Source organism: Centruroides sculpturatus, unplaced genomic scaffold (assembly GCF_000671375.1).
Source record: "Centruroides sculpturatus isolate CEXI.00-Female unplaced genomic scaffold, Cexi_2.0 scaffold1086, whole genome shotgun sequence".
NCBI classification, from domain to species: Eukaryota; Metazoa; Arthropoda; class Arachnida; order Scorpiones; family Buthidae; genus Centruroides; species Centruroides sculpturatus.
In genome coordinates this window covers 208,527-280,615 of record NW_019386177.1, presented here as the reverse complement: position 1 = coordinate 280,615, position 72,089 = coordinate 208,527, and the positions used below count along the sequence as shown (strand labels likewise).

The 72,089-nt window shown below is 28.4% G+C and overlaps 5 protein-coding genes and 1 non-coding gene across 6 annotated transcripts in view; 3 read left to right on the top strand and 3 right to left on the bottom strand.

Annotated features, from left to right (window-relative positions):
- The window catches only part of LOC111613939 (glucose dehydrogenase [FAD, quinone]-like), a 5,195-nt gene extending 3,497 nt beyond the window's left edge, over positions 1–1,698 (bottom strand). The window contains exons 1-3 of the mRNA XM_023355288.1: positions 1,590–1,698; positions 372–376; positions 1–228 (exon numbers count right to left, since the gene is read on the bottom strand). The exon at positions 1–228 is cut by the window's left edge and continues 9 nt beyond it. Coding sequence (XP_023211056.1) covers positions 1–228; positions 372–376; positions 1,590–1,698 — 342 coding nt within the window. The remainder of the gene's footprint in view (positions 229–371; positions 377–1,589) is intronic.
- A 6,112-nt stretch (positions 1,699–7,810) lies between these two features.
- LOC111613938 (putative nuclease HARBI1) lies at positions 7,811–8,958 on the top strand. Its single transcript, XM_023355287.1, has 2 exons — positions 7,811–8,429; positions 8,542–8,958. Exons 1-2 carry the CDS (start codon positions 7,869–7,871, stop codon positions 8,956–8,958), a joined length of 978 nt encoding a protein of 325 aa, XP_023211055.1. The 5' UTR covers positions 7,811–7,868.
- Positions 8,959–9,504: 546 nt separating this feature from the next.
- LOC111613944 (cell cycle checkpoint protein RAD1-like) lies at positions 9,505–24,538 on the top strand. The gene is made up of 8 exons (XM_023355293.1): positions 9,505–9,705; positions 9,934–10,089; positions 10,263–10,357; positions 12,518–12,629; positions 16,596–16,718; positions 20,400–20,464; positions 22,693–22,837; positions 24,401–24,538. Exons 1-8 carry the CDS (start codon positions 9,595–9,597, stop codon positions 24,428–24,430), a joined length of 837 nt encoding a protein of 278 aa, XP_023211061.1. The 5' UTR covers positions 9,505–9,594; the 3' UTR covers positions 24,431–24,538.
- A 443-nt stretch (positions 24,539–24,981) lies between these two features.
- On the top strand, positions 24,982–26,199 carry LOC111613934. Its single transcript, XM_023355282.1, has 2 exons — positions 24,982–25,590; positions 25,997–26,199. Exons 1-2 carry the CDS (start codon positions 25,082–25,084, stop codon positions 26,088–26,090), a joined length of 603 nt encoding a protein of 200 aa, XP_023211050.1. The 5' UTR covers positions 24,982–25,081; the 3' UTR covers positions 26,091–26,199.
- Positions 26,200–28,435: 2,236 nt separating this feature from the next.
- Trnas-aga lies at positions 28,436–28,517 on the bottom strand. The gene has a single exon. It is a non-coding gene; the product is annotated as a tRNA-Ser (tRNA).
- A 4,075-nt stretch (positions 28,518–32,592) lies between these two features.
- Positions 32,593–70,006, bottom strand: LOC111613937. Its single transcript, XM_023355286.1, has 20 exons — positions 69,400–70,006; positions 63,837–63,886; positions 63,454–63,763; positions 63,231–63,359; positions 63,028–63,146; positions 60,992–61,301; positions 60,769–60,897; positions 60,566–60,684; positions 58,525–59,379; positions 56,911–57,008; positions 53,630–54,128; positions 51,880–51,905; positions 48,719–49,190; positions 37,300–38,097; positions 36,426–37,222; positions 35,951–36,355; positions 35,489–35,675; positions 34,025–35,419; positions 32,934–33,951; positions 32,593–32,861 (listed from the first exon to the last, which is right to left on the bottom strand). The coding sequence occupies exons 3-20, from the start codon at positions 63,758–63,760 to the stop codon at positions 32,728–32,730; spliced, it is 7,797 nt and encodes a 2,598-aa protein (XP_023211054.1). The 5' UTR covers positions 63,761–63,763; positions 63,837–63,886; positions 69,400–70,006; the 3' UTR covers positions 32,593–32,727.
- Positions 70,007–72,089: the final 2,083 nt, after the last annotated feature.

The following is a 72,089-nucleotide window of genomic DNA, read 5'->3' as shown; positions in this document are numbered from 1 at the left end:
AAAACCAAAAGAAGCAAAATGCTGAGGTTCTGTTACGTAATTCCAATCCAATTGAGTACTTAGAAAAGATTGACTAAAACCAGGTACTTGAGAAAATATATTTTCATTGCCTCCGGCTTCTAATAACAAAACTTTATGGTGAGGATTTTCTGATAATCTATTGGCAACGACCGATCCTGAAGATCCTCCTCCCACTATAAGTAAACGTCTTATGTTTTTAATCGAAGGCTTAATAAGTGTATTTATTGCATTTTAATAGATTAATTCAGATACCAAGTTTTTAAAGGAACTATTTACTTCATTTGTTTAATCGAGTGGTATTGTTATTATAACTCTTTAACGTGTTTCCTTAAATAATTATTCACACTCACCTTGTCTATTGTGTAACCCGAAAACCTGATATAATTACATTAAATACACTTGAAGAAAAAAGTCAAGAACTTCTTAGATTACATCAATTTTTAAGATTGAGGACACGATTTAAATATTGCATAAAAAAGTTATTAAAATACAACTTTTTACTGTTATTTCTGTAAAAACAAAGATGTAACAAAGATTAAATCAAAATTTATTATTTATTAATAAACTTTTTTAAACGACTTCACCAAGTTTATGATCATTTGAAAGTTTTTTTTCGTTACTGTATTATTAACCTAGATGAGCTGTTATAAGTTTGGTCTTCCTTTTTCGACTCATAAAAATAAAGTTTTTTTTTCATTTATATATAATTTTATATACATTATACTACGAGGTACACTCATCTTGTAATATAACTTACGTTCTTTTGTTATACTTACGTGTATTGAATGGTATTTGAATGGTCTTAAAATTAGTTTGAAAACCAATAAATTTCTAAAGAAACTAAAGCAAATTTACTTTAAAATATTGATATTTTCATAAAATAATATTTTGTTTTTCTTATCTAAATTTTCTGATATTGTTTGAATGGTTCTATACTCATTATTCAAGCAATAAGCATTATAAGCCCTATAAAATACACATAATAAAATAGCCTTCATTGTTATGTTAAATACTCTTATATTCAATTTCGCGGTAGTCATGTGAGAAAATAATAATAATAATAAGCCCAATTTTAATTTTAAAAATGTAAAAAAAAAACTGCGATTATACAAAAATTTCGAATAAAAACTTCATTTCGATTATTTCTGGTGGTTTTATCGATATAAAACACTTATCTATTGAGCCTATTATTAATTATTTTATAAATATTTTATGTATGGTAATATAATCCGAAAAGGCAAACAAATAAATATATAAAATTTAAATCTGATTATTCCTCTCAAATTATTCCTAGTCAAGCGTTGTTTATGTATATTTGTAGCCTTAAAGGTTTTATTATAAATTGAAATTAATTGATGTCAAATTATCGAATCCAAAATCACCAGTGGACGTGACTACCCCCTTCTCTCCAAAATGTAAACAAACACCTTCGACTATAATGAGGACAATCGTTGCTTTATAACGTTCTTTCTATTGCTAATAACTGTAAAATCATTTTATATCTTTTTTCTACATATGTTTTCGATTATTTAGGACTTTTTTTAAATAAATTTTTAAATAAAACTTACCAATAATGTAATCATATTCCCATTCCGGTTGTTTCGAAACTTCTATTTTCTCATCTTTCTTCCTATAGAAGGCAACAATTGATAACACAAATGCTCTGACAATGTTCATTGCTGTTACTGACGATCAGAAATCATTCATACTTCATATATTAATGTAAATATCGGGAATAAATTACGTCGTGACCTTGACAGATGTGATTTAGGTTGTGAGATAAGCCATTTACACCTGTAGGCTAATTGTTATTTAATGGTCGTCTTGAATAATAATTAAATATAAACTTATAGAAAACTCTTTGGCAAATTTGTTTGAATTATTTCACAGAAATTACATACAAAAATTGTTATTAACGTGTCAGTATCTTTTTTCGTTGTAATCATATTCTCTTCTGCATTCACAGTTAATATGGCAAGTTATATACTTGAAATTATACAGTTATTTTATATATATATATATATATATATACCGGTATGAGTAACCGTATAATTTCAAGTACAGAACTCAAAAACTGTATATAAATATATACAGTGCTCCATAAAAGTATAGAACCGCTGCAAATTTACTATACAAAGGTTAAGAATAACAAAGCTAATACAAAAAATGTAGTAAATCACCTTTAATAACAATTAAATATAATAATATTTTGAATTTAAAATACAAAGAAAAGAATTCCTAATAAATCATGTTTATGGTCTTGACTATTATGTTATCCATTTTTGACTCTTTCGTTCTTTGGACACCGAGGGAACTTTTTAATAATAATTATCATGGATTAGACCAGACCACAATAGCGCAGACTTGTGATGAGGGACGGGGTTAAGGGAAACTTTTAGAACCAGCAATAACAGGATTAATATTAAATTAAATGATTAGAACTTAAAACAAAGTTAAACCATTCTTTTATTTAGGAAATGAAATAAATATTAATTAAGAAATCTTTCAAAATAGAATTGAAAAGTCAAGATTATTAATGGAATAAGATCAAATTGCTCTTGAAATAAAACTGTAAGGGGAAAAGAAAGTCCATGAAACAGACTCAATGCAGATGGAAGATGAAAGAATACTGTGATGACATTGAAAACGAAGTTATGGAGGGGATAGAAAAGTTGAGGAATTTTATCCCTCCACAACTTTATTTATCCCTAACTCACTCCTTTCATGAAGATAAGGACTGAACATGTAAAATGGGGATAACCAAACTATAGCATACGTATTCATAGTGATACTCCTGAAGAATTTGCTTAAAACTCAACATGCATAGAATTTTTATTTTTATTTTTCCGACTGTATATAAACAAAAGTAGGAGGGAAAGTATGGAAATCAGTAAAAAATGATCTCAGAAGATTTTGACATTTTTGGACTCAGAAGACCTTGAAATATCGAGAAATGTCCTTAGATTCTTAAAGGCGTTCTTTCTTTTCTCTCCTTTCACGTTCTATCTGGCTTACTACACGAAACATAATGTTTTATAAGCTACCTACAGGTATTTCAAACTGTATGAACACAAACTAATATTCAACTATTCAAATACTAAATAGAAATAAATACTAAATAGAAATGAAAAACAAAATTAATAATTCGTACAATTGCCTTGAAAATTTAATAATTGTTTCGATGCTATTAATACAGAAACAATGAAGACAATTATCTCCTTGTAAGACCGTTTATTTCGCAATTTATTGTTTAGAACATCGTAGGGGAGTTAGATTTCGAGTGCCCGGGAGCACTCTTTTGTCTGACTTGAAACTCGAAACTCGAATCCAAGGATTCTTAACATAGTTACGTTATTTATTATTACAGGATACTTAGCGCCAGATATACCACAAATTACACGCCCCATATGACCCAGTTTGGAGTGCAATAGGTTGTCCTTAGTAGATATTATTCCATCGATCGGAACGAATTTTAGACCCGGAAAAAGGTGCATGGACAAGATAGACCTAAGAAAAAGGACCGACGGCGTAACGCTGGTGTTTGCGGAGGAGTGGCGAAAGAATAGAAAGACATCCAAGTCATTTGTTCACGACTCCGTTGTATTAAGGGCGAAGCAGCACAGATTTCGTTATTTGGACGATTTCGTCAGTTTCATAACAACACATCCTTACAAACATCCCTCGCCGTAACATTCACAATTGGACCATTATCTAGTTTGTTCGTCGCATCCAATCATTTGCATATCACGCACCGTTACCGTAAACGACACCGTCACATAACACCAACACTGCTTCCCGAAATCCAACCCCAGGTCCTCGTCCTGGGAAGTGGAAACGTCACTCGATGTTTTCGAGTGGTGGCTAAAGGGGCTCTGGTACACTGGATATATACACACACTATAGTTATCTTAATATTCTGTGTGCAACTTTGTCAACAGAGATGTAAGGGTATTTACAAAATGCTAAAACTTTTTAAAGATATTTTCATTAGAGAGCACGGATGCTGTAATCTACGGGGATAAATGAAGATGTTTGTTTGTACGCTAGACACTCCTAGGTCGTTCTACCAATTGCTATGAAACTCGGGTAGTTCCGCATAAAGACTTCTAACTTACATCATGTCATACATCCCACCTCAAATTATCGATTGCAATTTAATAAATCAATTAACTTTTCTGAATTACTACGACAATGATATAGCGCGAAATAGATGCGCCCTTACTCCATTACTACCACAGGTAGCACATAGCACTTCCCTGCGTGGAATGTAGTAGTGTTTTGCCCCCGTACATCATACTTTTCCCGTTAGCAATAAAGTCGTGTCGGTCATCCATCTAACTCCGTTCGGGAATCAAAGTAACGTTACTTCCGTTCTAAACGTGATATTCGTATAATCTAAGCCTCCTGCCCTAAGCTTTCGACTTTCATTTATATAACTCCTTTCTTGAGATTAAGGAAGGACCGATAGACAGGTGACGATAGTGGGAATTTATAGATGTACAATTTTTTCAAATTGCAGCCCAATAATTCTTCCATAAACGCAATATTTGCGAGAATATACTTCCGCATAGTTTATACAATCTGTTGCCAAAATTTAAAAAATATATATATTATCACATAAAAGCAATTATTCTAGCATTTTTACAAGATTTTTATTTATTTAAACAAGTCGTACGAAGTCTTTCAGACGTTAAGGTTAGCAATTTCTATCACGTGCGGAACCATTACAACCTATTCAACATGGATCACTTTTCAAATACAGTATTAACAGTAAACCAGTATTAATAAGTAGTCGTCGAGCATCCTCTCTCCCGGAAGAGAGGTCAAGGACTAATTTTGATCGAATTAAATAAAAAAGCCAAACTCAAATAGAAGCGACAGCCAGAAAGCATTTACCTGTATTGAATTTGTACAGTAAGGCCTCGTTTAACGCTACCTCGATTAACGCCGATTCGATATAACTCGGTCTGCTCGAAGACTTAAAAAAGCTCAAAATTTACACCGATTCAAATTATCGCGACATTTTATTGATTCGTATATAATACGATTATTTCCTAACACGAACCAACCAGCAAAAGGTGGCAATTCGTCGTAGCGCTGTACTTTTCTTGATCTGTGTTCGATGCAATTTTGGAAAAAATATAACATCGTGGATGCCATAGGTTATATCCAAGGACTGTATACTACAAGGATAGCCAGATCCCTATTCTACAATGTTAGCCAGGAATGGCAAGTTAGTGACGTCAGCACGAGTCCTGACCTCTCTGTTTACATAGAGCAGGGTGTGCACGTGTTTAGTTTTCGCTTTTAATATTCGTCCAATTTTGTGATTAACGAAGTGATTTATTTTAATATTTCTGTAATTGTTTTATTTGACTAAGTTTTTTATAAGGTAAGATGATTTAAATATAAGTCATTAAATATTTAAAGCTATATTTTTATGTTAGGTGAAGAACAAAATGCTGAGTACTAGGTGTGCTGTGTATGGTTGCAATAATAACCTTCTTTTTTCAAATTGGAAGCAACCTGTTTACATCGGGTTTGATCAAAAAATGACAAGAGAAATACTTTTAAAATTAATAGCAGAACTTTATTTACTATCGTATAATGTAGTAGCTTGCGTCAGTGACTGTAGTTGCAGTAACATAAGTTTATGGAAAGAATTGAATGTGAATATCAATGAAACGTTTATTATGAATCAATTATTATTATCAATGAAACGTATATTAGAGATATAAATATGTGGTTCGACATTTTTAATAGCTATGCACCAAAAGGTTCTGTTCCAAGCAAAAATGGATATGGTGTAGACTTGGAATTACAAGAAGAACATTTAAATAAAATGATAAAAATAATCTCAACAATGAGAGCAAGTGGAAAAAATGCCCTCCAAATTTTCCAGAAAGGAATGATAATCTCAATGAAATCGCTAATTGATCTTTTTCAAGATATGAAATCGACTTTTGATATAAAATACATCTGCACTTAAATCAAGATTGTCTGGAAAAATTTTTTTTTTCAAATTAGAAGCCGGGGTCCTAATGAACATCCAAGCCCATTAAATGCTATATATAGGATTAGATTGATTATTTTAGGTAAGAATCCTGGTATTTTAGAGTCAAAAGTAAATACTACAGATCGAAGACAAGAGGAATATATTATACCCAAAGTTTTAGAGAAAGCACATGTAGAAGTATCAAGTGAAAATACAGACCAATATACTGAATGTAAAACTACTTTTTCTTCAAATAAATCTTCAGGAAACTCTACATGCAATCTAGACTTTAACACAATCTCTGAAGAAACTTCCTACGATGCTCTCGAGTATATAGCAGGATATTTTGCCTATAAATATAAAGAAAAATACCCAAACTTAATTAATTCCACTAACAAAATTAAAAATCATTACAACTATAGCATTCCGTCATGGGTGCAACATTTATCTTATGGAGGGCTTATTAAACCTACTGATGAATGGCTAGCAAAAATTATAGAATGGAATAAATATTTCGAAATATATCACGATGAATCGTATAAAAAAGGCCCCGGAGTTGTACAGAATTAGTCAGTGGAAACAGTTTTACCTTTTACTTTAATAAAAGATTTTTGTAAATTAAGAACTATAATAAGAATTAATTATAGAAATCTTAAACAAGAAAACTATAAAATATTGAAAAGAATGCCTTCTGAAAATGGTGATTGTCGAAAAAAAATTAAAAAGTTAAGTAAGATAATCACATAATAAAAAATATAGCTCATTAATTTGTTAAATAAATATTAGACAAAAGACTTGTAAATTTATTGACGTACAGTACACTTATTAAATCCGAAAATTCTACAGTAGTTTACATTTAGTAGTAATTTAATAATTAATTAAGAAATGATTTAATATTTTATCGTATTTTGTTATTTGAAAGATCTGTCATGTTGAAGTAGAGGGCTTGCTGTGACGTCACATAGAGCCAAGGTCACGCTAACGGGATCTGGCTATCCTTATAGTTTAAAGTCCTTGGGTTATATCGACTTCGTTTGGCAAGAATTAATTAATAAATGAACGAACGGAGTGTGGAAGAAGTTATGGCTGGAGGTAGTCAAGAATTCTCAACGAGAAGAGCCAATCGATATAGTAGGATGTAGACGAGCAGGATATCGAGGAGTTACTGCAGGTTTCTAGTGAGAACCTTACCAACGACGACCTTCAAGAACTGGCAAAACAAGAAATCCATGCAGAACTAGAAAATACAGATTCTGAAAACAAAGAATCCAAAGAATTTCTCTACAGACTCCCTTCGTAAGTTTGGTAACGAAAGCCGAAATCCTGGATGAAATTGTAGCGAATGATCGAGATTTTGAAAGGAGTGCAAAAGCGAGACGAGGCGTTTTGAATGCCATCTCTTGCTATCGACATTTGCTTATGGAAAGAAAAAGAAAGCGGCAAATGAACCTACACGACTTTATCGCAAAAAAAAACACAAGAATTTCAGAAGAGCCAGGACCTTCGTCACAAAAATTGAACATTTCTGTGTGCATATGTTTATGTGTTATTTAACATATATTATTATGCAAATTAATATAAAAATAACTTAAAATTATAGTAAATTTTTTTTTATTTTTGATGCGTCTTTCCCTTTTCCTATTTACTCTGTGTTAATTAAAATGACCGCGTTTAACGCTGTTTCATTTACCCCCTATTTCACCAACAGACGATTAGGCAAATCGCAGGATTAACAACTATCACTAATACAGGATTACTGATTTTGCGTTCCACCATTCTAAGATTAGACGTAATCTGGCATTAGTAACTAATCCACCAAATTCGGGCGATTAGTGTACTAATCTCGGCAAACATGGCGGAAGATTTGTCTTACTTTGCAGAGTATGTGTATGAAAACGAAATAATACAAAATTACTTTCGAATTCCACGACGATTAGTTTGTGATCGATCCAATCCTATTGAAAAGCTTGACGATCAACTGTTTATCGAAAGGTATAGGCTTTCTAAAAGAACTGTTATACTTGTATGTGACGAAATCAAGCACCTCTTGCCATCATATAATACAAGAAGAAACCATCCTATATCGCCTCTATTGCAGTTATTGATCACTTTACGTTTTTATGCCACTGGAAACTTTTATCACGAAGTGGGAGATCTGACTTCAACATCGAAATCAAGCGTATGTAGGATAATTAAAACTGTATCTAAAGCTTTGGGGAGCCTTTCAAAAAAGTACATCGCATTTCCATCGACCATGCTGGAATATAGAAAAGTCATTAAAAAATTTTATGATATTGCTAAGTTTCCAGGTGTTATAGGTGCTATAGATTGTACTCATATTCCAATTTCATCTCCTGGAACAAATGCAGAATTATTTAGAAATAGGAAAGGTTATTTTTCAATCAATACCCAGGTATGTTAAATTTTATATTATTCTTTATCAGTGTTTACATGAATAAATTCTGTATGTATTTAAATTTTAATAAATATAAATATTGCATCTTTCATTCAATTAATATTTTTAGGTAGTCAGTGATGCTAATTTACTAATAAGAAACTTAGTAGCAAGATGGGCTGGATCAGTACATGATTCTACAATATTTAATAATTCAGAATTATGTCTGAAATTTGAGAATAGAGTTCCTCCTGTCACATGCTATCTTCTAGGAGATGGTGGCTATCCCTGTAAACCATATTTGATGACACCACTTTTAAACCCAACAACAAATACAGAAGTAAAATATAATGCTGCTCATATTAAAACTAGAAACACAGTAGAGAGACTATTTGGAATATGGAAGAGTAGGTTTCCTTGTGTAAGGTTTGGTCTTCGAACTAAACTAGAAACATCACTTGTTATTATTGTTGCTACTGGTGTTCTCCACAATATACCTGCCGCCCGCATAGCAGGTTTTTTTGTGTTTATGCCCAGTGGGTACTAAGAGAGCCTTTTTTTTTTTTAACAAACCCATTATGGGTCCGACCAAGTACACAACTGAGCGAAGGACGGAGCACGACATATCCGACCTCCCTGGAAAATTCCTGGAGATTTATCGACCCGACCGGATTCGAAGCCCAGAGCGGTAGGCTGCCACCTTGACCGCTCGGCCATCCGGCCGTCAATTTTGGTGGTTAAAGGTCGAGCAGATGGGAAGCTACAAGTGGGTCATATGTCATGTCTCGAGTTGGATCGGACTTAATAAAGATTTTACTCATATTAGCAATGACAGATTGATGGACATTGCCAATGTGATAAGTTCTGAATAGAAATCTGCGATATCAATTGTGAACCGCACAATTTTCATTTCTTTACCCGATAACTTTTTAAAAGTGAAATAAAACAAAAATATATATTTTTAATATAGTTTTGAAGTAATATGAAAACTGATAGCTTCAGACAGCTTCAAACAGAAATTGAATTTTTTTTTTTTTTTTCCAAATCAAAAATATTTGAAATTTTGCCAGATGTCGCTAAAGAAGCGCCATTTTAGACACGTGGTGTTTGTAGTAGTGTATAAAATGTAAACAAATCTTGAAAATTCATTTTTACTTAATTAAGAAGAAAAAAGAAAATTAAAATGTCTCAGACTGATTTCACCTCTCAAGATAATGCGGATTATGCTTTGGTTTGCAGCGTAGATAATGCTCGAAATATTTCTCAATTATTAAAAGCAATTCACTTCGGAGAAGTAAGTCCACTTTCTCATATTTCAGTATAAATATATTGATGTCAAATCAAGAACTAAAGTTCTATGTGTATGAAACCAAAAAATGTTAGGCTATATATTTCTATTAATGTTAAGATGATGTCTAAATATAAAATGAAAACCCTAGAAAATCATTAACAAATGAATGATAGTTAATAGTTTAAATATATACTTTTCAATTATTCATTAATAATAATTTTTTACATTTAGACAGCAACTCTCTGTGCTAGTAAAAATGGCTTAAAAGTTACAGTAGAAGAATCAAAATGTGTTCAGGCTAATGCTTATATACAAGCAGTTCTGTTTCATGAATATAATGTTCGACAAGAAAATGTCACATTTAAAATTAATCTCAACGTCCTGTTGGTAAGTAAAAGCAAGTTATTACATTAAAAAAGTAACAGTAATTATATTTTTATTATATATAAATACCCTATATATGTTACAATTGTATATAAAAATTATAATTAATCAATAAGAATTTTTTATAATTATTTACATAAATCTAAACTAAAATTAACTTTAATTAATTATGATAGGAATGTTTGAATATATTTGGAAATAGTAATACTCCTGGTATCACAACAGCTCTGAAGATGTGTTACGGTGGTTATGGATCTTCGCTCATTCTAGCGTGAGTTATAATTTATTTTGAATCATTTATTCTTAACTATAAAATAAAGTTATTTATTACTCATTAATAATATTATTAAAATTAATTTATATTTTAGTGTTTAATTACAAATTGGCCTAAAGTTATTCCACAGGCAAAAGGCCACTTTATTATTCATTCACTTGTGTGTTCTTCAGTCATAATCTGTTCAGTTAAATGGCAGTCGCATTTAACTGAACAGATGTGATGTTTCAGGTATAAACATCATGAATATGTTCCTTTGTAGTCCACGTATTGTTCAGATAAACTATAGTCTTCAAGTGTCCTTGCAAAAACTTTAAGATTTAGTACCTAATAGTCCACTCACAAACAATCCAGTCCAATAAACACACATTTTTGATGATGAGGGAAAGTGCTTGAAACTGCAATGAGTTATATTTAACAGAAAGATAATTCATCTGTTATTAATATAATCTGTATGAAAAATTGGCATGATTATGCTTTTAAAAAAACATGAAAATTACTGATTTTTTAATTTTACAAAGGGGATATACAAAGAGCACTCACTGATTTTAATGAAAATTTAGTCACAATAAGTACTAACCAAAAGATGATTTTTCAATAAAAAATTAACTGCTAATAATGATTTATTTATGATTTTTATTTGACAAAGTTGTTATAATAGTGATTTTTAATATAAAAGTGACTAAAGCATAAAGGATGTTTGCATTGCAAACAGAATATGAACACACCTTTAGAATATTATCTCCAAAACAGTCTTTGTTCTTCAAAGAAAATAAAAATTTGACAGTTTTGTGGTACTGTGAAGACAACCTATCTTAAGCCACATGCTCTAATCTCTATTCAATTTCATAACAATTGTTATCCATACATGTGTATAATATATCTGAAAGTAAAGGTAAGGCTAAATGTCATTGTCAAAAAGAAATACAGTCGACCATCCTATAACATGGGTTCCTATAGTTCGGGTTACTATATCACGGTGAAAAAATTGCAACAGTATTCATACAAACATGCTAAAAAAAACTCCTATAATTTGGTAAAACGTCATCGCCGACTCGTGTCGCGACAGGATTGACCTACCAAAAACCATTTATTATTTACCGTTCATAAAAATTATATTTATATTAATGATGTCTCTAAAGTTCAGTGAATTTTTCGCAAAAAAAATAATTTATCGGGAAGCATGCGAGCGCCATTCGATGACAATGAGTAGTGAGCTTTTCTATAAATAGTATACAGTAAAAACTGGCCTTTGTGAGACCAGACTCTAGCTGGATAAATAATTATATGCAAAATATTCTTTAAAGTAAAAAATTAAATAAAATATGCATGTATATATTTAATATACATATTAATACATGCATATTTTATTTAATTTTTTACTTTAAAGAATATTTTGCATATAATTATTTATCCAGCCAGAGTCTGGTCTCACAAAGGCCAGTTTTTACTGTATACTATTTATAGAAAAGTTATTTGTATGGAAACAATTTTTCTATTCAGATATTTTCATTTAAAAAATCTTAAACGATGGCCTTTTAAATGTAAAACTGCAGAATGATAAATAAATTCACAATAATTCAAATCATGGAGGATATTTTATCATTTACATATTAAAAATTATAGAAAAAAAATTACAAAATTACAAAATATTCCTAATTAGTATAAACTACTTGTTAGTTTCTGAAAATGGAATTGTATATTTGAAGACTTCAGATTTTAAAGACATTTTATATATATGTTTTAGATGATTTATATAACTACCTGATGTTTTAATGTGTTTTTACTATTGAGTCTGTAATTGTATGAATGAAAATGTGTTTTTTTACATTCAAAGGATGACTAAGACAAAACCTTTCTCACTTTATTTCTAACCATTTGTACTCAGTGTTTAAATGGCTAGAAACAAAGTGAGAAAGGTTTTGTCTTAGTCATTTGAAATAGTTCTAGCTCCAAATGCATAGAAATTTAAAGGATGATTTGTCTTTTTAGATGAATGTCTATAAATATTTTGTCAAGCCATGTATTACCCTGCAAACTCTCTTCATCTCTAAATATTCTATTATAACAAACTTTGTCTAAACTAGCAGAAGATAATATTTAGATCTGTAGAAAAATAATAAGTAAGCATTAATAATAATATTTTTTTGTAATTAGATTAGAAGAAGAAGGTGTTTTGACAGATTGTCATATTCATACTCAAGAACCAGAAAATTTACTTAATTTTGATTTCTCTACCACAAATATAATAAGTAAAGTTATAATGAAAGTAAGTTTTAATTTTATATTATAAAGAAGATAACATTTATTGTAAACAATGAGAAAATATATAAGTTGGTAAAATGTAGTTTGTTTTGACATTTTAACAGTAAATTTAATATCTGAATATGAGGCTTGGGTATGTATGAATTACAATTTGTTCATAGTTCAACAATACAGTACATTGTAATTAAAAATATAATATTAGGAAGAAGGAGGGACTGTCCAATTTGTAATTTGCCCCACTTAACTAGTAGTGGACAAGATGAATGAAGCAAAGGTGCACATTGGTGTTGAACAGTACTTAATCAAATCTTGACCAAAGAAGGTAGTAAACTGTCAGAAATCTGTTTCAGATTGAAGACAAGGTACAGTTAAAATAAGGGTGCAAACATCAGTGTCACTTCTCCAGGATAACACCCAGGGCTGCGGTGTCAGTAAAAAAACACTTGACTCCGACTCCTGATAATTTTAGTAGGCCTACTCTGACTCCCAACTTTAGCAAAATTAAATACCAAGTCATTTTATGGGGGACAGAGGCACTCATAGGGTGGTGCCCTACTCTGAACTCTGGAGTCTCAGGCATTTACCCAAATACTTTTATAAATAGTAATTTTAATATTTAACTTACATTAATATTTATTTGTATAAAAAAATTAATTTTTAACAAATATTTAATAAGAGGAGAAGGGGGCAATAAAATTCAACATCTACATATCTTTATTCTACAGCTGTAAAGTACTATATATATTTTTATGCCTTTTACAATGATTATCAACATGAACTGTGTGCCAGAAATAGCCGTTACCTAACGGATACTTTACGCTTTAATGTGCCAGCCTGGACTTTAAGCATGCATCAAATTAAATAATTGCAAAATTAGTCAAAAACAATCCAATATTTAATAATTCTAATAATGACTATTTACAAAATTTAGTAACAATCAAACAACAATTTATTCAAAGAAAATCAACAATAAGAATCAACTCGACAAAACTCAAAATCTATTCCCCTTTGGAATTTGACAAAAAATTCAAAGACTTAACTAATGTATAATGATTCTTATGAACTAAGGTCCTAACCCTCACCTCGATATACTAGGAACCTTTTTCCTCAACTCTCAAGACTTTCTAATCTTCGATTCACAAATCGAATAACTTCTAATTGCCTTGGAACACCTTTATTCTATTGGACACCTCTTGTCGTTCACTGCTACGAAGCTCACCTCGGTCATCTTTGCTTGAGATACAGGATTTATACTGTGAGGTGACGTCACAATTCTGACTGAGGCCACTCTCCTCATTTACATAGTTATCTCTAACATTGAACTTTTCCTTTTTGTCTGGCAGTCTATTTTCCGACAATACTCACTAACCTTTTACATTATTCTTTTTGACAATTTTTGGGATCGTTAAGGTTTAGCAAGTTCCTAAGTTATGCTTGTAGGGTCTCTCCCCCTATTCTTGGTGCAGACTTACTTCTTTCTGCTCAGGAGTGCAAGTGTGTGCAAGTTCTTTTTTTTTCTACAGTGCTTTTTCTCGTTGGTGAGTTGGTTTTTCTTTCTTCTGTTTTAAGTTTCTAAGATGAGTGGTGAGGAAACCTTTATCCTGACAAAACATAAGCTTCAAACAAAAATAGAATAAAAAGCAAAATAAAAAATAACACTTGGACTTGGTTCCTTACACAGCATTTGCACTCAATTTCACCCTTTCAGAAATGTTAGTCAAACTAAAAAGTATGCGATTTAACTACTTCAGCCCCTTGTTCAGAAAAGAAAAATATATACTCTGATCAATTAGTCTCTCTCATTCAGAAAAATAGAGTACTCATTTAGAGTGGGGATAATAAAGAATGATTCAAAAATATTCAAATATATTTAAGTCAAAATAATTTAACTACTAAACACAAATACTACAAAGAAAACTACATATTTAATAAATTAAATTGCTGCATTTTTGTACTTAAAATAAATGAATTATAATAAACTACAAAAACATTTTAAAATATTATTAAATATAAAATAAATCTTCTTTCATTTAAATAAAAAATTTAATTTAATTTAAAATGTCGGATTCAGTGTTGACACATTTTTCCCAACTCCGACTCTAACTCCTCTGGACTTTGACTCCATAGCCCTGGTAACACCTGTCTACATGGCTGCTCAAAACTATGCCCACCATCTACTGTAGAAACTGAAATGAAATCTTATTCTATATCTCCATAGAGTATAGACTTTGCATTCTTCAACTGTCATCCTTTTTGGCTTCCTAAAGGAGAAATTGGATGAGAAAAAGTTTAGCAGTAATGAAGATGTGATACAGGCTGTTTAAGTATGATTATGCTGTTTACATCAGATACTTTTATAGTTATTGCCTCATCTGCTGAGGTTAGTAGTATTATTTGTAAGGAGGTTTAAACACATCCTTTGATTCACTTAGGTCACACTTTAGTTCTCTATCAATAGACAGCAGTTGCACAGATAATGAAGTCATGAATAGCTCCTAGTTTGCCTTTCTGAAGTTGTAACCAACACTGTTGTTTGAGGTTGATGTTTCTTTTCAGTTTCTTCAAAGTAAAGGGCATTGTGGAGTGTTGTTTCGAACACATTCCATATCAGTTATATGCCAGTTAGCCTCATGAGTGTTATTATCTAAGGATAAGTCAGATCAAAATTGTATATAAATAAATAAATATATATATATATTATAACACAATATAATTATCTTTTGTCATGCAACTAATGGACTATAGTCTAATTGAGGCAAATTAGCAAAACCTCTTCTACGTGACTTACAGAATGGAGTTTATTCTCAAAATTTGATGGGCAAATTTTGATAAAACTTTGCCATGGAGAGGTGAATCAAGAACAAAGCAATCAATGCCAATCACTTTGTTCTTGGATTGCCTCTCCGTGTTGGCAAATGCAAGGATCTGCTCTCCATGTTAACAATTCAAGGATTGCTTCTTTCTTTCCAGCTTTGCCTCAGTTCTATTGCATGATGTCCTAATAATAATCTACTAATGTTTATACAACTTTTTACAGAGCTTTAAAATTATGTGATAATCTGAGGCCAATACTTTATATTTAAATTGAAAATTTAAAAATTTGACAAACGAAAACCATTTTTTTTATAGTTGTGAGTCATGGAGGGACTTTTTTCGATTTAGAAGGAAGTTCCTGAGGAGAGATGTTGACTTTGATAGCAACTCAACAAGGAAGTTCCTTGTTGCTTCTCTTCTCAGGTGACTTGAATCGTCCCTAATTATTAAACATACAAATTCCTATAAATAGGCCCAAACACAAATGCCCAATGCTGGAACTGGAAACTGAACTCTCAAGAAAATTTGTGTCTAAACTGAAAGAGTTTTCTGCCAAATGCAGGAAATTGCAGCCAGTCCTGCGAACAGTTCAGAAGAAAATAAGGAACCAAAATGAGATATTATATTTAACTCAGATATGTAAATTCTCTTATCAGGATAGACTTAGCAAGATATAATTAGATATCCTTGCATACTTAATTGTTGAACCTAATCATTTTGTTTTGTTATAGTTTATGATACTTCATTCAATGTATATATGATAGATATAGATTTTTGTTTAAATAAATAATTCTAAACTGATTTATCATTTTTGCCTAACTCCATCATTGGCCCACAAATCATGTAGTAATTTTTGTGTTTAACCCAGAATCTCCCACTTTCACATTTATCTTATAAAGCACTGTCTGTAATGATATCAGTTAATTACTTTATACAAAACATCCATCAATTATCAATGGTATGTCCAGTGTAAATTTTTAATTGATTTTGACAGAAAACATAATATTGCATGCAAGAGATAAATAAAAATAATTGCAAATTATTGTTATCATAGATGAATTATTGTATAGAATATTTTTTGTCGTTTTGGCATCAAATAATAAAGTCACAAAAGCAATAAATTGCAAATGTATTTAACAAATATTTATTTTTTCAGTCTGAGGTTCTTAAAGAAGTTTGGAATGATCTGGATCTGAACAGTGAAATATTAGAAATTACAATATCTCCCAATACACCAAATCTTAGGTTTTCTACAGTTAGCAATTTAGGTACTATAAACGTAAGTAAATACAGTACTAAGACAAATTGATATTATTTAATTTGTAATTTAAATGAAAATATTAAACGTTTATTTTCTAGCTCTTTTAATTTAGATAGAAATTTTTGTTTTTTTTTTATACTGTCATTGGTNATTTTTATAACGAAATAATTTATAATTTAATTTGTAATTTAAATGAAAATATTATTTTCTAGCTCTTTTAATTTAGATAGAAATTTTTGTTGTTTTTTTTTTTTTTATACTGTCATTGGTTAATTTTTCTTCCACTTTTTCTATAAAAAGTTTTCTTATTTAAGGACATTTTTCCACAAACACGTTTCATTTAACAAATAAAACTTTTTTTATTTAATGAAATTAATTATCTATAAAATCTCACTATGTCTCATTTACGTTCATTATAAGGTAAGCATTGCTCAATTCATTAATTCAATCAATAACATGTAAGTTTTACTGTTGCAACTATTAAATGCGATAATGTTCAAGCCAAAAATAACTTTACTTTAAAACTGGATCATTATAATCATAAGATTATGACATTTTAACAAGGTGAAATTCATAATTGAAAATAAGTAGTTTCAGGCTAGTAGGAAAACAATGTTTGCTTTTAAATAAATTCTGCTACTTTGGAAATTTATTTATTTTAAATTATTGACATAGCATGAGTTTCATTCAAGTGTATTTTTAGAGTGAATTCATAAGTACAGTACATTCAATTTAAAAATAAAAACCATTTNGGGCGAACTAACTACTTCAGCCCCTTGTTCAGAAAAGAAAAATATATACTCTGATCAATTAGTCTCTCTCATTCAGAAAAATAGAGTACTCATTTAGAGTGGGGATAATAAAGAATGATTCAAAAATATTCAAATATATTTAAGTCAAAATAATTTAACTACTAAACACAAATACTACAAAGAAAACTACATATTTAATAAATTAAATTGCTGCATTTTTGTACTTAAAATAAATGAATTATAATAAACTACAAAAACATTTTAAAATATTATTAAATATAAAATAAATCTTCTTTCATTTAAATAAAAAATTTAATTTAATTTAAAATGTCGGATTCAGTGTTGACACATTTTTCCCAACTCCGACTCTAACTCCTCTGGACTTTGACTCCATAGCCCTGGTAACACCTGTCTACATGGCTGCTCAAAACTATGCCCACCATCTACTGTAGAAACTGAAATGAAATCTTATTCTATATCTCCATAGAGTATAGACTTTGCATTCTTCAACTGTCATCCTTTTTGGCTTCCTAAAGGAGAAATTGGATGAGAAAAAGTTTAGCAGTAATGAAGATGTGATACAGGCTGTTTAAGTATGATTATGCTGTTTACATCAGATACTTTTATAGTTATTGCCTCATCTGCTGAGGTTAGTAGTATTATTTGTAAGGAGGTTTAAACACATCCTTTGATTCACTTAGGTCACACTTTAGTTCTCTATCAATAGACAGCAGTTGCACAGATAATGAAGTCATGAATAGCTCCTAGTTTGCCTTTCTGAAGTTGTAACCAACACTGTTGTTTGAGGTTGATGTTTCTTTTCAGTTTCTTCAAAGTAAAGGGCATTGTGGAGTGTTGTTTCGAACACATTCCATATCAGTTATATGCCAGTTAGCCTCATGAGTGTTATTATCTAAGGATAAGTCAGATCAAAATTGTATATAAATAAATAAATAATTTTTAATGATACAATAGCCACGATTATTATTATAAAAATTTTTGTTAGGCTTAACATCAATGAAAATTTAATGCGAAGCAGCATGCAACAGAGAAAAATTTAAACATAGGATATATAAATATACTATTATTGGGATAAACTAATATACTATATTAATAATGTATTTTTTCATACATAATCGGTTGTCCAAAAAATCTATTTTCCTAACAACTCCAGTCCCCAATTGATTTGGATAATTGACGCTCTACTGTATATTCATAATTGTCTAACTGTAGATATGATACATGTGATTCAAACCATGTGTATTGCTCACAAAAAAGCATGATTTCAGTTAATTTGTTCACCACATTAAAACTAAACTAGCCTGATTATTGCCATGTTATAATGAATATACCTCTATAGATAGAAATTCTAACACAGTAAACAAAACAATTTTGTTTCTAATGAGCTTTGATTGATTAAATGCATTGATACCTGCTAACTTGGAAAACTTGATATCACTTGCATGAATTAATTGTTTTGTATTTGGTATTATGAAAATTATCTCAAATAATTTCTTTTACTCTGAAACCTCCCTTAAATGTATAAATTTTTGTCACAATCTGTCTTAAATGTGAAACAAAAATAGCTTTATTTATGTATAGACAGTTTATGGAGGGCCTAAATGATTGCAGTTTTGTGGTGTAGTCCTCTTTCTGCTCTGAGAGCACTAAGAGGCCTAATGGAATGAAGGCATAATTTTATACTTGGATGATATATTGGCCAGTTTCCTTGTAAGTTTTAATTTATGTTATAAAATCTGTTATGTCAACCCAGATGGAAATATCAAAATAATGTTTTGTGACAATCCACAAAGCACACTCTAGGCTTCTGCACCATTTGACTGAAGGGTCAACATCACTTTGGTGATGACTACGTTAGGTTAAAAGACACTGCACAGCAACTAGTACTGTTTTTGTTTAATCTCAGGGTTATTGTTGTGCAGTCACGCGAGTGGTCATGTGTGCAGTCAATCAGATTCGGGATGGAGGTGATCTGAGAGACAGCAAGTCACATGGAGGAGGTCAGAGAGAAGGCACGCTGGAAGTAAATCACTCGGATGCCAGGTTAACAACTAATAACCATTTAATAACAAAGTAAAAGAGTACATGATACAATTTTTCATTTTAGTAAGACATTGAATTTACGGATCTATTTAACGTATGTGGTCGCAAGAGAGAGAGAGTTCATATGAGATTCATGTGGAGATAAATACCTGTAGTTTGAAGGATCCATTTGTAGATCTGATCCAGGATGAAGATTTGTTCTGATCTTTAGATAGATTGAATAAACAAGGAGGTTGGCATGTTAGAAGAATTCTGGATAATGATTCAGGTCAGAGTTGATAGTGTATTCAAATCGGAAGCACATAATTCATGGTATCAGTTGAAGAATTGGCAACAACGTCCGTTATAGGACTGGGTGATGACTTGTTGCATCAGGGAGGGATGGGCAATGCTACCTTGACTCGGCAACAACTGACTCCTTGGATCGTCAGTTCCAATATTAAAATGGTAGAGAATGGTCAGAGGATCAACAGATCACGGGGAAGCATCGCTTTTGCCTTCGAGAAAATGTAAATTGAGATGTTCTCAGGTAGCAAAGGACAACAGTCATCCAAATAAGTATGACAATATTGTGCAATTTTTTCATCAAATTCCAGGTTCTCACAGTTTTTTGCCCATTTCAAAAAGTCAAAAGAAATTTCTTAAAAATTATAGATTATTTGATTAAAATAAAAGTTAAGATAATTTATGTCTTTCTAATGATTTTACAAATTATGTTTCTGCATTCTCTGATTTTCTTTATAAAGGACTTTATAACAAAAAAAGTAATCTCAAATTTTATTTGTTATAATGCATTAAAAATTTATAGATGTATTTTATATGTGATACAGATTTATTTATTGCTTTGAATTACATAAACAGTAATAAAGATTTTATTTTACAGTTAGATTTTTCCAAAGATTCAGATATGATAGAAACTTTCACTTGTTTAAAAGAACAGACAAATAGGTAAGAAAATATGCATTATTTTATTTTTTTTTATTGATATTCATTATAATAATATATCTTTCAAAATGAAATGTTACATTGTTTTGAGCTTTTAAAAAGAATGATTTAAAAAATCTAGCAGTGAGTTGCATAACTTTCCCGGCTTTTATGACATTTTATTATAAAAACTTTATATATTTTTGATTATAAAATAGCAAAAGACTTAATTTTGAGGGTAGATGTGAGTTTTATAAAACACTATAAATGCTAACAACAAGTAAAATCTTCATTAAGTCTGACCCCCTCATGAGATATATCAAATGACCATTCTCTATCTCCATTCCCTGGACCTTCCACAACCAAAATTTAATAGCATAAATGCCCATTATATACAAGTTACCATGTCAAATTTTGTTTCTTTATCTTTGCCAACCCTGAGCAAAATAAATGCCAACACACATGTCCATGGAATTTTTTGCCTTTTTTTTTTTTTTTTGATTCAGGGGTCTCAAAACGTGGAAATTTGCAAAACACTCAGAGGGTCAAATTTCACACGATTCCATTACTTTCCCTTGTTATGCATACATAACAGCCAGGAAAATAAAAGTCCAAAATTAGATAGAAAATGAATATTTTTAAGATTTCTCTCAACTTTAAAACTTGAAACAACTGAATGATTTAAAGTTCTGTGATTTGTGCAAGTTGAATCTGAAGCCATGAGAATCTTAAAAATATTCATCCATTATCTGATTTATGATTTCCTTAACTAACTTAATATTGATTATTATAGCTTCTGTTCTTTTTATTTATATTTTATTCTTATATAACTATATATTCCTGGCTATTATTTTTGTACTTATCACACAGTATTTTCTTAGGAATCTTGACTTGGCTTTTTCTTCTTTATTTTTTAAAGTTATTAAAAACTAAAGAGTGAAATGACAAGTCAAGATTACCAAGAAAACTTGACTATTAATATTTTATTATATATCATAGAACAGGGTGATCCAAGTGCTATAAAGTGTCTCATCTTACAAGACAAATTGTCCACTGTTGAGAAACTTATACTTTTTCTATCAAGTTCCTTGAGGCTTTCAAAATTGAAACAGAAACCTTGGTGATTGTTATAAAACAATGTTCGGTTTTAGTTCGACAGTTGTGTGAGGATTAGTTTTGATATCCTCTCCTTTAATATATCTCTATAGAAAATATTCTGGTAACATTGAAGATCACAAACCCTTACTTCAGTGATCACTAAAAATTCAGTCAGTTTCATGAGACTTCTGAATTTGACAGGATCGCTCCTGTAGTTCCAGTAATGCCACAAATTTTGTTACCTAATTTCTATATAGAATACCATTCAAAATATTAGTTAAGAAAGGTGTGATTATTTGCTAATCAGATATAGCACACCACACATTGATATTAATAGGGTACAGAGATTTCTCAGACAATGTTAGGAGTTTTAATAGTCCAACTTTAGCTATTTACATAACCATTCTTTGGAAAAACTGTCTAAAATGTTGTTTATGAAGGATTGAAACCAATGCAATAATCCAGATACTTGATTTCACCTGTAGCTCATGGATAACCTGTTTACAATATGGATATAAACCTTTAATTTCTTTACAGCTTGGAATGCTTCCATTTGATAAACCTACTTATGATGAAAGTTTTCATGGACTTTTTGGGGAGAATGGAATAAGCTCTCTCTCACATTATTTGTTATCTGTCAAGACAGATAGGATCATCCACTCCATTTGCTGTCATACATATTACACGTTTCTCAAAAACTGTTCACTAGCCTTGAAATTGCCATCTTCTTTGTGGGATGACATCCAAAAATCATCTCTAAAAAGCTTTTTTATTCTCATGTAAGATTTTTTTGGGAAAAATATTGTTTCAGAAAAAAAAATTGTTGGTCTTGCAAAAAAGGCATTTGGTTGTGCTCTGAAAAGAGAAGAAATATTAATAAATGTACTGTAGCAAATACACAATATGATCATCTTACACATGTTAAGGACATCATATATCACTAACAAGACATATCACAAAAAGGAATAATGTACCGATGTTTTAAAAAGTGGCTTACAGAACTTTTGGATTATCCTAAATTATCTTAGTATTGAATAATGTTGAATTATTTTATTTTATTTTATTTTTAATAAGTTCATTTATTATTGAGTATTATATAGTATTTAAGAAAAAATGAAAAATTAGTTAAAATTATTTTTGATTAATTTAATTAGATATAAAATCTCACTGTTAAAACCATCATTCAAAGCTTTGATACAGTCTGCTAAAATATCCATAAGAAATGATGACCAAGGATTTTTATGTCTGCAGTACATGATAAAGGTTGAAGATGGTCAAACTTGCTTTGTAGAATATTTTGTAAGTTGTTATTATATATTTATAACTTATTTTGTTTGTTTTATACATTTTTTAATATTACAAAACGTCGCCAAAGTGGTTGATATAACATTATCGGGAGTCGATTATCAAGCTTAAGCTAAGGATAAGGGGATCTACGGATCAAGCTTATTTATCTCACTGATTGTCAGTTACAAAAATTATTATTAACAAATATACAATAAATGAAAAAAAAATGCAAAATTAAAAGAAATGTATTAAAATAGTAAGTACTTTGTTTTGCTTGTAACACAAACTTTTTGGTGGGGGTCGATGTGAGGTTTCAAAAACCTGTAGGGGGCGACGATCAAAAAAGCTTAGCGACCCTTGATCTACAATATAGATAGTTCAGACTAAATTAAAATATCAATTAAAGAAGCTACAGTTTACATTTTAAATTATAAGGATAAAGTTTACAGTTTTACACTTTTAGAATAATAAAATCATAGATTAAACAGATAACACAATAAAAATTAATTTTCGCAAATGATTTTGTTGCTACCCGAGGCTGTCAAGAGGGGAAGGAAATAGCGATTTTTCCCCAAACCTTAGTCATTCCAACTCCCTATAAATTTATGTTTTTGTTAGTAAAAAACAGCATTAAATCTTTAAGACTGCTTTTTATTAATAAAAAAATGCTCTACATAATTAATTTGTTCAAAACAAAAATTCAAAAGTGGCCCATACTATTCCAAGACCCATTCAATTGCTGGACAGTTCTGTTGTTACAAAACCAAAATTGACACAAAGAGCCACTTCTCACAATAACTTAAAATTTTTGTCAACTGAACTATACAAAAATTCAAATGTGGCATACAAAAAGTAATTTAAGGATACCAAAGTAAAGTGAGTTGTCCAAAATTCTAAGACTGCCTATATATAGTTAACTTTCAACTGAATTTTTTTCTTAAAATAATCTGAAAAATTGTTATCTTAGTAACTATTTATGCATTCAGAAAATAATCTGTAGATTTTATGAACATTTTTGCAATTTTTATTTATTTGACACTCCAGAAACAAATTTTACATAAACTAAGACTATATGATTATAACACTTACGTATAACACAACACGTAAATGTTATAATCATATAATAAACGTTGGCATGAAGTGACATTGTATTACAACTAAGACTACTCTGTATTTATGAAGATGCCCACCAGTGGCTGATGGATAAAATCACTGAACATTTGTAGGTTTTGTACTTGACTGACAGGTTGGCTTTCTGGGTTTTCCTTGTCTAACCTGTAGAAACTGAGATCCATAGAAAGTCTTCCTAGAAAGTATCCTACTTGGCAGATCAGTGGTGTGTTTTGTTGCTGTATTTGACCATTTCTGAAGAAATTTCAGTCAAGGATAGGCAACATATTGGAATTATTAATCAGTTTTATAAAAGCACTCATATTTTAGCAAAGATAAAGTAATATCAACATTAAGATTAGCCAGAATTTCTAATTTTTTTTTAATTTTTTAAAAAATATTATTACTATTTATATATTAATTAAGTTTATTTTATAATCTCAACTAGTTATTATTTATTTTTAGTGTGCACCAGAAGAAGATACTGCAGATTAATGATGTATAACATCATTTAATTACATTAAAATTTTAAAGTTGTTCTTAAAAGAAATAAAAAATTAAAGTTTTGTAATATGTTTATGATAGAGTTAAAGAATTTTTTGGAAAGAATTGTATTTTAATATTAAAATTTTATTTATAAATTAAAAAATGTATTTGATTGGATCTTTCTTATCCCTCATAGATTTTTGTTATAAAATAATATTAATTATTCCAGTCATATTTTTGCTACCATTGCAAATTTTCATAACTATTTGGGCCACATTAATGCATGGATACGCCCAGTTACATCCAGGGCTGGCTCTAAGATTCAATACCAGGCCCTAAATCCTAGATTTAGCTTAGATGCAAGCCAGTCCCGCTCATGACAGTGGCCTTCTTAGAAGCTTCACCTCATTGCCCATAACTAAAATTTGTTCTGTATCTGTATAATATATATAAAGAATTTGGATCAAAGATATCAAAAGTGCTTAAAATGGCCCTTGAGCAACCAATAGAAATCCAGATATGTATCCATACGTTTTAATAATAGAGCATAGTGAATGTGGGCCGAAGGATTGTTGCTAATTCTTATCGACAATTGCAACAATTACTATTACGAAAGCTTTTAAAATTTGTTTTATATGAGGCCTAAGTGAATAATCTGATATGGACAAAGCAACTCAAACAGAAAAATTCGAGAAATATTCAAGAAAATCACCTGAAAATCAAAACGACCCTGATAGTGAAACTCCAAATAAGGATCGTCGTAAGAAATTTAATGTTCTTAATGCCATTATCTCTAAACCCAAACTGCAACAGGATGATGAGAATTCGAATGATGACCATTCTTCAAAATCGGAAGATGATGCCGGATATTCGTTGATGGAATCTTTCGATCCTTTAAGGACAAAAACTGAAATAGATGACGATCTGTTAGATTCTTTATATTTGCATTCGTTCGAGTTGAAATTGAATCCTAGAAAAACGATTGATTATAAACATTTACGTCCCGAGAAATTCGTTCGGGATCTCCCGAAATATTTAGAAGGAAATTTTTTGGCTCCTAAAAATAACATTTTTGGATGGTTTTGTGGTTGCAAACAGAAAATGGAAGGAGAAATTTGGGAAAATGTTCGTCCTAATATCTTTGTACGTTGTTGGAGAAGAATCTTTGGGTAAGCGCTTTTCTCTTAATTCCATATAATTCGTTAAGACAACCGGATGCACTCATTGTTAACAATCCGAGTGGATAACACCACTGATTATTGGTCGTGGGTTCGCACCTCACCAACGGGTTGGCCACGTGGCATTTTCCAGATTTTTTTTCACGTTTGTAATACTTAAGTAGGGGATAATTTCCCATAACAAAGTCCTCACGGGAGGCATCCCCTTGGCACATCGCCCACGTGTCTTAATCTCGCATACAAATAATTTACTCCATACATGGATGGCATCTAGTTTTGTGGATCTTTTCTCCTCAAAATAATCACAAAATATTTAATTTTTAGAATTTTATATTTATGCAATATATAATTTTTATTTAACAATAGCTACATTTAAATTATTATTATTCATGTGCAGGACTCCTTATCCCACTCCAGACGAATTATTGGATAGCATTTACAAGCATCAGAAGAGATGGGATGTGTTGTTGGAGCTAATTAAATCTGAATAATTAAACCGTGATTTTTAACCCTTTTAAATGAAATTTTATTTTAAAAATTAAAAATCAAACTTATATTTTCTTAGTAAAATTTAAAAAGTAAAAACAACCAATAATCTTCAAAAAAATCAATAATCAGAGAATATATTTTAAATTAAATAAATTAAATAAAATGATTAAAAATTGCAGCCTGGCATTATCACTTCTATTAACAGTCTTTAAATAAATTCAGTTATATTTTTCTCATATTTAGTTAAATATAATTAAATTTAACTTCTTGTTAAATTTTATATTTTTAACTAAATTTAAACCGAGAAATAATTGTTAAAACGGAATAATTTAAGACTAAATTTTAGAATTTTGTTCTCTACGTTGGCGTAATTAACAGGCTTTAAACTAAGATTTTATGACTTTTAAAGCTTTAAAAGTAAGAATTTCGTTAAAAATTTCATGTTTTTTAACGTTCTAATCACGCAGAATCGCAATTTATTTATTTATTTATTTTTCTTAATTAACTCTTCCACACGACATCAATTAATAACATTAGTAGAGGAGCGCCAAGCGCTAATTCCGATGAGATTCGCACGTTTGTTGTCAATCCAGTCGATAAAGAACCCTCAAAGAAGTCACAACCTTAACACCAAGCATCAATTTTTCGATTCGAGTAAGAAAATTCACAATCTCGAGAAGGAAAGGTGAGCAAAATTTTATATAAAATCATTTTTTACGCACATTTTAACGCGTCGACTCGTTTTTTTACTTTAAAGAAGAAAAAATAGATAGGATTTTTAGATAAATTAAACACTAAGAAAATGAAGAAGAGCTTCAAAAACATCATGAGAATTAAAATAAACCCGAAAAGTAGCAGAAAAGGCAAAATTCGATACGAAAATGGACGATCCAGAAGATTATACAGAGCTTTTCTGCCCGTGTTACTCGTATTGAAGATGTACGGAATCTATCTTGAAGATAACTCGAGGTGTTTAAATATCTGGAAGTATATAGTTAGCTTGATAATATTCATTAAATCGTTAGTTACGTTTAGTAACATCGTGTGTTACGCTCTGAGAGAGAAAATCGTTACGGAAGTTCTCAATCTAACAACGGATGCCATGAGCGAAGCCATCATCTTCGTGTCCATAATATATCTGAACAAGAAGAGGAGATCCATCAAGAAATTACTCGTAAATATCGATAGAAAGTATCCAATTTGCAATCAGTTAAAGTTTCTACAAAAGCGTTTCACACTCATTATGGGTTTCTTATGGTTTTTCTGCTTCGTTTTAGCATATTTATGGTTAGAAGCAGCGATTCGTACGTCGTTGGACGTTTATTACAATAGATATTTCTTTGGGATTAGGGTAAATAACGATTCGATTCATAAAAATCTTTTCTACTTGCCAGTTTGCTTAGATTCTCTTTTATACGTTTGGATGGTGGTCTTCCCTCGAGGACTCTTTGTCGTATTTTTCTCGTTCGTATGCACCCTTCTGAGTATCAGCTTCAGGACGATTAACGAAAATCTTCAGAATAAAGTCGAAATTAATAAATATATAAAGAAATATTGCGAATTATGTTGTTTGGTGTCTTCTCTGGAAGACATCTTCTCGCCTTTGGTGTTTTGGTGGTGCACGTCCCTCTTTCTGCACGTCACTTTTAACATGCACAGTACCATTATGTACATTTATAAGTTTCGTGTGGTGGATGTCTTGTCCATGATGTGCATACAAGTGATTTTGGACGTTTGTATTTTTTCTCTTATGTGTTTTGTTGCGGCTCGAGTGACTAAAGAAGCCGAAAATGGCGTTTTTATATTGTCTAACATTACCGTCACTCGTCTGCAATGCGAGCAGAGGGTGCTGGAGTGTTTTTTGATCAACGCTTCTATCAATCCACCTCGATTAACCGGTTGGAAGTGTTTCGCTTTAAATAGAGGTATAGTAATTATTGCCGCTAATGTTATAGCCACTTATTTAGTGATATTGACGCAAATTTAATTGAGAATTTTGCGTTTGTCAATGAAATTCTTCTGTTATTTTCCTATTGGCACGACCTTAACTTTGTTTACTCGATGATGGAGCACTCGATGACGTGTATCGATCCAGCTTTATTAATTGTTTTAATCGATCATTAGTGAAATTTATTTGTTTGCACGTAAAGTTTCTTTTATGGATTTTTGAGTGAACGGTAAATCGAATTTCGTAATTATTTTCTGTACCGATAGATGGCGCTATTATATGAGAGGAATAATAATTTTTATATAGAAAATGGGTTAAAAATAGAAATATCGGTCAAAGGAATTAACGATAGGGTTAATTAAAATTTTAAAAAATAAATTACAATTAGAAAAATAAATTCGCAGTCGACAGGATTCGAACCTGTGCGGGAAGATCCCAACGGATTTCTAGTCCGTCGCCTTAACCACTCGGCCACGACTGCAGCTGGGAGGAGGATTCTAACTCGCTTACTTATAAGATGTCTAGATATGTTTTCTAATATAGGCATACCTCGACTTACGTCGTTTCGAGTTACGTCGTTCCCGATTATACGTCGCTTGTTAAAAAAGTATATGGAAAAATAAAAATCAAGTTTAAGTCATTTTATTCGACTTTACGTCTGTCCGCCACAAATATTGAAGTCGTAATATCACTAGATAAACGTTTAAAGCACATAAAATCATATTAAAATATATACAAGTATGTACTGTATTTACAGTACACGCATTCGTAAATTTAGATTATTTTTTTGTACTATATTAAAAACTAAAATTTATTTGTTTGTAAGCTTAAAATAGATTTTTATTAACCATATATTATTTAAAATGCTTTCCTAGTGATAAGTAGATTCGGAGACAGGTAAATTCGACTTACGTCGTTTTCCTGGAACCAATTACCGACGTAAGGCGAGGTATACCTGTACTGTATAAATTTTAAAATCTGTAGCATCTTTTGATCCTCATTAAATAACATCTACCTGTCTAATTTGACCATTTTCTAATAATTTAATCACGTTGACCTCTTCGTTTATCTCTACACTTGGACTATCTGCCGAGGTAAGATGCGTTCTGGGAGGACTTTCTATGGAAAACCCCTATTTAGGAGTTATAAACGTGAAGAAAAGCCGGAAAACTGCACAGGACCAGTTCGTTGGCCAGGCGTTAACCCACGACCAACAATGGTTCGGTGATTTTATTCATTCGACCAACTGTTGATGCGGCATTAAGTTCGAACGTCCCATTAATAAAAGATAAATAATGGAGTAACAGGAATTAAATTTGTGGGAATAACGTAATACTATTTTTAATAAAAAAAAAGAAGTATAAGAGCATTGCACAATAGGCATGATCTCATATAATGCTCATATACAATGGATTCTCAAAGAACAGAGCAAGGTCTCACCTTCAAAAGTTCATTACATATAGAAAATGTCAACAAACGTCAAAACAACAAAATATTTATACAGTCGACCCCCCTATAATTACGGTCCCTATAATTACGATTCCTATAAAACTACGAAAAAATATACGTATTTTGGAAATGTTGAGTCGGATTAGTGTAGAATCGATTAATTTTATGGAAGAAAACCTTTCAATCAGCCGTAGTCCGTAAACTTGACACGTGTCGGGCTGTGATTGGAACGACTTGTAAGAAATCGGATTCCTAATAAATTGGAACGTATCTATATCTTATAGGGGGTCGACTGTATTGTATTTAAAAAAGGAAATTTAATTTTAAATTTTTTTGGCACTCATTAGTCTGTTATCCCCACGCGACACGGATGCGATCGTCGCGCGCTACTCGCGCCTGGCATTTCACTTCAACGGTTGAAAATAATATTTGGATGAAAATTGGTTAGGTTTTTTGGAAGACATTTAAAAGAAAAAAATAGGCACGGTCTTTACGATGGTGGTATTTACTAAACACAATATGAGACGGGAAAAAAATAAAACACACAAAACATTTTAAAATATACTACTCTTTACACTGTAATCCTACATCCGCTACATTGAACTACGCGCTGATATATAAGGATAACCCGTGTTATTCAGGTTTATCCTTGCTTGATTTACGGCGTTCTCAGAAAATTTTCCAGGAAGAGAAAAGAAAGCTTGGAGACAAATAATTAAATTAATAAACTTTTGATTTTTGGGAGTTTTTTTCACAAATGGATTATAAAATACAGTATTGCATCAAAGCATCACATTGTCGAGATTGTAAGGTTGCATGTGTAATGTTTCAAACGTAAATATCCTTACAAAGTTCTTATATTTTGTATTTTATTTATTAGAAACTATTATTAATCATGAAATATTAAAAAAATAACTTATTTAACTTACTACAACGACTACGGTCTATAAATAACGTCTCTTACGACGATCGCTTCGCAACACTACATCGGTATCGTCGCGGGCTATTCGCGACGATATCGCGTGACGGTCGCATCCCCATCGTGTCACGTGGAGCACAACAACAACTAAATAAGTGACAAAGTTTGTTTAGAGAAATGTGGACAATCTGAACAATATATAATTTTTACATATCTATTTATTATTGTTGTTGTTATATAAAAAAAATATCTGATTGGGAAAAATTTTTAAATCGAAAAGTCACATTAAAAATGCTATTTATTTTAACGTTAAAACATATATTGTTCTTTCAAAAATATATATAAAACTGAATTTTTAGAATTAAATTTGATTTTAATATATTTAGTGAAAGATTTGATATCTCAGTTTACAAGTATCACGTGTTACAAACAGGCATTTTATTTGCGTGCAGCTGTGAGATGTACAAGTGAAAGGAAACAGGAAAAGGAATAAATTACCTATGATTAATTATTATAATTATAAGTATATCGATATTAAAGATAATATTTTAAATGATAAAAAGTAGAATATATTATTGAAATATTTTAAATTTTATTGTTTTTTTTAATTAAATAAACCCACTAAAATTTGTAGTATTTATTAGAATTAAGCTTATAATTTAATATAAAAAAAAAAACAAAGTATTTTCTTGTTTCGGTTGAATAATTTCTTTACAAAATGGGCAAAAAAAAACCGTTGAAGGGAAAGTTATCGTTATGGACGAATTTATCTAGTGAAATTTCAACGGAAATTTTTTTACAAGTGACCTTGTTACGTGCAGGTGATCATAGCGAATCTGATTAGGTGATTTTTTTTTGAAACACGCGTCAAAAAAAATGGAACACTGTTCAAAGAATGGGACAGATGTTCGGTTAACTTTAACGTTAATATTATTAAGCTTTAAAAAAAAAAAATGGCGTATAATATATATTTGACAAAGATTTGCCAAATAAAATACTATTGTTAAATGATATAAAATAAGTTATACCATTTTTTAAAATTTTAAAGGAATTCTGCTTAACTGGAGACGATATTTAAACTTAGTTTTTATTTTAAAATTAATGAATAAATAAATATATATATCTTGTTTTTACATGTAAAGCTCATAATTATATGACAAGCTTGACAATAAATGAATAGAAAATTATGTTTAACGTGTTATTTATAATAGACTGGTTTCGAATCAAACACGTGGGGACTACTGGCATATTTAATTAATTTAAAACCAGATAAACTACGTTGGCAAGGATAAAACATCGACCTTAAATGTTTAAGAAATGCTTTAGAACGTAACTACTACTTCCGTTAAACAATATATTGTGTAGCCCACATTATAAACAAGCTTATGAAATGTGATTCCTAAATAATACCTTGGAGAATGAACCCACAACAAAAATTCTAAATTAAAATTTTAATATAAAGTTAAATGAGGTTAAATCTTTATAAATTCATCGAACCGGATTGAAGTTTTTTGACATTTATATTTAAAAAATAATAATCCGGTTCGATGAATTAATAAAAGAATTTTCAAATAAAGAGAACTTGTTTCTAAACGTGTTTTCTCTGTCAATATTCTCATTATGTTTATGTGTATCCTTTCAAAGTATAGGATAGGCAGAATATACTAATTCTTAGAAAGTAGATTAGTTTCGAATAAAAGAAAATATTACAATGACTTGCACTAACTTAATAAATGTTCTTCAAAAGGAGCAATTTTATATATTTAGAATACAATCCAAATGTAATATTATTCTTCGGTAAAAGAATAGAATTTAAACAAAAATAACTACATTTTGCATTCATCCATTCATAGTTATAACAATAAATAAATGTAGAATTGTAATGTATAAATAGAATGTAGAGACAAAATACAGTATTTCCATTTAACTGGTATTTGTAAAATATCGAAGCAGGTATTAAGCCGTTTATCTTTTGTAAAACGTTGAATACCAAGAAAATTCTGTATATCTATATTTTAAAAATACTTTTATTTTGATTTTAAGAACATGAATAACATAGAATACTTTTAAAATAGAATATTTATTTAAAAATACTTTTATTTTGATTTTAAGAACATGAATAACATAGAATACTTTTAAAATAGAATATTTATTTTGATTTAAAGTAGAATATTTTGTACAACGTTAATATAGTTAAGAATATGTACATTGAAGCGTGTCTAAACAAAATATTCACGCGAATAAATCTATTAAATTTGCTGTAAGGGCAATAAATACAGCCTGAGTATTATGATGACTATTTTTTGGATGATATAAGAGAAATTTAACGTCTCCGTTGTATCGATCTCCTTCCCAAAAAGTGACAACTTCCGTCATACATGTCAAGAGGATACAGATCAGCGGCTTGTACTTGTACTATTCCATCTTCACCCGAATCCATCCTCCTTACTTGTATGCCTGAAGTGTCGAAATATAAACATAAAAACGTATAAATTATTAATTAATATATTAATCACATTATACACTAACCTCTCGTTACTGTTTCTCTTTGGCTAAGTGACGTACCATACGTGGGTTTCATCTGTTCATTGGGATGTAATCTTGCTTTGATCTCTTGATCACGCGCTTGACGACTCAATTTTCCGTAAATATAAACTTTCCTCAGATATAAACATATCATGATAAGACTAGCAGATAAAAGATTGGCACTAACCACTATGTGATCCCTATATTTTATAGGAAAATATAGAGTGGTTATAGGCCAAGCTATCCAAATGACACCAGAAACGAGACAAGCGCTTAAGATCCAACGTGCTTCACCGAGGTTATCAGTACTCCTCCACGTAACAAAACCAAAAACAATGGTAACGAATAATAATAGAAAAACATATGTATGTGATACGAGCAATTCGTACTCAAATGTCATTACCGGTTCACATTTCCATTTTCCATCAAACACGGTAATTTTAGGAGGCATCAATACTAACCATGATGCCATAAGAATTACTTGAATCGTAACAAGTCCTAAAGCTATTACTAGTAAACCTCCTGATCCAGGTAATCTAGAATTATCTTCCATCATTCCATTACCATGATATCCCATCATTCTCCAAGTATTCATAACTTTTACTAGCATTCCAGCATATATGATCGAATATGAAAAACCCATCACAAATCTTCTTAATCCACAAAGTACTGGTAAGGGTTCAATTATAAATACAAAATTAGAAGCATAAAGTAATAAGAGTCCGACTAAAATTGTATATCCGAGAATAGTAGTGCCAACAGCAACAGGAAAAGCAGCTAAAAAATAGAGAGCACATATTGCGACAAGAACTATACCCAAAGAAGAAAGAGCTATAAATACAATATTGGGAACAGTTTTAATAGATGTCAATAAAGGTTGACGTTCTAAAAATATAATAGAATTTGAAGTAATCGAACTTCCGTTTTTCTTCAAACTGCAACCGGAACAATTACTAATACATCTTCGAAATTGAATTAAGTCTGACAATATGGTAAGATTTCCATTTTTCCAATCACCAACCTATTGAAAAATAACAATAAATTAAGCATTAATTAAATTTTTTTAATTAATTCGTTCAAAAATTCTTTCTTACTTTCTCATAAACGTAATGTCCATTTCCTGCAACTTTCTTCAAAATCATAATGTCATAATTGATGATAGTTTCTAATTCCTTTTGAATATGTCGAGCCAATTTTGAGCGGGCATCAATCACACAGTCGTTTAATTGTTTAATTCCTTGAGATTGGTTACAATTATTTTGAAACAAACGTTTCAAACTACGAGTAATGACGGAAATTGATTGATATATTTGAAAAATATATTTACTTTGTTTAATATTATCACGAATCTTTTCTTTGCCGCTGCATTGTTTTGAATATGTTTTTGATGTTGTACCTGTACTGTTTAAATTGCATTTAAAAATACTTTGCCAGATATCTCGGAACCAATCTTCTGGTATACTTCCTTTTTTAGATGGTGAAAAAGTAGTTAGGAATTTATTAAAGCCAGGTATTTGGGGATTTTCTAGACGAACAGTCATAAAGTTGGCGTTTTTCGGTAAAAGTTCTTCAATCATTTGATTATCTGCCCAACCTTCAGTTTCAATCCAAATCATTTGTCTTAAAATGTTGATTTTTCGAGCTGCCCATATAACATTTCTTGTTAAATAAATATCATCTAGCATTAAGATTACAACTTTAATATTTTGATCACTTAACATCGACTTCATTTGACTAGCAATATCATCACCATTATTTCCTGGATGAAGAATCAGTGAATTTGCAATACACTTCCCTCCAGCTAAATTTTCAAAGTCGGAATAAAGTTTTCGTCCTTTTTGGCTTGCGCTATACATAACATAAATGCCTTCCCATCCGTAATTTAAAATAAGTGATGAAAGTACGGAGGCATGCCCGTGATCATCGGGTAATGTTCTATAAGTCAGATGAGGAGCATCGAAGGATGTAATGAAAGATGTAGGTATGACTATTTGAGGTATTTCCATTGTTTCCAAAACTATAGCTACTTCTTTAGCCAATTCCTCCTCAAAAGTAATAGCTGCAACCACAGATTCAGACATAACACTATTTTCGGATGCATATAAATTGAAAACTTGTTCTTGAGCTCTTTGCTGACGACCACAGGTGTCAAAGACAAGAGATCCAATTCTCTGCCATGATTCCAGATCTTTATTATATTCATTGAGAAAATGTTCCATTCCTATGACTATTTGATAAGACCAATCATTGATATCACCACAACTAAAAAGATTTGGTCCAGGAGAATGAATTGGTAATAGAAATTGTATGATCCAGGAATTTTCAGATGATGTTTCCATAAATTGTTGTCGTTTTGATTTTACGGATATTGTAGAATCTAATTTATTAGCATAAACGGAAGAAACTGCATCAAAGTCTATTGCTCTATCTCCATAATACATTTTTTCTTTGTTCATCATTAATCCACCATTTTCTTTGAATACTCCAACCTAAAATTTAAGTTTATCATAATCAAACACAGCAGTAACTATATAGCATATAAATTATATTTTACTTACATCAACTATACTTAAAGTGCTGCCATTGTATCTTTGAAAATGGACTATCCTGATATTTTGTGTTTTATATACAGAGGTATTTTTCGAAACTGCTTCCAGTTCACAAAAAGTATACAAAATTCCACGAATATTAGCATCAATAGTATTTAAACATGATTTATCAGGTCTTCCGTGACAAATTGTTTTCCTGAAAATAAAGTTGGCAAAAATATAAAAAAACGTATGGTTATTAGAATATATTCAATGTATCAATAATTGATTTATAATATAATTTGTATTTATCAATTATCCATATTATCAGAATGTTTTTAACTGTGTCATATTTCTTGAATGAGATTGATTTTCATATAAACATTAATAGAGATATAATTTTTAAAATGAAACATAAATGCGAAACATTTTCCAAATTCTATAATCCGTTTTATAATGATTATTATTATATAATTAATGATATTAACTTACTTCAGAGCACTCAATCCTCGAGCAAATATAAATACTGATTGAATGATTGCAGGAACTAACGGATCTTGATAAAGTGTATCTTTCACAGATGTTTCTTTTAATCCACTGTAACAAGCGGCTCCTCTACAGTTGTACATTGATGCCCAATATTCTCGAAACCATGGGTTTCTGCTATTGTTAGAAATATCCAGATTTTGAAAATATTTCAAAAATTCTTCTAAAAGCGGTGGTAACCATGTAACGCTCAAAGCCCCATCAGCAGCAGCGTATTTATTTAAAATATCTACATGATTTATTGCTAACCAAATTATATCTCCCTTTTTATAAAATTCTTCTTGAAGCCAATAATCAGCTCGTTTCATCATCAAATCTATATGTTCTTCATTCAATATGAGTATTACAATTCTGGAAATAAATGGTTGTTATAGATTAAAGAATTATTAGATGAAAAATTGCAAATAGAAAAAGTTATTACCTGGAACCATCTCTCGATTTAGCAACTAAACGGTGAATGACATTATCCACATTTGTAGTAGTAGAACTGAGATGAAGTTTATTCTCTGTTGCTATTTTAATATTATTTTTTCCAGCCATTTCTTTAAAATTAATATATAAATCTTCTTCCTTCCACGGATCGTCGCTATACACAATAGAAACGTAATTCCATTCAAAATAATTTAAAATTTCCAGGAGACAACGGGAAAGAATGCTATTTGTTACACCTGTGCGAATAAGATAAGGATAAGTTTCAGGATCTTCATAAGTTGAACTAATTGCATTAGGAGCTACTGTAGGGATAACTAATGACATTGTTACATCAGTAACTGGTTGTATGAGATTAGATGATTGTCCTATCACAAAACCAATCACTTTATTTGATTCAGGAAGGTTGAATCGATCAGGATATTGACTAAATATATTTGCCACATCACGTGATGTCTTTTCACGACTTCCACATGTATCCATAATTATACTGCCAAGTTTGATATCAGATAATAATTCTTTATTATTATTAACTTGATCCAAAGCCCAAAGAAATGCTTCTACTTGTTGCACATTAGTTAACTTTCCGCATTCTAAAGGATTTTTTGAAGATTCGTGGACAGTAAGACTAGCTGCTATGTATACATCAGCATTACTTTCTGTAACAACATAATCGGATCGTTTTCCTGGACATAAAGAACATTGAGAAATACATTCTGAAATCACAGTTTTTTCTTGATCAATTACCATTCCTGCAAGACTCTTCAATCCATTTTGATATACACCTACCTAAACACAAATATATAAAGTTCATCAGTATTTTTTGTTTGAATTTATTAAAATTAAAAAAATAATAATTTACTTACTTTTTGAAAATATGGCCAGTTTGATTTCATTCTTTGTATTTTATATATTTCTATCGGTAGGTCTCCTGATCCATCGCCTTTGAATCCAAAAACGTCATGAGGATCGTCGATTCTAGTAGTTTGCCTCCGAATGTATAAATTTAATAGTTGTCGAAGTTGACGGTGTTGTAAAAGTGTTGGACATAAACCACGTTCAGTTCTACACGCTTCTGATCTTAAAAGTGCTAAGCCTGAAGTTAAAGAAGAAATTGCTCGAATCACATTTACAACAGTATTCTTAGGTTTATTGCAACCAAAGTTTGAACAATTCTTCAAATTCCAATAGTCACGTAGCCATGGATTTTTGCTGTTTTCCGGTGTTAAATGTTCGAAATATGACGAAAACTGTTCAATATTACTTTCCTTAACTCGAAAAATAAAACTTCTATCGGATAGCATTTTCTCGTATTTTACTAACATATTATTTTGTGACTGCTCAGTCCAAGAACCTGCACCAATCCAAACAAATTCTGTCGAATTTTCAGCTAAGTCAAATATAATTTTTGCCGAAGAACTACTCGTCCATAAAATTACGACTTGTGCACCTTGTAGATGAGCTTTTTGCAATTTAATTTGTAAATCAACGTCTCCAACTTTATATTCTAAAGCAAAACAAATTCCATTTCGATTACTCTCATCTTTAAAAGCTATAAAACTTTTCGAATGCTCTTCGTCATAAATAACAATTATGTAATTCCAACCAAGATGATGAAAAACTTCGGCTACAGCTCTTGCCATTGATGTTACATCTAGAGTTATCTAATTAAAATAAAAGTTATAAAGTAATTAATGATAATAAGTTAAGTAAAAATGCATTATATTTTTGAATTCCAAAGAATTTTTACATAGAAACTATTTCATATTTTTATATAATACAGTTAGCCTATTACATTTCGAGTTAATCTAAGTGTGTGTAAACTAAAAATCCGAAATATGAAAATGTATTTATTCTGGAAGTTGGGGATTACAAAATGAGCAATGCATTCAAAATAAATTAAGAGAAAAAACAAACATATTTTAGCAGTCTATCAGTTTAACAAAATCGAATCTAGTCCATGGTTTGCAGCCTCTCGAACTTTTGTTTTCACACGTTTCAAAAGATTCCTGAAGTTTTCAGTGGTAAATTAATGGACCTTGTGCTAAATTCTTTTGAGAAGTTCTACGGTGAAATTAGCCTCTCATGCCACATTGTACGCTTTCTGCTTTAACTAGTACCAGAACTGTTCGATTGGTCTCAGTGGGGGAATATTAGGCACATTGTTTTCTTGAGGAATGTACAGTATCCCATATTGATTAAAGGCGTCAATTGTGTCTTTAGCATAGTTGAACGTTGCAAATCTGGGAAAAAACGTAATTTCTATTCGGATAATTCTTTTTTAAGAATAACATTAGTCTCTCCTTGTCCAATCCGTATTATGAGCTTCCGTGTTAATGAAAAGTTTAGACGGCGAGATAAAGGTTCGAGACTACCTTCTACGGTTTATAGCTACCCACACCAAAACTTTTGTCAGAAACTTTGCGTAATGTTTGAACTTCGATTCTAGAATAACCTCCTTTTTTTAGAGTAAAAACTTTTATTTCTTGCATATTCAGAGCCATCCGGTATAAAATAAGACCGGTTGTCCATAACCACATTCAGGTTGCTTTTGGGCCAAAAATTCCCTTTGTCGTTGAAGTAACCTTATTTGATTTTCAAATTGCTCTACGACGTATTTGAGTGCAAAAATACTTTTCCTAATAAGGATATTCCTTTTCTCTAATATCCCACGCACAAAGATGTGTGGGATATTTTGAACTTTTGACCGAAGTCACCCAATTTACGGAGAGTTTCTCCGTAAATTGGCCCACCTTACCAACAGCGACATTTGTTAGCTGCTTATGCTTCGTTTCAGTCATTTCCACTCCCCTTTATTCAGTTCCTTTAGCTCTAAATAATGTTTTCTTCTCTTCCATTTTCTTAATTATAACACACATCGTATTATTTGGAATGCCCACATATTTAAATATTCTATAGTGAAAAGTTTACCTTTCATCAAATTTCCGGTATAAAAATTTCCAATAATTTTTTCCATCTTCTTTTAGATCTGTTTTTAGAAATTGAAGATCAAACGATTTTTAAAGAATGAATATTAGGAGTCGAATAAGTAACTCATATGCAACAAAAAATTGCACGTTCAATGTGTTTTCGTGAATGCATGCACAGAAAGCAAAAATGAAATAAATTATTCCGAATTTTTAGTTTATACGCTTATACAAAATATATTTATTAACATTAATTAATAAAAAATTAATAGCCAAAAAATAAATTTTCTAATATTAAAATAATTTTGAATTTTTTATTGTTAAATTCATTCATCTTAAAACATGGATATAAATCTGAAAAATAATAACGAAAAATGGGAATAACATTCTTGTTTGTCAGTTTAAAAAAAAAAACTGAATCCTAAATGCAAATACAAGTTTTTCATGTAATAATAAACTTGAATCTTTCAATATCATCATTAATAAAATGCTGAGAATCAAGGTTAATTGCAACCTTCTCTATAATCTTCTTAACGTTGTCTATATACTATTGTATTATTAAACAGTTAACGTTATCTAAAATAAAATTTATTTAATTTTAAAACTTAAAAAAGAAAAAACTAGTCTCGAATTTTATTTATGCTGAATATTATTTACTAACAAATGGACCTTAAATGTTTAAGAAATGCTTTAGAACGTAACTACTACTTCCGTTAAACAATATATTGTGTAGCCCACATTATAAACAAGCTTATGAAATGTGATTCCTAAATAATACCTTGGAGAATGAACCCACAACAAAAATTCTAAATTAAAATTTTAATATAAAGTTAAATGAGGTTAAATCTTTATAAATTCATCGAACCGGATTGAAGTTTTTTGACATTTATATTTAAAAAATAATAATCCGGTTCGATGAATTAATAAAAGAATTTTCAAATAAAGAGAACTTGTTTCTAAACGTGTTTTCTCTGTCAATATTCTCATTATGTTTATGTGTATCCTTTCAAAGTATAGGATAGGCAGAATATACTAATTCTTAGAAAGTAGATTAGTTTCGAATAAAAGAAAATATTACAATGACTTGCACTAACTTAATAAATGTTCTTCAAAAGGAGCAATTTTATATATTTAGAATACAATCCAAATGTAATATTATTCTTCGGTAAAAGAATAGAATTTAAACAAAAATAACTACATTTTGCATTCATCCATTCATAGTTATAACAATAAATAAATGTAGAATTGTAATGTATAAATAGAATGTAGAGACAAAATACAGTATTTCCATTTAACTGGTATTTGTAAAATATCGAAGCAGGTATTAAGCCGTTTATCTTTTGTAAAACGTTGAATACCAAGAAAATTCTGTATATCTATATTTTAAAAATACTTTTATTTTGATTTTAAGAACATGAATAACATAGAATANCACGTGAATAAGTTGAAGTTACATCCTTCTAACAGGAAAAGTAACTTTCGTTATCATGGAATTATAACAAAACCTGCCAATTCAATATAAATGGAAAAAAAATATTATATGGAATTGAACGAAAATGAAAATTTGCTTGATAATTCAACTACGCTTGTTGGAGAACAATAAAAACACTACACTGAACCAATAAAACACCAATAAAACTCAACTGCCTAACCTATAACCAAAGTCTCCTTTTAATTTGTTTTTAAAAAAAAGCGCTTGACAAATTTGCCCCGCATGCCGAAGTATCCCCGGTCTCCCCTATAATACACAGAATTATTAAAATATTTTAATACAATTTAAAAATAATATAGGCTATATATTTGAATTACTTTTAAATCCCATTATAGTATTTTAATAAAACAACAAGCAATTATTTATTACGACATCATCACAATGCCGGACTGCAATTTTTAATCATATTTTTAATTTATTTAATTGATAATATATGCTCTCCATCAAATTAGTACAGTTGTATTTTGCCCCTGTACATCATACTTTTCCTGTTAGCAAATAGAGTCGTGCCTATCATACTAAATAATATATAGAATGCGGTGTATTTATCGTGTATAGTACTTGTTTCTACTTTTAATTTTTGTAATATGATTTAAAATAAAAATACATTAGGATAGGGACAATTTGCTATTCCATATAAATCGATGCCCATATTAAAAACAAAATTTTATAAAATAAATTTACAATTCAGAAATGTTGACAACATAATGCTTTTGATATTTCACACATAAAAACTTTTTTACAAAATATACAGCTTTCAATCCTAAAAAAATTGAGAATTACCGTCATACAGACATACAATTAAATAATAACAGATTTATTTTATTTGTTTTTCATTAAAAGTATGATTTATAAATATCTTTACTAAAATTCAGAAGATAATCGTAAAAAAGGAAATTATAACAATATCAAAAATTATACATTTCTATTATTAATTTAGCAGAGGATTTTTTCGAATATGGTAGTATATTTACATAGGATAATTTCAAACTTTCAGCAATAAAATTAAAATTGAATAAATAACTAAAAAAACGATAATGTCAAATTTACTTAATTTATTTATTCACCTCCCACAATTATCGAGTAAAAAAATTAATTCTGAACAATTTTGTTTATCATTAAATCTAGTTGTGATGAATAATATGTATATGATAAATCTGTACAAATATCAATATTTATATAAATACAGTATGGTCTTGTTTTATGCGAGGTTGCGTATCATCAGGTATCACTTAAAACGAAATTCCGCGTAAATTTATACTCCACCCCAAATAATCTCACGTAATTGCCTAGACGGTGTGCCAAGCATGGCACGCCAGACTTTTTCCGGCACGCATACCTTAAAAAGTAAATATCCAATATTTTCGCTGAATTTTATATTTTATTTTAATAGATTACAGTTTTATTGAGAATAGCGATGCTAAATAAAACTATAATAAAGAAACAACACTATCAACTGGTTTAGTAATAATGAGTAATAAGAAAATAAAACAAAGATCCTATTTTCAAGACATCTATCTCTGCAATATACTGAATTAGAAGCAAAGTTGCCAATTTAGTGGAAAACCGCTAGCTTTTCTGTAGCATCGTTTAGTCTCTAGACCAAATAATAATATGCTCCCAAAACTTTTGTTTGATACGTGATAAAATTTAGCATCACAAATTTGGGAATTTTGGTAACTACACTTAAAATAGTTGCCCAACCCTGGCCTGGACACTTATGCAACCAGTTAAAATTAAGAGAATAATATTAAAATATGTTTAAAACGTTTTATTTATGTTGTTACTATAATGAATAATATCTTAGTCAAATGTTCTGGATGTGCAAAATAAAATTTTATTATACAATATTCAATTGAGAAAAGACATGCAAAACCATTTAAAAAATACGTATGTTTACTCCAGAAAGTAACAATCAGTAGCTTTAGTAACTATGCATCACACAGTGATGCCATTTCACATTATTATTTTAGTTGTTATTAATGCGCTTAGTCCATTCGTGCAGTGCATATTTTGTATACCTGCATAAATTGTGTATCATGAGATCCAACTCACTAGAAATTTTAAAATAAATACAAGTCTTTTTATACTTTTTCAGAATTAAGTCATATTTTTTCCCTGTTAATACAAAAAAGACAGAGTAATAGTTTCTTACAGATACTTTTACTTCTGTTTTGTGTTTTATAGTCAATTTATAGTCAATACATGTATTGACATATAAACATAATTATATTATATACATTTTATATAATACAAATATAGTATATATTCTTTTCCTAAGGGCTATTATTTCCTTTATTTTGTTTATATTATTTAATTATAATACTAGAATATCAATTACTATTACATAAAAAGGATGCCTAGTCTGGGTTTATCACTCCAAAAAATATACATATAAATACTATATAAAGATATAAATATAGCTTTTACACGTATCATTTGTTCAATCATTTTTTTTAATTTCAGTATAAATTCTCACATCCTTTATTATTTAACGTTAACATAGTTTATTATAATTCATTCAATACTTTATATTTTTATTTTTATAATTATCAATTTTCTAGCATAACATTCTATTATAGTTTTAAGTTTTATGAATAAATTATTTTTGTGAAATTAAGTCTCTTTGTTAAATCATAATGATATTTAAAATATTCTTCCGTCGCAATGATTACTAAATTTTAATTTCACTTAAAAATTATAATGCAGACATTTCCTTTTAAATTTGCATGTGTTAAATCATTAGGACATCAAGGCAATGATGATAACAAGTGGGAAATCTCATTAGAAATGAGAATTCTGTAGCGAAAAAACGAAATTTTTGTTCTAATTTTAATTTCATGGGAAACTTTAACAGAAAGAAGTTTATCTAATTAACTTAACACTAAAATTACAGTGAGCAGGTTTTTTCCCGAATGAACAGAAAAATCTCATGGAGGAGACTTTTAAAATATTGAGATTAAAATTTAAATAAAATCGTGCGAGTCTAATTTTTTTCAAAAGCTTTGTATGTAACACAAACTATATTAACCAGTATATTGATAAACAATTTATTATTTATTTATTAATATTGGAAATTTTGGACAACAGATGTGTAATTTTGCAATTAAATTAGCTAGCATTTCTACTTCCTTAATCTATTTCTGCATCATTTGTAATGACGAAAAAATAATAAAAAGTGACAGAACAATATCTGCTCTACTTTAAATTTCAGTTCAGTACAGTTAATTATATATTTCATTAGAAGCAAATATAGCAAAATTTAAGATATAAAATCATGTAATGAAAACCAAAGAAAAACGGGCTTTTTCTGTGTTCATTTCTTTTACTAGTATTGATGTTTAAATAAGATATCTTTTTGCTGAAGAATAAACGTACAAATGAAATATTTATTACAGTATATATACTTTATATATACAATTTAATGTCTTTATTATTTTTTATTCTTTTATTTTTTAGTTCTTAATACAGGCGTTGTCACAAGGACAAAAATTGCCGCCTCCAATACAGCAGAAATAAACGGCAAAACCCATTAAAAATAAGATTGAAAATTTAATTTCAAATTAAAATTAAAAGTATTTTTTTCATTTAATTTTCATGAAGCATTTTCACCTAATACAATGCGAGTATCTAGTTCAAACATTTTCTTAATGTACTGTGTTAATGGTCATTGAATATTGTGCAAACGAAATCTTACTATATAGTATCATGTTATAGAATGTTGCTGCTTAGTTATAACAATTGTTGATTGTCAAATTAGTATTTGCAAATTTCTCCTCCTGCAAGCATAACTGAATTTATAATCGTGCTTATATTACATTATACTGAATATTATAAATGATAATGCAGGTTGAACGATAACATTTCATTAATATTTAAGAAATATTTATAAATATATAAGACAAACTATCAATATTACATTAATATTACTTCTACATCTTTTAATGTAAATATTATATAAATATATTATCATTATTAATTATACTGTAATTAATTTTTGTATATATAACAATTACAGTATTTTCTGTTTATATAACAATTTTGAAAGAGTTAATTTTTAAATTAAAACATGAAAAATATAACAAAATATTCAATTATAACTTTATATACATCTTATGTAGGTGGTAAACATTGATAATTCCGTGATACTGGTAACTTCGTGATACTTTTAAAATTCATCTACATCAAATAAGTAATGTAAGATGAGATTTAAAATTTTGCTCGCAGATAGAGTGGAATATATTAAATTCGAAAATTTTGTCCGTTTAAGTAAACTATCATTTTATAAATGCTTGCAAAAAGATTTCTATTTTAAGAAGAAAAATATTAGGTATATATAGGGTAAACATTGGTAAATTTGTTATAAAATTAATTAAAGAATAATTAATTTTATAACGAATTTACCAATGTTTACCCTATATATTATGTGTTTATAAATGTACACACAGTATGTATAAATATAAATATCTTATAAATTTACTGTACAGTACATATAATGTTTGAATATTTCGTTTTTTCTTATTTTATTTTTCTGTTTTCAGTTGATAAATTTTGTTTCAAAAATTTTATGCTGTAATTATTTTATAACATAACATCATTAATTGTTCTCATTTAATTATAAAACCTTAATGAACAATAATTGTGTCAACAACGTAAAATTTCACTAACCATTTATTTCTAAACAAATTATGAAACACTTATCATTAAACTATTTCTTAAGTAACATGTTTCTACCAATTATTTTAATAAAAGAAAAACTGTTTTGTCAAAATTTAAAAAATAACCTGATTTTTTAAGTAGATTTATTATAAATTCAGTAATTAATTAACATTAATCTGATTATAAATTAGATAATAGTTAGAGTTTAAATCCAATAAAATAATAATAAATTATTAAAAACTTTTAATTATATTTCATTTGCAAAACCATGAAAAATAATTCGTTTATTTCTCATAACTCATTATAGACTAAATATGCTACCATGCAAGTTAATTTCTTTAAAAAATACTGAATATAATAAGAACATAATTAGTTAATAATATTATTCAATGAATGATATCAAATGACAATAAAAGATTCTGAAATAAAAATTAATTATTCTGAAAAACTTAGTCTTTAATATAAACATATTTATTGTATATACATATACATAAATTACAGAATTATGTATAAGCTATTGAAATATTTTTCACGCAAAATTTAATTCTGTCTTGATGTTAACTTAGAATAGAGCTATCACATTTCGTGGAAATTATCATTTAATAATGTTAAAATTGAAAAAATATTGCTTATCTTTTAACAGATTTTGATATTTTCACTAATATTTTAGCTGATTCTAGTATTTCGAGTTTCGGAGTTATTTTCAAATCAGGTTTTTCTAGTTGTTTAACTTTTCGTAAATTTTCGTATTCTGAAATCCTGTTTTATACATTTCTTGTTACGATTTTTTAATTTGTTTTCTTTCTTTTTATCTACAATAATTTATTTGTCAGTTATTTTGTATCGACACTTGTTCTTTATCATTTAAAAAATGCTTGTTAAAATATAATTATAATCTAATTTAGTCAAATGTTACAAAATTATAAATAGTATAGTCCAAAAGTTAGATAACCGAGATAATGAAGCTTCTAAATCAAGAATGCAGCTATTTCAAACTAATTCTTAAAACAATGCTTAAAATATATCTCAGTTAACTGACTTCCTGACCATCCTGTGTGCACTATAAATTAATCTTGGAGTTATCAAAGTATTTTTATCGTCAAACAGATTAACTTCTTTCTCGATAATTTAAAAAAAAATAAAAATTTTTCAAAATGGAAAATATTTAATATTTTAATAAATTTTCAAGCTGAAGCATATTTTCATATATCCATAAAAATAAAGAATAAAGTTTATTAAAAAATTATGTTTATATTCATTTCAGTATTCAGTAATTTTTTTAAGTTTCTTTATCGTTCTATTATATTTCACTTTATAACTTATTTTATTAGGTTGGTTCAAAGAAATTATTTTTTCCCAGAGGAAGTTAAATGTAACAATAGGTTATATATTATGCTACACTTCAGTCATTAGTTGAAGAATAATATAAAAAAATTCATTAAAATACATCAATTTGTAACGCTCAACTTGAAACTGAAATCGTAAATTTCAGTTTATTTATTATAAAAGTAATTGTATTTTCAAAAAATAGCTTTTGAAAATAAAGGAAATTTCTTTTATTACATTATTATTGAATATCAGTCAAATACATCATTTTATTTAAGAAGATAGATATATTATTTAAAAACTATATTTTATATAAAAACGAATAATTAAAAATTTTTAAAATTATTCATTTCTTATTTTATCAGAATTGTTTTGTATTAAAAGTATGATAAATCTGCATTAATGAATATATGAAAATAATTTCCCGAGAATTATTAACCCATTAATTTTTACTAATAAATCATTTCAAGATGACCATTATAATTATTGATATATGTGTTTCAAATCATCCAACTGACAATAATTTTATGTTTTAGATCTAAAAATTATAATTTTCGGAAACTTTTGAAAATATGAAAAATAAAATAAAAACATTAACATTCTGTAAATGTAGGAATGTGAGAATTTTAATTTAAAAACAGCACAGCATAAAATATTTTATCCTGTTGAGTGTATTCATTTGTTTTTTCCAAATGTTATTAAATTTTATAAATTTCTTCAATCATACATTTTCAATCCTCTGAAAATGTTTCATGAAAAATTAATTGAAATTTTAAATGATATACAGAGAACAAATGAAATATTATGTTACTAAAATATTTTCTTAGTTGATTAATTAATTGATTTATTGTATTAAAAATTGTAATGTGTTAATCAAATTTTATATTCAAAACATAAATTTAAATTTAAAATATTTGATTGAGTTTGATCGCATTTTCGCATTACAGAATAATATAAACTAACTCAAGGTAAATATAAATATTTATTTTTATAAAATTAAATTATCATTAAATTATTAGTTTGTCGGCAAAATTGACCAGTCACCATTTTCCTATATTGTATACTTGTATAGAATACAACATATGAAAAGCATGATAACTGGTCAATTTTGACTCATAGTTTTCTTCCATTTCTCAACGTCTTGACACACAAGAACCCTAAAAATCTAAAAAAAAAAAAAACTTATGGAATTTGTATATGTAGGAGAACAACTTATATATGTGTATGTGGTAGGGTGTATATTTCGTATTATATCTCAGGACTGGATCTGTCAAATATTTTGAAACTTGGCAGGATTATTTCTATATATGGGTATTGATTCTATTAAATTTTGATAATTAAAAGTCAAGAGGATGGGAAGATAGACGAAGTCATGTTTCATCTTGAGTAAAATCAGACTTAATAAAAATTTTACTCGTTATTCACATTTACAATTCATCTACAATTTTGAGGATCTCTATTCTCAAAATTAAGCCTTTTGCCATTTTATAATAATTAATAATATAAAAATGATTTTTTAAATAAAATCTCATAACAGATAGCTCCACATACAATTTTAACATTGTGCTAATGTGTCTTAGTGTTTTTTAAGTTTAAATATTTTTTTAAAATAAAGATATTTCTTACAATTTAATTAAATTGCTCCTCTTAAGTTTTGTTATTGTTTAAATTTTATATCCTAATATAATTGAAAATTATTTAATTTTCCAATGGTGCCTTTAACATTCTTGTTCGAGTGCCATGAAAGTCGAGTAAGAGCCCTTGCAAGTTTTTTATTTTTAATTTAATATTGTTTCTATTTCTTAATTTTTAAATTTTTTAATTTATTAAAAATTAAATTTATTTGTTCTAGAAATAATATGTATAATGTGAAAATCTTACTTGAAGGTCATAAACATCTCTCTTTTCACCTCTTGCATCTGGAGTAACAGAAGTGATATTGAGTGATGATAAAACCATTGAGGCAGCTTCTAATTCTTTTGTTTCTCCTATGGAGATAACTCCGATTACAGATTCCAATTTGACTTTAGCATTGACATCTGTTTTATCAGATAAGTAGGTAACCAATTGATGAGTTAATCGAAGAGGAGAAGAACAAGTATCTATCACTACCACTCCAAGGTCTATTCCTGGAAGATACGTGATATTAGAGTTGATCAGATTAATACTCCAAAGAACTGCTTCTAATTCTTCCACGGTTTCCGGTTTAATATTAGTACTACAATCCAATGCGTTACTTCCCGGTTGATGAAGTGGTAACAACACAGCAATAAAGATATCTTCAGCTTCACCCAAAGTAAGAATATTAGTAATTTCAGGATCAGTTGACTCATCAATTCTTGACTGACGATTCCTAAAGAAACAAACTCAAATTTTATACTAATAATTGATATAGTATATATTAATTATAAAATTTTCTTATTTATTGATATAATTGAAATGGAAAATGTAAATATTATTTCAAAACACGTAATTTTTTTTATCAATTTTAAATTAAATAAACTTGAGTGAATTTTATTAACATTTCTTTGTAGAGTTAGTTGGAAAATAAGAAGAATAACTAATTTTTTTTATAGGTTACTTTTAAAAATAGAATTCTATCAAAACAAAGTTGGTTTAAACAAACATATTAACTCAACTATATCTTAAAATCTGATATTTAATAACAACGTAAAAACAAATAAATTCTCTTAAAGTATAGGGGAGACCGGGGCAACTTCGGCACACGGGGCAAGTTTGTCAAGCGCTTTTTTTTAAAAACAAATTAAAAGGAGACTTTGGTTATAGGTTAGGCAGTTGAGTTTTATTGGTGGCTTGTTGAGTGTAGTGTTTTTATTGTTCTCCAACAAGCGTAGTTGAATTATCAAGCAAATTTTCATTTTCGTTCAATTCCATATAATATTTTTTTTCCATTTATATTGAATTGGCAGGTTTTGTTATAATTCCATGATAACGAAAGTTACTTTTCCTGTTAGAAGGATGTAACTTCAACTTATTCACGTGGCCAGATCGTGGCTTGGCATTCTGTTCTCAGGGTTGTACTTAATGTTTCGAAATCATGACTAGCGGGGTAAGATCGGCAACATAAAGCCACATTAGAAGCAAAGGATAAAAATCAAACAGATGATAAATGAAAACATGTTTGCATTTGTTATTCATGTATATATGTCTTTGAACTTGCATTTCGTTGTAATAATATTAAATGGGTGTTGGATTTGTATTTCTTTGTTTTAATAGTGAATTCCAACTTATACATTGTTAATAACATAATTTTATATACGTGCCTATCTTGCCCCATTACTGTTGCCCCTATACCAGGGGCAACTTTAATAAAAATAATTAAAATAATTACAACTTTACAAAAAGAGAGAAGTTGCCGATCTTGCCCCTATACCCGGGGCAACTTCGTCAATTTCTCTCTTCTTGTAAAGTTGTAATTATTTTAATTATTTTTATTTCCAAACTGATTTTAACCAGTTCTATAGTAAGGTAACATTCCAATAGACAATATGCAAAGCTTTTTTTTCAGTTTACAGCAGTATTTATTACACAAAATTTAAGTAAAGCTTAACATGCCGATCTTGCCCCGGTCTCCCCTATATTTATTAATTGTATTTAAGCAATATACTAGATCTAACGATTGTAAACATCCTAACATATTACTTTTCTCGTTTTTAAAGATGTCACTACTTTATGTATTTAAAAATTTTTAAGTGTTTAGATGTTCTGTAAGAGCTGCACTATTATCATTCGAGAACTGCTTTGCAGCACATGAGCCGTGTTTTGACTGTTATTGTATAAATAATAGGAGTAAATTACAGGTAAATTAAAAAGATTTGAATAAGATTTTTAATAACTATTTTGAAGAAATACCAGTTTTTACATTTTACTGAAATCACTTGATTACTCAGTTTCTACTTTTCTGTTGGTTAAAATAAAAGTTCATGGAACTGTTAAATGTTTGGCAAATACGTAATGCGATGATTTATCAATTCACATTAATATCTAGTATTATTTATTAATTTTTTCAAAAGTAACAACTAAATATAAAATAGATATTCTTAAAATATGTTTCATTATATTCACAACTCATATTTATTATTATTATTATTATTNAATATTTTTCACGCAAAATTTAATTCTGTCTTGATGTTAACTTAGAATAGAGCTATCACATTTCGTGGAAATTATCATTTAATAATGTTAAAATTGAAAAAATATTGCTTATCTTTTAACAGATTTTGATATTTTCACTAATATTTTAGCTGATTCTAGTATTTCGAGTTTCGGAGTTATTTTCAAATCAGGTTTTTCTAGTTGTTTAACTTTTCGTAAATTTTCGTATTCTGAAATCCTGTTTTATACATTTCTTGTTACGATTTTTTAATTTGTTTTCTTTCTTTTTATCTACAATAATTTATTTGTCAGTTATTTTGTATCGACACTTGTTCTTTATCATTTAAAAAATGCTTGTTAAAATATAATTATAATCTAATTTAGTCAAATGTTACAAAATTATAAATAGTATAGTCCAAAAGTTAGATAACCGAGATAATGAAGCTTCTAAATCAAGAATGCAGCTATTTCAAACTAATTCTTAAAACAATGCTTAAAATATATCTCAGTTAACTGACTTCCTGACCATCCTGTGTGCACTATAAATTAATCTTGGAGTTATCAAAGTATTTTTATCGTCAAACAGATTAACTTCTTTCTCGATAATTTAAAAAAAAATAAAAATTTTTCAAAATGGAAAATATTTAATATTTTAATAAATTTTCAAGCTGAAGCATATTTTCATATATCCATAAAAATAAAGAATAAAGTTTATTAAAAAATTATGTTTATATTCATTTCAGTATTCAGTAATTTTTTTAAGTTTCTTTATCGTTCTATTATATTTCACTTTATAACTTATTTTATTAGGTTGGTTCAAAGAAATTATTTTTTCCCAGAGGAAGTTAAATGTAACAATAGGTTATATATTATGTTACACTTCAGTCATTAGTTGAAGAATAATATAAAAAAATTCATTAAAATACATCAGTTTGTAACGCTCAACTTGAAACTGAAATCGTAAATTTTAGTTTATTTATTATAAAAGTAATTGTATTTTCAAAAAATAGCTTTTGAAAATAAAGGAAATTTCTTTTATTACATTATTATTGAATATCAGTCAAATACATCATTTTATTTAAGAAGATAGATATATTATTTAAAAACTATATTTTTATATAAAAAACGAATAATTAAAAATTTTTAAAATTATTCATTTCTTATTTTATCAGAATTGTTTTGTATTAAAAGTATGATAAATCTGCATTAATGAATATATGAAAATAATTTCCCGAGAATTATTAACCCATTAATTTTTACTAATAAATCATTTCAAGATGACCATTATAATTATTGATATATGTGTTTCAAATCATCCAACTGACAATAATTTTATGTTTTAGATCTAAAAATTATAATTTTCGGAAACTTTTGAAAATATGAAAAATAAAATAAAAACATTAACATTCTGTAAATGTAGGAATGTGAGAATTTTAATTTAAAAACAGCACAGCATAAAATATTTTATCCTGTTGAGTGTATTCATTTGTTTTTTCCAAATGTTATTAAATTTTATAAATTTCTTCAATCATACATTTTCAATCCTCTGAAAATGTTTCATGAAAAATTAATTGAAATTTTAAATGATATACAGAGAACAAATGAAATATTATGTTACTAAAATATTTTCTTAGTTGATTAATTAATTGATTTATTGTATTAAAAATTGTAATGTGTTAATCAAATTTTATATTCAAAACTTATAAATTTAAATTTAAAATATTTGATTGAGTTTGATCGCATTTTCGCATTACAGAATAATATAAACTAACTCAAGGTAAATATAAATATTTATTTTTATAAAATTAAATTATCATTAAATTATTAGTTTGTTGGCAAAATTGACCAGTCACCATTTTCCTATATTGTATACTTGTATAGAATACAACATATGAAAAGCATGATAACTGGTCAATTTTGACTCATAGTTTTCTTCCATTTCTCAACGTCTTGACACACAAGAACCCTAAAAATCTAAAAAAAAAAAAAACTTATGGAATTTGTATATGTAGGAGAACAACTTATATATGTGTATGTGGTAGGGTGTATATTTCGTATTATATCTCAGGACTGGATCTGTCAAATATTTTGAAACTTGGCAGGATTATTTCTATATATGGGTATTGATTCTATTAAATTTTGATAATTAAAAGTCAAGAGGATGGGAAGATAGACGAAGTCATGTTTCATCTTGAGTAAAATCAGACTTAATAAAAATTTTACTCGTTATTCACATTTACAATTCATCTACAATTTTGAGGATCTCTATTCTCAAAATTAAGCCTTTTGCCATTTTATAATAATTAATAATATAAAAATGATTTTTTAAATAAAATCTCATAACAGATAGCTCCACATACAATTTTAACATTGTGCTAATGTGTCTTAGTGTTTTTTAAGTTTAAATATTTTTTTAAAATAAAGATATTTCTTACAATTTAATTAAATTGCTCCTCTTAAGTTTTGTTATTGTTTAAATTTTATATCCTAATATNGCTCACATATTTGTAAAATCTAAGTGACTCGTACAACAGGTGCCTTTAACATTCTTGTTCGAGTGCCATGAAAGTCGAGTAAGAGCCCTTGCAAGTTTTTTCTTTTTAATTTAATATTGTTTCTATTTCTTAATTTTTAAATTTTTTAATTTATTAAAAATTAAATTTATTTGTTCTAGAAATAATATGTATAATGTGAAAATCTTACTTGAAGGTCATAAACATCTCTCTTTTCACCTCTTGCATCTGGAGTAACAGAAGTGATATTGAGTGATGATAAAACCATTGAGGCAGCTTCTAATTCTTTTGTTTCTCCTATGGAGATAACTCCGATTACAGATTCCAATTTGACTTTAGCATTGACATCTGTTTTATCAGATAAGTAGGTAACCAATTGATGAGTTAATCGAAGAGGAGAAGAACAAGTATCTATCACTACCACTCCAAGGTCTATTCCTGGAAGATACGTGATATTAGAGTTGATCAGATTAATACTCCAAAGAACTGCTTCTAATTCTTCCACGGTTTCCGGTTTAATATTAGTACTACAATCCAATGCGTTACTTCCCGGTTGATGAAGTGGTAACAACACAGCAATAAAGATATCTTCAGCTTCACCCAAAGTAAGAATATTAGTAATTTCAGGATCAGTTGACTCATCAATTCTTGACTGACGATTCCTAAAGAAACAAACTCAAATTTTATACTAATAATTGATATAGTATATATTAATTATAAAATTTTCTTATTTATTGATATAATTGAAATGGAAAATGTAAATATTATTTCAAAACACGTAATTTTTTTTATCAATTTTAAATTAAATAAACTTGAGTGAATTTTATTAACATTTCTTTGTAGAGTTAGTTGGAAAATAAGAAGAATAACTAATTTTTTTTATAGGTTACTTTTAAAAATAGAATTCTATCAAAACAAAGTTGGTTTAAACAAACATATTAACTCAACTATATCTTAAAATCTGATATTTAATAACAACGTAAAAACAAATAAATTCTCTTAAAGTATAGGGGAGACCGGGGCAACTTCGGCACACGGGGCAAGTTTGTCAAGCGCTTTTTTTAAAAAACAAATTAAAAGGAGACTTTGGTTATAGGTTAGGCAGTTGAGTTTTATTGGTGGCTTGTTGAGTGTAGTGTTTTTATTGTTCTCCAACAAGCGTAGTTGAATTATCAAGCAAATTTTCATTTTCGTTCAATTCCATATAATATTTTTTTTCCATTTATATTGAATTGGCAGGTTTTGTTATAATTCCATGATAACGAAAGTTACTTTTCCTGTTAGAAGGATGTAACTTCAACTTATTCACGTGGCCAGATCGTGGCTTGGCATTCTGTTCTCAGGGTTGTACTTAATGTTTCGAAATCATGACTAGCGGGGTAAGATCGGCAACATAAAGCCACATTAGAAGCAAAGGATAAAAATCAAACAGATGATAAATGAAAACATGTTTGCATTTGTTATTCATGTATATATGTCTTTGAACTTGCATTTCGTTGTAATAATATTAAATGGGTGTTGGATTTGTATTTCTTTGTTTTAATAGTGAATTCCAACTTATACATTGTTAATAACATAATTTTATATACGTGCCTATCTTGCCCCATTACTGTTGCCCCTATACCAGGGGCAACTTTAATAAAAATAATTAAAATAATTACAACTTTACAAAAAGAGAGAAGTTGCCGATCTTGCCCCTATACCCGGGGCAACTTCGTCAATTTCTCTCTTCTTGTAAAGTTGTAATTATTTTAATTATTTTTATTTCCAAACTGATTTTAACCAGTTCTATAGTAAGATAACATTCCAATAGACAATATGCAAAGCTTTTTTTTCAGTTTACAGCAGTATTTATTACACAAAATTTAAGTAAAGCTTAACATGCCGATCTTGCCCCGGTCTCCCCTATATTTATTAATTGTATTTAAGCAATATACTAGATCTAACGATTGTAAACATCCTAACATATTACTTTTCTCGTTTTTAAAGATGTCACTACTTTATGTATTTAAAAATTTTTAAGTGTTTAGATGTTCTGTAAGAGCTGCACTATTATCATTCGAGAACTGCTTTGCAGCACATGAGCCGTGTTTTGACTGTTATTGTATAAATAATAGGAGTAAATTACAGGTAAATTAAAAAGATTTGAATAAGATTTTTAATAACTATTTTGAAGAAATACCAGTTTTTACATTTTACTGAAATCACTTGATTACTCAGTTTCTACTTTTCTGTTGGTTAAAATAAAAGTTCATGGAACTGTTAAATGTTTGGCAAATACGTAATGCGATGATTTATCAATTCACATTAATATCTAGTATTATTTATTAATTTTTTCAAAAGTAACAACTAAATATAAAATAGATATTCTTAAAATATGTTTCATTACATTCACAACTCATATTTATTATTATTATTATTATTCCGTAATTCTGGAAATTTACGGATTAAAACTGTTTTCAGAAAGCAGATTACAAGCAATGATAATAAACTACTTTCTTTTTAATCATAAAAGTGTGGTTATTATAAATAAACTGCAACATAAATTTTCAATATTTATAAAAAACAAAAAAAATAAACATAATTATGTTTAGTGATTCGAAATTAGTCAACCAAATGGAAAGCATTGCCAATAAGACATGTTACTTGCAAAACAAATTAAAGAGTGTTACTATAATTATAATAAATTGGTCCAATTTAATAACCAGGATGGACTGCTAATATCCTAGTTGTATAATTCAAAAAATTAAAAATACATTTACTTAAATGAATTAATATACAGTATTTTATCAATATTATAAACTGTAATTACACATTCCAATGGTATTAAATAGCGCACACAATTTCTTATAAATGGTTTTTTGCATATATTGAGTAACCAAGTGTCGTTGTATTGAACCGGTTCAAATTGACCAGTGTACTGCAGTCTAATTTAAGAGAAAGAGTCATTTTAATTTAAACATTAATGCATTCGATAACCAAAGTATTTCATATAACAAAATATTAACAAATGTAGTTTAGCATGAAAAATTGTAAAGCACTTGTAAAACAATTCTTACGTATTACAAAGGGCACGTTGCCTGATGAAACGGTTTGAACATATTGATAGCTGGATAAGAAAAACCAATGATATAGTCAGTTTCAAATAAAACGAGCTTTTAACGAAAAGTTATGAGAACTTAGCAATCAGCATAAGAAAATTATATAAAGCAGAGGGGGGAAAACACTAGTTTAATTATATTGTAAAAAGTGCTATTTCAGAATAACAGATGGCACCTTGAGTGATTATTTTATGGTGCCTTTTGCATTGGTTGATAAACTAACTGCTATATTTATCAACTGACTATATAATTAATTTTCTGTATAGTTCAGAAAATTTAGCAATAGTACAAAATTTAGGAGTCGATCCAATAGTCTAATAGTCTGAGATAATTTAATTCTTACCTAGTGCAATGTCCACATCCTAATTTTGAACATGTGGATGATATAGTACGAAAATCAGTATCGTAGTTAATAACGTCATCATCTTGATACAAAGCAATCTATAAAATTAAATTACTTATTAAAGTACATTTCAAATACTATTAGTATGTTATTATACAGTGCGTGTATATTTGATGCTAATTTCTGAGAAAATTTTTTTGCATTAATGGCATATGAAAATTTTAAACAAGTTAAATAAAATAGAAGTAAATAATTAAAGTAATTAAATGATTATATTTATCGACAGAATTGAGGCTTCAGATTGGTTGTTTTTCTATTTTAAATTACTTTCAATATATACTTTATATATACAATTTAATGTCTTTATTATTTTTTATTCTTTTATTTTTTAGTTCTTAATACAGGCGTTGTCACAAGGACAAAAATTGCCGCCTCCNTTTGTTAATTCTTTTATTATTGCATCAATTTCTTGGCTATTGAATTAATCGTTTAATTATTAATGTTTGAAATAAATTGTTAAATGTTTATAAATCCAATAGAGTACTTTGAATATTCTATAATAGTTGAATACAGTAATTATATAGGCTGTCTATAATGTTTATTACGTAAACGCTACTAATTAACTCATTATTTTAATAAATTAATGTAATTTCAATTAAACTCCAATGTAAATTTATTTAAAATTTATATTTTAAAAAAATATTTTATTTTAAATTGAACATTAAACTTCGCACATAATAAAAAATGCTAAACAAATTAAATATTAATCGCTTTTATTTCCAATTACATCAATGGTTAAAAATTATTTATCAGAAATTATATAATTGTAAAACAAACATTAACTTGTATCTTTATATTTATATTGAATCAATTATAAAATTCATCTGTAATTTATTACAAATATTAGATAGTTATATTGTTGTATTGCAAAATATTTTGTTGTATATTTTACCAAAAAATTACTTACAATAAACATATTTTTATACACATTCAAAAAATTGAATAATTTTTATACATAAATTTGTAAGTTTTATTATTGTCATATAAAGTGAGATTATGACTATTTAAAGTAACAACTATTATAAAGTTAACAATAAACAATTACTATAATGTTAAAATAGCAATTTACTATAATATAATAAACGTAATTTTTTAATTTTTAAATTATTGTTAAATATAGTTTCATGTCACTTCAATGAAAATAAATGGTTTCGTTACGCATAATTAAAGCCAAAAAATTAAACATTTGTCGACAAAACAATCTTTATTAAAAATAATTTCATTCCTTGAAAAGAAAGAAACAATAAAAATTGTTTGATTAGTTTATTTCCATCAACGGTTGGCTGACACTGTCCATTAATGAAAATAACACGAAACACCATATACAGTAAGCCATAGGAACGGCCACAATTACGCTCATTACGAGCAGCCTAACATTCACTAGGGTCGACACACATAAATGAGATACAAGAAACGGTATTCTGATCCATACTACCCATGTGAAATTATGGGGTAATCTATCTGGTTTACTATTTTTATAACATTTTATTTTACACTCTATTATACTTTCGCTTATGTTTAAACATTAAAATACTTAAACAACATTCTGCTTACCTTTTGATAAAAGACTTGTTCGTATTTATTTTCATTCTTGACAATATATCTATTAAGAGATAATTTACAATTTTCTAGTTTTCCAAACGGAATACTTCCACTTTTACGTCCATCCAGTCCTGAAGGACTCCGATCGATGACACTATGTTGAAATTCTAATTTGTTTAAATAGTTAGAAAAAAATTCTTCTCTACTTGTATGATGAATCATTTCACAAAATCCGGCAGTAGAATTACATTTATCAATCCACACAGATCTTAATCCATGAGCAAATGAAAAAATATTATTAATAGCAGATAAAACTCGAGAAGTACGATATAATACTTCTGATTCGGTATCATGAACTGCGATATTGTTGCAATTTCGGCATCCTTTGCGCTGCATTAAATATTCCTGAAACCATATATCGTCTCTATTGTTGAATTCTTGCGCAGGATCTTTCAAACGAGACCAATAATCTTCCAATTCTTTAATTTCAGATGGATGCGGTGCCACTGAATAAACTCTAGTATTATTCATTAGTTCTGCCAATTTTATTAAATTATTAATTGGGGGTAGCGATGAAAATAGCCATTGCATTCGAGATGTTGCATCTATCATTTCAGTCATAGTATGCAAAAGAAATTCCAATGCTTTTCCCTGAGCAATTACAATAATACCTGTATGAGCTTTCATTCTGCTTGCATGATAGACAAGTATCTTTTTGAATAGTTTCACTTCCTCGGGCAAAACCGTTACCGATTTCACACACATCTGATTGCTTAGTTTTCTCATAATCCTGACACTGTAGTCATTATTTTCGTACAAAATGGCAATTCGTTCCCATTGCAGAAATTCAGCCATTCGTGCCAATACCTGTTACATTAAAAAAAGTTTATTTAACTATAAATTTGAAAAAAAAATAAAATGTTTAGAACATATAAAAATAAATTTATTATTAAAATCAAATTTCAATAATTAATATTTGTTAATCTGATTTACCGAACGATTTCATAATTTTAAGTTTGTTGAAATAATTAAAGAATGCTAAATGTCCAATAGTAAATTTTAGTTTTGCTATAATAAATTAAATTTATCGATTAATGTCGATAGACGGAATCAAGCGTGTATCCATAAGATACACTAAAACTTCATAAAATGACCTAAAACACAAAGATATTTTTTTGATCAGATACTGGTATATAATCTTATTGATTTCAGTCACACATTCTTTAACTATTTAACTCAATTTTAATATAAAAATTAAAAAGTAATAGACTAAATATATTAGATCTATGAAAACACAAACAGAATATGATATTATGATTTACAGTCACAGATATATATGTTTTAAGAACCCTGATCTAAATCATAATAAATCAATACAAATATGTCATATCCAAATAAGAAAATATGCCAAGCCTTATTAATTTTATTATAATTATCTACTCTAAAATAATTTATGTAAACTTTTGTGTTAGCTTGATACAAATGTAACAAAACAAGTAAGCTTACGTAAACAATGTTATATTTTTTATCATCGAGGAACAAGTTTTAGAAATAGAATAGAATTATTATCCATATTTTATCAAGATAATTCGTAGTTTGTAAATAAAGTTTTACTGGAAGAAAATTAACAATGGATCAAAAGCATATACTTATAAACAAGCACTGTATCAAAATGATAAAGTAAATGTCACTAAACTGTTAAAGCATTTCTAAATTTCTAAATAAAAACTAAATTTTTAAGATGTAAATCTTAGAAATTTAGTTTTTACAAATTCTAACTGATCATTTAAATATTTAAAAAAAAACGATTGCAATAATGTTCAAGTTTAATAACAAGATCTGGTTAATGTTTAAAAAATAATAATAATTTTGAGATGTAAATATATTTTATAGAAACCGCTTTACAACTTGCTATTAAGGATTTTTCTTTTTTTTTTGTTTTTTAATGATCTATTCAGGTTTTCATGGATATCTGATTTCGATTTGCTATTTCAGCCAACTTTCGCTAATGATAGAATACTAATATTAGTAATAACTTTAACAGAAAACTTGCCTGTGCCAAATAATCTGCTGAGAGATAAGAATATTGGAGAGGTTGATGAATTAAATGATATTCCTGGATGGACTCAACTAATTCAATCCTCTTCAGTGAGTTTGCTTCATCAATTACTCCTAAAATTAACCAATTAAAATACAATATTTTACAAATTTGAAATAAATTAAATGTTTTTTTTTAGATAAATTAAGTTTGATTACCTAAAATAGGAATGGTGATATTTGATACAAAACTGCAAGAATTAGGTCCCGATTTTAATATTGGGAAAAGACTTGTCAATTGTTGAACGGCTAAATCTTGATGACTACAACTGTCATAGACTCTCAATCCTATCAGAAAATTATAATTTATTTTTTAACGTTTCTTTTAATACTTTAATTTAGATGTCATTTATTTATTTCCTACGCTGGATATGATACTTGCCTATCTTAATTCCGGGTATGAAAGATTCATAAACTTGAAAACCATTTACTAAACCGGAATTTTGATTAAGTATAGAAACAGACCATTTCATTGCTTCAAATATGGCCAGTCCTTCTGGATTTATTTGGCCACATCCATAAACACCTTGACCAGGGTGATGAACGTTTAGAATTACTCCAATAATGACGTCGGCATCTGGAAGCACATCTACGTGATCTACTGATTCACTACACGATTCTGATACGAATTCTTGACAGTTTGTAATGACCACCAATATGTAAAAAGTAACTAAAATAATCTCATTCATAGCCTATAAATAGAAATGTTTTATAAACTTTTCATATTTCCAAGATATAATTGAGATATCTCTAATTTTTACTTACCTTTACTTTTTATTTTCAAATCAAACAATGCATTATGAAGACTTCTTTATCTAAAAATATACAGTAATTGTATAAAATTTTGTATACTATAATTAATTTGAGATGTTATTCCATTAATTTAGATCTGTAACTTCATAGTTCTACTTTTAAAATTAATCAAAGCTGATAAGCATCGACTTCAATATTGGCGTGGCCCATTTTCGATATTGAATTATTTGATTTATAGATATTATTCAAGACAAAACCAGTAATTTTTGATAAATAATGTTGGGCGTACTTTCCTCATCTTTGGTAATGATTAACTAGTTCAATCGCTAATGTAAGAAAAACACGAGAAAATTTAAAATGAAGGGCGGGACTTTTTAAATAGCTACACATAATAGAAATAATATTTTATGTAATTTTTCATATCATTTCAATTGAAAATATAGGCTATTCATTATAAGCTTATTTCAAAACTGTTTAATACTTATCTATAAAAGTGGATGAATGCTTTTGAACGTAATATAAATAATAATCAGAAAATAAAAACTGAACTATAAAAATATTTTTTGTATAGTTTAAGTTTATTTAACTAATTCAAAAATCAACTAATAATAAAAAGTATCACAGGCAATCTAAAGATAAACATAAATTACTAAAATCTATATATATATATATATATATAATTATGAAATATCAATTAAATGTTTTAACAATATTAAATCATTTTTTAAAAATTAATTGCATTAACTTATTAGTTTAAACTAATTAAGCTTAAACCAAGGTAATATTTAAGACCTAAATTTTCTTTTGAAAATAAATCGGAACTGAGAGGAAATTAAATAATACTTTACTTGCAAAACTTTTAAATGCGCTTTATCCTTACCTTTCTATGGAAAATATAAGCAAAGATCATTACACTGTCTTCATTTGAATGGTAAAATGTGAACAATGATTATTGGCTTCAGTACTTTCACTCTTACAAAGGATATCCTGCCAAATTAAAGCAACCGTATCGCATTTCTATGATTTTTTTGTTTGCGGAGGATATCATTTCTTTGCCACAACACTATTCATGTTCCCATCTATTTTGTAATCATGAGTTCATAGTGTCGGTTCATTTTTCAAAACAACCAAATGATACTTTTTTCAAAACCATGACCTAAATAAAGAACATGTTCTTTCTGTTATAAGACATGTCGACCTTTTCTCATCAGTCACCACACCTGTTTAGAGTGAAAATTATGCAAAGTCATTGGGACAATTTTGATTAAAAAAAACCGCATCCAGAAAAATTAAAAAAAGAATAATTTTTTATTTTTGTGCAGAAAAATGTTGATGTTCTTTTACGAATAAATGTAATTCACAATTAAATAGTTCACATAAATAAAAACTAGCTTTTGGCCTCGTTATACTTTAACCTTTCACCTTTGTTTTCTTCAGACATAATGACAGAGACTAGGTCAAGGATTCGATTCTTCATAGTACTTGAATCAGGCTGTTTATCCTCTGAATATAAAATTCCAGTCGTAACGCCGAATTTAACAAGGTCAAGTTTAATTTATTAATAGAAATATGTTTCTAAGACCTTACAATTAAAATTTGACCTTCAGCCAACTTTCGCTAATGATAGAATACTAATATTAGTAATAACTTTAACAGAAAACTTGCCTGTGCCAAATAATCTGCTGAGAGATAAGAATATTGGAGAGGTTGATGAATTAAATGATATTCCTGGATGGACTCAACTAATTCAATCCTCTTCAGTGAGTTTGCTTCATCAATTACTCCTAAAATTAACCAATTAAAATACAATATTTTACAAATTTGAAATAAATTAAATGTTTTTTTTTAGATAAATTAAGTTTGATTACCTAAAATAGGAATGGTGATATTTGATACAAAACTGCAAGAATTAGGTCCCGATTTTAATATTGGGAAAAGACTTGTCAATTGTTGAACGGCTAAATCTTGATGACTACAACTGTCATAGACTCTCAATCCTATCAGAAAATTATAATTTATTTTTTAACGTTTCTTTTAATACTTTAATTTAGATGTCATTTATTTATTTCCTACGCTGGATATGATACTTGCCTATCTTAATTCCGGGTATGAAAGATTCATAAACTTGAAAACCATTTACTAAACCGGAATTTTGATTAAGTATAGAAACAGACCATTTCATTGCTTCAAATATGGCCAGTCCTTCTGGATTTATTTGGCCACATCCATAAACACCTTGACCAGGGTGATGAACGTTTAGAATTACTCCAATAATGACGTCGGCATCTGGAAGCACATCTACGTGATCTACTGATTCACTACACGATTCTGATACGAATTCTTGACAGTTTGTAATGACCACCAATATGTAAAAAGTAACTAAAATAATCTCATTCATAGCCTATAAATAGAAATGTTTTATAAACTTTTCATATTTCCAAGATATAATTGAGATATCTCTAATTTTTACTTACCTTTACTTTTTATTTTCAAATCAAACAATGCATTATGAAGACTTCTTTATCTAAAAATATACAGTAATTGTATAAAATTTTGTATACTATAATTAATTTGAGATGTTATTCCATTAATTTAGATCTGTAACTTCATAGTTCTACTTTTAAAATTAATCAAAGCTGATAAGCATCGACTTCAATATTGGCGTGGCCCATTTTCGATATTGAATTATTTGATTTATAGATATTATTCAAGACAAAACCAGTAATTTTTGATAAATAATGTTGGGCGTACTTTCCTCATCTTTGGTAATGATTAACTAGTTCAATCGCTAATGTAAGAAAAACACGAGAAAATTTAAAATGAAGGGCGGGACTTTTTAAATAGCTACACATAATAGAAATAATATTTTATGTAATTTTTCATATCATTTCAATTGAAAATATAGGCTATTCATTATAAGCTTATTTCAAAACTGTTTAATACTTATCTATAAAAGTGGATGAATGCTTTTGAACGTAATATAAATAATAATCAGAAAATAAAAACTGAACTATAAAAATATTTTTTGTATAGTTTAAGTTTATTTAACTAATTCAAAAATCAACTAATAATAAAAAGTATCACAGGCAATCTAAAGATAAACATAAATTACTAAAATCTATATATATATATATATATATAATTATGAAATATCAATTAAATGTTTTAACAATATTAAATCATTTTTTAAAAATTAATTGCATTAACTTATTAGTTTAAACTAATTAAGCTTAAACCAAGGTAATATTTAAGACCTAAATTTTCTTTTGAAAATAAATCGGAACTGAGAGGAAATTAAATAATACTTTACTTGCAAAACTTTTAAATGCGCTTTATCCTTACCTTTCTATGGAAAATATAAGCAAAGATCATTACACTGTCTTCATTTGAATGGTAAAATGTGAACAATGATTATTGGCTTCAGTACTTTCACTCTTACAAAGGATATCCTGCCAAATTAAAGCAACCGTATCGCATTTCTATGATTTTTTTGTTTGCGGAGGATATCATTTCTTTGCCACAACACTATTCATGTTCCCATCTATTTTGTAATCATGAGTTCATAGTGTCGGTTCATTTTTCAAAACAACCAAATGATACTTTTTTCAAAACCATGACCTAAATAAAGAACATGTTCTTTCTGTTATAAGACATGTCGACCTTTTCTCATCAGTCACCACACCTGTTTAGAGTGAAAATTATGCAAAGTCATTGGGACAATTTTGATTAAAAAAAACCGCATCCAGAAAAATTAAAAAAAGAATAATTTTTTATTTTTGTGCAGAAAAATGTTGATGTTCTTTTACGAATAAATGTAATTCACAATTAAATAGTTCACATAAATAAAAACTAGCTTTTGGCCTCGTTATACTTTAACCTTTCACCTTTGTTTTCTTCAGACATAATGACAGAGACTAGGTCAAGGATTCGATTCTTCATAGTACTTGAATCAGGCTGTTTATCCTCTGAATATAAAATTCCAGTCGTAACGCCGAATTTAACAAGGTCAAGTTTAATTTATTAATAGAAATATGTTTCTAAGACCTTACAATTAAAATTTGACCCGCTCCAATTTCTGTCATATCAAGAAAGTAGCTTAAATTTAATATTTTAAATTGTTCGTTTAGTATTGCTGCTATAAAATTAAAAAACCTTATCTGTTAAAATTTAAATTATTTTCTATTTAAATATCTATTTATCTTACTATTATTTTAAATAAAACCTTTAGTCGATATGTATTAAAATGTATTAAAAAATTCAAATATATACTTTAAAATACTAACAATATGAGCAGCGGAATAACTAGCAATTTTAAGCAAAATATCGTAAAGGGTTCTCCAATGCTTATGGCTTAGCCCGTTCACATTTTTGATGTTATAGGAATTTAAACAAAATTTTTAAATTGTCAATTTTAAATTGTTAGAAAACATTACATTTCTATAGTATTGATACATCACTTCCTTCCACTTTCATTCTGAATCGAGTAAATTTGGCCAAGAATGCTTGTTTCTCAGTATACAGGAAATAGTTCTGCTAGGGTTTCACCTGGTATGTGATAAATCTGGCCAAGTGTAAGTTTAAACCTGGCCAACTCTCCAAGGTTTAAACGTATGGCATAAAGAACTAATTAACTGAACTGTTTCGAAACTAGAACAACACTAATCTCATTACGTTCGACAAGACAAGAGCATTATTTGTTCAAACTAACTTGCATTTAATCTGGAAGAAGATAAATTGGTAAAAGATGAGCATTAATATCATAGATTAAACTTATTCCAGCAAATTTTTTGAACAAAACAAAATTGGTAAGTTACAATGGATCGCGAATTGACTTGTTATATAGTCTAAGTATTTTTCTGTTTTTACTTTTGAAATTAACTTATTACAAATAGTCCATGCAAATAGAATTTCCTTGAAATCTGCTTGTCTCTTTGGCTAAGCATTCATATTCCATACAGCAACGTCGGTCTGTATATATATTGAAGGATAGGGTCAATGATAATGAGTAAAGAAATTTCTCATTGTCGGGTTTTGAATGGATGAAAAAATAAGGATGTGTTAAAAAAACCTCTGGTGTACAGTAATCATTTCTACTTCTAAGTTCGTAGTATGATATAAAAAGATATACCTTGGGAGGGGAAATTTGCCGCTACAAAAATATTGGGGGATATGTCCCTTATGGATCGATATCCGTGATTCCATGCACTGTCTTTTAAAACTTAACCAGACCTAATAGATGCAAGTAAAAGAAGTTTATTCTTTTGAACCAATAGATTGATTCAATCTCTCTAATTTCATCCTCAAGTTAAATCAGTGTAATAAGTCCTATTAATAGATTATAGTCACAATAGACTAATACTAATAAAATAATATTTAAAGAACTAGGAGCATTAATTAATAAATTTACCTTAAATGTAGTGCTGTTAGTACGACTGCAGAAACGATAAAAATTTATGCATAGTCTATTATATCATATCATTATTCAAAAGCATGTTAATCTTACGTGGTCAGGTTTTACCTCAATCATCTTAAATAATATAAATATACGTCCACCAAATTAAAATTTCAAATTAATTATCTTTGTTAAATATATTTGGTATAAGTGATGTCATATATTTTTTATCATCATAAACTTATTATTGGGTAACTACAATCAGACAGCGTTGCTTTTTTCATTATTTTTCGTAAATACAATGAAGAATTTTCAGAAACTAAAAAGCTGCAAAAACTATTCATAAATTTATTATTATTTTTTTATAATATGCTGTTATAATACAGTGTAAAGTGTTTCATTTTGCAGCGGTAAGTGAAACCAGAAAAAATAAACTGTAAAAGCGGTCTAAAATAAATAGTAGACATTTATTTAAAATTAATTGTTCCTATCAAAAACAAACACAAATATAAATACATATAAACTTGTCTACCTAGAATCGCACAGAAACAAGAAAAAATTTAAGATAGACAGGTTTCGAGATATAGAGGTTCTTACACAATAAACAGTAATAGGTTTGATTGAGGTAAGGTATTAATTTACATTATTAATACATTAGCAAGTATAATACATACCTGTATTAGATATAAATATCAATAAAACATTTTTGACATATCTTAACAGAAAGTTTGTCAATAGTTTGTGACGTCTGACTTTCTTTAACCAATAAGACGCAAGCCAAACTCGTAACCAATCAAAGAAAAGCAGCATTAATTGCAATAATGCACTGTATTGCAAGAGTTGTTTCTCTACTACAATTTGTGTTATCGAAATGTAGTCACAGAGTTTTGAAATTTTAATTGACATTTGAGTCCATAATTTGAGATATAAAGGTTTAGAGAGAAAATTACTTGAGATAAACATGGAATATATATTGAATTTAGGCTGAAAATGCAGGGGGGAAATAAATTTCGAGATAAACATGTTTGAGATAGACAGGTTCAACTGTATACACATATTTTTCATATATAATTGAAAAATTTCCGATTTATACTGTTCTGTTCTGTCGAAACAAAACAGCATAAATATGAGAAACAGTGCCGAGGGCCTGGTCTGGGCCCCTTACGCCATAGGCTCTTAAGCGTCGTTTAACAGCGCTTAATAACACTTATACTGTAATTAAATACGATTTAGTGGCGTAAGATAAACAATAAAACAGAAACTTACTATACGTCTTTATTATTTGATTTTTAATTAAATACAAATGGCATGTTGTTTATTTTCTTAAATATGCTGGTACATTTAAAAACAAAAACATTTATATAATTGAGACTTTTAGATATAAATATCTAACAGTTTAGAAATATATAAAAAGAAAAACGAAATGAATGCATTTATTGACGAGAAAAATCGATCTCAAATCATCTTAAACAACAAAAGAACGTCATGAAATATTCAAAGTAAACAAATTTTTACATTTTTAATTTTATTTATATAAATATATATATATAGCCTAATAAAAATATATTGCTTATACTTCTATAGATGAATACATTTTTAAATATCGTTTAATTAAATGTGGATAAATAAACCTAATTTATATCTGACTTTTAGAATTTTAAATATACAGTAGAATACTGGTACGTTTAAAGTTCTATAAAATATACAGAAATATTTTCCATAATGAGAATTTAAGAGTCCTTCCATAGAAGGAAGAATGAAATAAGTCCGTTCATTGATCATTAATTAATCACCATTAATCATTAATTCATTAATTTCAAAAATAATTAAAGACGAACCGAGAAAGCTATGAGGCCTGAAAAATGCTAATCACGAAAATCCTTTTTCGAAAGATAAATAAAGTCAATAAAACAATAAAAACAAATAAAAGCGAAATAAATTAATTGTTTATTTCGCTTTCATATAATTAAACAAAATTTTGAAGATTTTCTATTTTCGAGACCCGAACTAATAGCCGAAATTTATAGATAACTTTTTAACCAGGCCTAGCAATAAATCGTAAAGGTCTTTAACCAGATCTAGTTAGAAAACTCCGCGAAAATCCCATCTATCTGGCCTTAAAGCAAACATTTAATGTTTTTTTTAATTACATTAATATTTTATAATATAAAATTTTGTAGTAAAACATGTTTTCTCTTGTTTTGTAATAATAATAACTTTCTTACATGTTTGCTTTAAGGCCAAACAGAGATGACCAGCGAAGATTCCCAATCTTTTTCTTGCATTGACTCCATATAGAAAACATTCTTTTCAGTCGATTCCCATAACATTTTTGTCACTTCCCGTATAATATATCAAGTAAATTATTAAATCACTTAATGATTTCCCCACATAACTTATTTGGAAATTATCTGAAATTCTCAAAAAAGTGTAATAAGTATCTGATTTTTCCATTCACCCCTTTCAACATTTTTTTTTTTTTACCCTGGTGGAGAATCCCCGCTTTAAAGTATAATAAATTAAACAATGGATTATAAGTACAATTTTATAAAAATAAAATTGTATTTATAGAAAATTCGTTAACCATTCACGTATAAAATAAATGATTTAAAAAAAATTCAATTATAATTTCATCGTAATCTTACCTAATCGTACGGCATCAATCAACAGGAAGATCATTTTCAAATGTGAATTTCGTATTATTATTAATAAATGAATAAAAATTCCCGTATAATAACGAATACTCTTCTATCTCGGGGAGTATTTCCGTCACAAATCGACAATGGATAATTCTCCGATAAGAAGACTTTCGTGACTCAACTCTCTTCGAGGCGTGTCCCAAATCGCTGATTTTAAATATTAATGACATCCTTTTGATAAACGAGAAGAAAAATGAGCGGATAAATCCAGTTTTCGGTCGAAGACGGACAAAAATAAAAAATAAAATAAAAAGAACGAGATTAAAAGCAGACGTCATCAAGAAAAAAAACTATCGTCTGCTTCTTTCATCTATTACGCATGCGTCGTCGGGTAACTTATTTAAGAAAAATAATTTTAAAATACTTTTTATATGAATATTATATTATGTTTCTATATTTAGGAAAATTTTTAAAGCGACTTATAAGAAAATTAATCTACTTCCATAAATCATCTGACAAGTGACGTCACGGCGTTAACTATAATATGAATTTTTAATTTGAAAGGCGGATTACGTCACTTAAAATGGGTGAAGCTGTTAGAAAAATTAGAAATCGCTCAAAAAAATTTTTTTTTTCTTAATAGAGCCTGTGTATTTTGGTAATTTAAAATGGATTATGATATTTTGAAAATCTGGATGGATTTCAAAAAAGTTTTTTTAACCAATTATACGTCTTTCTTGTATTACGTCATCAAAAAAGTCTCCGATAAGGTTGGGTGTACTTAGATTTAAGGATAACCAGCGGGAAAGAATACAATTTTTCTGGTTCACGTTCGGCGGAGTATATTTATACAATTTCACATAGGAAAGAATACAAACGTTCCCATATCCAATACAATAACAACAGACCGCCAACCGCAACGTTGAAACATTGTCCTTCGAAATTCTTTTACCTATTCACTCTGCTACTAATTTACGCAAATAAAACTTGTTTCTGCAATTTAAAAAATAAATTACATTATAAAGTAACATTATACTATTGTTACCTTTTTGGTATAATTTATATTTTATAAAGTAGATTTAAAAAAAAAAAATGCTAATTCAAACGAATAAAAGCTTAAAATTAAACTATTACACACTTTATATGTTTAATTTTTAATTAAAAATCGTCATTTAGCTCTTTCTTAAATTATTATTCAAGAATTCTTTACTAATTTTTTGGTAGATCGCGTCCTACCGATTGACAAACTTCACATTTAGTACACTAAAGATATTAGTATTTTATTTTTTAAAACAAATATAAAATGTGATATTATTTAGGAATATGCTTTAGGACCCTCTTACGGATCGTTAAACACTGATTAGTAAACATTATCTCACTTATATATAACAGAAATACATATTTTTTTTTTCGATCTTCTAGCTTAAAGGACTTACCAACTTAAGATATTAACGATATATTAGTTAAACTAGGTCATACCCACCTAGTTCTATTTCGGATGAATTTCGAGATTCATATTTCTTAAAGTATAAGGAATAAAACGTATTCTTAAACAGTTAAGAATATATTTATTATTAACAAAAGAGGAATGGCGTAATGACGAAATTAGGAATTGAACTTCATTTTAAATCATTGTCTCTATTTCCGGAATTATAATAATAGCTGTCTTTTTAATTCTGCTCTACAGGGCGTATATCCTGTAAAGAAACAATTACCTCACTCAATTAAGATAAGATTGGGGAAACACCCTAAAAATTGACGAAAAAAAAAAAAAGAAACTTGTCTCGCACCTATTGCTTAAATATAACTTTACATTAAACTTTACAGATTTAACAGTAAACAGTTCTTTTTAAGATTCTTCGCAAGTATAAATGTGGGAGGTTCGACTTTTCCAGTTTTTCAGTAGGTGTTTCAAGGTGTTTAAGTACCACAGTGTAGGTTTTTCTACTCTTCTGCATTGCGGAAGTTAAGGAGTAGACAAGATAAACACCCAAACGTGACTAATTTTGATACGGTTCTTAAAATGTTAAATTAAAAACAAAAAATTCAGACTTTTTTTTTTTAGTGTTTTCGTAATAATACGTGTCCTTCTCTCTATTACTTCATATAAAATTAGATATGACTCGTCCGGAAATGGTTTTGAGTCATCGTCTATACGTTACCGATGACAATACTTTTTAGTAAAAGGGGGAAAACTTCTGTTTAAGTTCAAGGTCGTTAGAAATGGATCCTTCGGGTTGATGACCTTATATCGCACGAATTGTCTTCGATAAAAATATCCTTTTTTTTTTCGTTAAAAACCAACTTGTCACGATTCTTCCTTTCCCTCGATTGAAGCATTTATATATTTAATAGTACTTTTTAATTTTATATACATGTTAAAGAATAAAACAAAACATTCGAAACAACTTATTTATGTAGTAGAATAACAGGTTTTATTTTATTGGCATATATGTAAAATACTTAAACTATTTACATATTTCAGACTTACGTAGTAAATAATGAATCATAAAAATATCCGTCCATGTTTGTTTTTTTGTTTTCCTGATTCAAGAAATAATATACTCGAGATCACATCTGTTAATACGATCTCCAAATTATTATTTTGAATTAAAATAAAACAGATTTATAAGCTTTAAACACGGTAAAATATATCCTAAATGTAAATATTTACTTTAAAAAAAAAATTGAGAAAA

What these genes read in the sequence shown, in the direction of transcription:
- LOC111613938 (XM_023355287.1), top strand. Translation starts at nt 7,869, where the DNA reads ATGGCGGAAGATTTGTCTTACTTTGCAGAGTATGTGTATGAAAACGAA. An exon ending in ATTTTTCAATCAATACCCAG is followed by an intron (nt 8,430 to 8,541) that starts GTATGTTAAATT and finishes TAATATTTTTAG; the next exon opens with GTAGTCAGTGATGCTAATTT.
- LOC111613934 (XM_023355282.1), top strand. Translation starts at nt 25,082, where the DNA reads ATGGACAAAGCAACTCAAACAGAAAAATTCGAGAAATATTCAAGAAAA. An exon ending in TGTTGGAGAAGAATCTTTGG is followed by an intron (nt 25,591 to 25,996) that starts GTAAGCGCTTTT and finishes ATTCATGTGCAG; the next exon opens with GACTCCTTATCCCACTCCAG.
- LOC111613944 (XM_023355293.1), top strand. Translation starts at nt 9,595, where the DNA reads ATGTCTCAGACTGATTTCACCTCTCAAGATAATGCGGATTATGCTTTG. An exon ending in TTAATCTCAACGTCCTGTTG is followed by an intron (nt 10,090 to 10,262) that starts GTAAGTAAAAGC and finishes TAATTATGATAG; the next exon opens with GAATGTTTGAATATATTTGG. An exon ending in TAAGTAAAGTTATAATGAAA is followed by an intron (nt 12,630 to 16,595) that starts GTAAGTTTTAAT and finishes TTATTTTTTCAG; the next exon opens with TCTGAGGTTCTTAAAGAAGT.
- LOC111613937 (XM_023355286.1), bottom strand. Translation starts at nt 63,760, where the DNA reads ATGAATGAGATTATTTTAGTTACTTTTTACATATTGGTGGTCATTACA. An exon ending in CATACCCGGAATTAAGATAG is followed by an intron (nt 63,360 to 63,453) that starts GCAAGTATCATA and finishes ATTTTCTGATAG; the next exon opens with GATTGAGAGTCTATGACAGT. An exon ending in TATCACCATTCCTATTTTAG is followed by an intron (nt 63,147 to 63,230) that starts GTAATCAAACTT and finishes GGTTAATTTTAG; the next exon opens with GAGTAATTGATGAAGCAAAC.